At 37.2% G+C, this 72,089-nt stretch overlaps 1 long non-coding RNA gene across 1 annotated transcript; it reads right to left on the reverse strand.

Annotated features, from left to right (window-relative positions):
- Positions 1-21,355: 21,355 nt before the first annotated feature.
- Positions 21,356-50,567, reverse strand: LOC110122047 (uncharacterized). Its single transcript, XR_011488306.1, has 4 exons — positions 45,276-50,567; positions 27,698-27,796; positions 26,665-26,820; positions 21,356-24,909 (listed from the first exon to the last, which is right to left on the reverse strand). It is a non-coding gene; the product is annotated as an uncharacterized lncRNA (long non-coding RNA).
- Positions 50,568-72,089: the final 21,522 nt, after the last annotated feature.

Raw genomic sequence — 72,089 nt, forward strand, 5'->3', positions numbered from 1 at the left:
AAATGATATAATAACCACTCCTTAATCCTAATATAGAGCCACTGAGTCCTTCCTGAACATTGTCAGCACCCATTTAGACACTTCTGATGGACCTATCACTCTTGACCTGGAAGTGTTGCTATTTGAATAAGAGAGATAGTGGTGATAGAGTTCTGAATCACTCTTTGGTTGCATGAAGTTCTGGATTCCCTGATAGTACTTGAATATTGTTTTGAACTATACCAAATGTCAGTTACTTTTCTAACTACAGTATGAAAATCTTGGTGATAAATAAAATTATCCCCATAACTCAGTCACTTTAATTCTGATCTTATAAAATTAGTATCGTGATTTTGACCTTTCAGTAGTAAACATAGACTTCCTCAGATGATGATCACTGAAAAGTCCCTTGAAGACAAATGACTTTTACATATAATATTTAAATATTATTATGTTACATAACACATAAAATAAAATAAATATTAACATAGTGTTTCAATACTATTATAGTATAGTATATATATATATATATATACACACACTATTATACATATTGAATATTATTATATGCGATATGAGATATTCTCAAAAAACATTTTGAGTAGAATTTCCCTTGGACAGCCTGGTAATTCAGATCAGACAATCTGGCTCTTAGCATATAACTTGTACATCATATATCAAGGCATACTCCAACTTCTATTATCATTCAATACTGAATCAAGATTAGTAGGCATTACTGATTAACAACTGTCCACTGTGAGCAAGGTGGTGAGGTGGTCATGCAAATGCAAACCTCTTACTCATCAACAATACTGTGGCATGCTAAGACATGGCCAAACTTCATTATGATTCCTATACACCCTATCCCTATTCAAGTCTATGTTGTGGCTCACAATGACTCAAACTGTGAAAGAAAAAATGTTACAACTCTTTATATAATCATGCATTTTCAATAGTAAACAGAAGTTGCTGATGATTTCTCTCCCATGAAGCTTTCTGATAGCTAATTTGTACCGTGAATCTCAATGGTTTTGTCCCACTATGAAGACATATCTGAAAATACAAATGTTACTTATTCACCTTATTTGCCATTGATAGTGGAACCTTTGCCAGAAACTCAACTTTTTATTTCTCTCTGAGCATAAATGCTTGCCGTTAACTCACTACTGATCTTACAAGGTTCTCAGTGGTAGAGATCCACATCTGTATTTCCTATCAGAGTGTATTTAAGGGCCTCTGGCTTCAGATTTTTCTATTTCTTATGACAAAATTCATAAGAATTTCATGCTAGATGTTATCTCTTTGCCTGAAATGTTAAGTAGCTTGCCAAAATCTCGTGCCTTAAAATGGTGCAAAAGTTTCTGCGACTTGATGCAAACTTCTTGACAAATAAGGAACTGTGGGCAAACTGCCAATCGAAAAGAACTCAATTCATATTTTTATTTCCTGCCACTTTTTTGGCTGCTTGAACAAAATAATTACTCATTCTCTCGCCTCAGCACATAAACTGACATTCTAGACTTGCATTAAAGACCTGTTAAAATTTTCTTAATGATGTTTTAACTTGCGGGATTTCTTGTTCATATTATGAAAGTGCCATCAAATAACCATTTATTTAATTGGCAATGATAACAAGGCTTACTTTAACTGCAGCTGTGTGCCTGCATATATTGATGATGACTTTCTCTGAAATATCTTTACAACCATCCGCTAAGTGAGTGGGAGGCCAGCCTGACCCTTTCTGGAGCCCAGTGACTGACCATCAGACACCTTGTGATAGAGAAAACATATCATTCCAGGAATAGCTATATTCTGCCTTCTTTCTTTCTTGATATCAGCTTCAGGCAATCTGGGGATTTAAGCATGATTTAAAAACAAACAAAACAAAACACTTGGAGGTTTTTCTTCAACAATCTTCCAGGTGCTAGATGATGAACTGAGACCAGAACTCTGTTCTATCATCTTCCTAAGACAAATATGCTATGAAGTCATGAATTTTAATAAAGGCACTTTAAAATCCAAAGGGGTTATTTTACTTATACCCAGCTTCATTCAGCCTGGAACATTTCTTTTTAAAAAAGTATATCCAGGCTTTAGCTTAGACAAAAGAATCATGTCATTAATCCCTTAAAAATGTGGATATTCCTTTTGCATTTTCTGCTGAGCAGGTCTGAGGCCCTGCTAAGGATTTTAGATGACTTCTAGACCTTGTGGTACATAGCTCCACAGAGGTTAAAAGCAAGACTTTTATTGATTTCTCGGCAGTTCTATTTCTACACAACCAAGAGTTTCTAGAGTTCCTGATATATAAGATCTATGCCTTCCCTGAGTCCTAAAACTGGAAAAGTGGTAAAGTTAGGACAGGACATTTATTAGTTGACTGATCATTGCCTTAAGATGACAGATGTGCTAAAGTGATGATAAGCCTTTATCTGAGCCCCCATACAGTTTTGATTTCCTGCCCAGAGAGGGGACAAATCCAGAACCAGAGCTCTTAGGATGTATGATGCCTTTTATCAAAGGACTGTCCCCCAACATTTTCAGTGGGTAAAAGAAAGATTTATGTCTTATCTACAGTTTTTCCAAACCCCATATTCTTAGAGTATAGGTATTCTGTAGAATTAAGAAGACATCCATTTCCAAAAGACCCAAGTAATATGGTAGTAAAAAGCTATCCTATTATGACTAGATTGAATTTAATCTGAATATTTTATATATACAATCCAATTATATGTATACACATGCAGGCAAATCTATTTATACATATATATATACATACATACAAAATGACTATGTATATAATCAAATCTTGTACGTATATATAAAATCAAATTTTGCATATATAATCCAATCTTATGCATAATCAAAGTAGAGATAAAATTAAATTATATGAAATCAAATTATATATAATCAAATTATAAAATATAAAATGTATGTGTTAACATATATCTATATATACTGTTAACATTTTATTTATTTTTATTTTTTGAGTTGAAGGGAGATAGATTTTTAAACATTTTTTATTGGAGTATAGTTAATTTCAAATATTCTGTTTCTTCTGTACAGCAAAGTGAATCAGTTACACATGTACATATATCCACGCTTTTTTAGATTCTTTTCCCATAAAGGCCATTACAGAGTGTTAAGCAGGCTTCCCTGTGCTATATAGTAGGTCCTTATTAGTTATCTATTTTATATATAGTGCTGTTATATGTCAATCCCAGTCTCCCAATTTATCCTCCCCATCCCCTGGTAGCCATGAATTTGTTTTCTACATCTATGACTCTATTTATGTCTTAAAAATAAGTTCATTTGTGCCATTTTTTTAGATTTCCTATATAAGCAATATCATATTTGTCTTTCTCCGTCTGACTTACTTCGTTTATTGTGACAATCTCCAGGTTCATCCATGTTGCTGCAAATGACATTATTTTGTTCTTTTTATGGCTGAGTAATATTCTGTTGTATAAATGTGCCACATCTTCTTTATCCATTTCTCTGTCGATGGACATTTAGGTTTCTTTTATATCCTGGGTATTGTAAATAGTGCTGCAATGAACATTGGGGTGCATGATCTTTTCAAATTATGGTTCTCTCTAGATATATGCCCAGGAGTGGGATTGCAGGATCATATGACAGCTCTATTTTCAGTTTTTAAGGACCCTCCATACTGTTCTCCATAGTGGCTATACGAATTTACATTCCCTCCAATAGTGTAGCAGGGTTCCCTTTTCTCTATACCCTCTTCAGCATTGTTTGTATTGATGATGGCCTTTCTGACCAATGTGAGGTGACACCTCATTGTACCTGTGATTTGCATTCCTCTAATAATTAGTGATGTTGAGCATGAGCATTTTATATATTTGTAACATTAGTTTAACCATCTAATTTTATATTGTTCTTAACTTGCTTTAATATAAGAACCTCACTGACTTCATAAAACCAAGTAGGCTTCTAGACTATTCCAACAATAACAGCCCTCTCCCCACAAATCAGTAAACCAATATGTAGATTCTGTTAAGGCTAAGTGTAGTCATTCCTGTAATATATAAGTAAATGGGGAAAAACACAAAATATAGGTCCATTGAATCCACTGAAACATAGGTTTGCATTAACACTCCATTAATCAAGTAATATGTATAAACCTTCTCTTATAACAGTGGGTCATGGTGTTTGTGTGTTTTTCAATGATTCAATGTATCAAAGCCAATAAATAATAACCCAAAATATTTAAGTTTTTTCTTTCTCTGACACATTGTCAACCAACATTATAGCAAAAATATGTAGATGTTTTTCATGGATTTATCCTCAAAGGGACTCATTCTCCTCTTCAATCGAGAAGCTCTGGGTCTTTTAGCAGACTTAGGTAATAAAGTTGAATTCTTACTGTGATAGCTCCATTCATATTTCTCTACTGAACCTATACCTCTTATGCATAAATGGTTACACCATCTAAAGTAGTTCATCCCTAAAGGTTATGTGATGATTCTTTAGCTATTATAACATATTCTTTCAAGTTAAAGGTCTAATTATTATTCTCCACTCTTCCAAAAGAGAAACTTTACCCACCTTTATCTTCAGTAAGTCCATGATTACTACCCTGTACTTCCATCGTTCCTATAAAACCAGGAAGTCTTATCACTGGTATCATTTCTGGCTTAAAAAGAGAATATTCACACAGATCTTGATTATTGAACCCTCCTAGGAAATATGGTTAAGGTATGAGTGAATGCATCGTATGCAATAGGTGAACACCATTTCCATTTTTCTGTGGATAGGAATGGAGCGTATTGTCTATTATCACAGTATTAGATTTTTAAATACATGAAAGAATTGACTCCAGACTATAATTAACAAGAGAAGTAGGTAAAAATCTCAAGTGTTTGAGACAATATATTAAATAGTAAACTTTAGGCATTACTACCATATTGATGAAATTGGCCTAACCAAAGCTTCTTTCTTTCTCTCTGATCAAAATTCTGTATCATCCTTTTTCATACATATACTTAAGGTTTCTTCCATACAACTCAGACAGATTCTGTAACTCTCCTGATATATAATCTATCTCTTCCTGAAAGTGTTAGTCACTCAGTCATGTCTGACTCTTTGCCACCCTATAGACTGTAGCCCACCAGGCTCCTCTGTCCATGGAATTTTCCAGGCAGCAATACTGGAGTGGATAGCCATCCCCTTCTCTGGGGATTCTTTCCGTCCCAGGGGTAGAACGTGGTCTTTGGCATTACAGGTGGATTCTTTACCATCCAAGCCACGAGAGAAACCCATCTCTTCCAGAACAGACCTTCAAATTTTCCCTAAGACCATGTAAGGATTTAGTTCTTGTTTTGTGTCTGGAGTAATTAAAGTGTACTTTAGAGGCAATTGCCCTAAGTGAAATCCTTTAAAGTGCTTTAAGCAGAGGAAAGTTGGTTTCTTTAGATGAGAAGAGGCTGCTTTCCCAAGCAAACAAGAGTTGGGAGATTTCAGAGAAACATAGTTCTCAGTTTCTCCTACCTAATAAGATGTTCTCCTGTCGTGGCTAATGACCTCAACCTATTTCAGTCAGTGCCCTAATATTAGCATGAGATTTGACAAAGTAATATATCTCTACATCCAGCACAATTGGGAATAGGATCTGATTTTGGATCATGTTTTCATAGCAGCTATGTAAGTAATGGACTCCTTTATGTTCTCTCAGGAAGCTATCTGAGATTCTCCACCAGGTCTTTCAGCTCAATGTTCAAGCCTGTAGCCTGTGGTTTTTAATAAATTCTTGACATTTAAAGGCAGCCAGTCTACAGTCCTCACACTCACTACTGCTCCGATGCTATTAAGTAGCTATGATAATTTCCCTGATTTTCACATGCTGACATGACATCACAGATACCCACCAATAATATTTTGAGGAACTATGATGTCACTGAAAGTTCTAGAAGATCAGCATCCCATTGTCCCTCTGAAAGAGGATATCTATGCCTAATCAAACCCAAACTCTAATTTTCTTTTCTTATTTTCTTGGGGCTGTTTCTGGTAACAAATTCTTTATCAGTAATAATTTAGGCTATAACTAGAAGGAATACTCTGAAAATATTCTGAAGAGAATGTAGTGAAGTGGCTACCTATAGATTATTCCTAATTGAATCATAAATAGATACTGAGATAGTCAAGGATGAGCAAGGTCAGGGAAAAAGTTATTCTTAGGATTTCAGAGGCCATAGGAAAGTAATGTTCTCAAAATTTGGTGAGACCTGGAGCATGAATAAAGGACTTTTTTTTCCCACTCAAGCTGTTAGAAACTAAATCTGGTTTATGGAACAGAAGAGATTACAAGAAGCAAAGCCATGTTTTCTTTAAAACAAGTCTTATCTAGCAAAGCATCTACCCATCTGTGAGATACTTGCATGGACCAGACATTTGTGACTCCCTCTATGTCAGGGTACTCAGGTTTCTCTGCTCAACCTGCCTTTATGAGAGGAGAGTAGTCTGCTATGCATTCAGTCTCTCTTGCAGCTTACTAGTGAATCATAAACTTGCTTTGGGACAGTTGCCCATCACAGAAGGAGATAAGGAATTAAGGCTCACCACATACTGTGTTCATAGTTGGCTGACAAGAATCTGTTTGTATAATTTTCAAAGACTTCCAAGTCAGTTAACAAAAATAGCAGACCACAATCGTTATAAACGTTATCCCTAACTCATTAAGTTTCCTGTTGTTTTCCCTTCTACATATACAGCATCCTAGTTCACTAAAGAGCTGAATCTAAGTATTGGAATGCTTGTAAGATTTCCAAGATTATGAATTATTACCCCGATCACTAGGGCACCTTTTACTCTCTGACCATCAAGTGGTCTAGAATCTGTATCTGTTTATGTTTCTACTCTTTAGTACCACTTCTGTACCAACTGCCTTAAAAAAACAATGTAACCCTCAAAAGTGGAGACTGAGACATGTACTTGAGTACAAGTATTTTATATTAAAAGTAATCCCACAGTAGAAGTTTGGAGAAGGAGAAAGTGAGGAGGAAAACTGGTGGGATGATGAACATGACTAATGAGGTGCCCTATTCCATCAAATACCTTACAACTCTCACAGGATACTTCTCTGTATAGTTTGACCACTGAAGGCTAGAGCATTGTTACACTGTCTCCTGCCTCTAACTGGTCAAAAGGTTCCTCTGGGGGTGTTAACCATACACTTCTGGGCTATACTTGCTTAGGTACACAGCAAGATTATTTAGCATTAGAAGACCAAAGGACACAACGTGTGAAGATGCCCTGAATTGTAAATGAGGTAATGGGTAAATGTGCTCTTGACAGGAAATAAGTCTGAGCCCCCACAACTGTCCACCACAGTTGAAATCAAGTGGCCAGAAAGGCTATGACAGGGGCACCAGGATTATCTGTATAGATGGATAACTGAGCAGACAAGAAAAGTATGAAGGCAAATGTGAAGAAGAAGGGTGTCATGTCTATTTAAGGTCTGAAAATTTAACACACGTTTTAATGGGGATTTTCCTGAGGCCTCTAAGTGAAAACAGTGTCCTTATATCTGTAGATAAATTCTTTAATGTTGATAGTCTGAGAAAAAGCCAATCACATATGATACACAGGCTCTAGCCTTTCAAGAGGAACACATAAAGGAAGTTAACACAACTTTTTAATTTTTTATGCATACACATTAATTTAAATATTTATTTGGTTCACAGGGTAATTTCAAATTTTATAAAAATCAATTCATAATCATCAACTCACTAAGTGCTATTATTGTTCAGTTGCTCAGTCATGTCCAACACTTTGCAACCGCATGGACTGCAGCAAGCCAGGCTTCCCTGTCCTTCACTCTCTCCCAGAGTTTGCTCAAACTCTTGTCCATTGAGATGATGAAGGCATCCAACCATCTCATCTCTGTCACGCCCTTCTCCTGCCCTCAATCTTTCCCAGCATCAGGGTCTTTTCCACTGAGTTGGCTGTGTGCACGGGTAGCCAAAGTATTGGAGCTTCAGCATCAGTCCTTCCAATGAATATTCAGGGTTGATTTCCTTTAGGATGGACTCCTTTAGGTTTGATCTCCTTGATGTCCAGGGGGACTCTCAAGAGTCTTCTCTAAACCACAGTTCAAAAGCATCAATTCTTTGGTGCTCAGCCTTCTTTATGATCCAACTCTCACATCCATGTATGACTACTGGAAAAACCATAGCTTTGACTAGACAGACCTTTGTCAGCAAATGATATCTCTGCTTTTTAATACACTGTGTAGGTTTGTCATACTTTTCTTCTAAGGAGCAAGTGTCTTTTAATTTCATGGCTGCAGTAACTGTCTGAAGTGATTTTGGAGCCCAAGCAAATATAGTCTGTCATTGTTTCCATTTTTTCCCTATCTATTTGCCATGAAGTGGTGGGAATGAATGCCATGATTTTTTGAATGCTGTATTTTAAGCCAGCTTTTTCACTCTCCTCTTTCAAATTCATCAAGAGGCTCTTTAGTTCCTCTTCTATTTCTGCCATAAGGGTGGTATAATCTGCATATCTGAGGTTGTTGATATTTCTCCCAACAATCTTGATTCCTGCTTGTGAATCACCCAGCCCAGCATTTTGCATAATGTGCCCAGCATATAAGTTAAATAAGCAGAGTGACAGTATACAGCTTTTACATACTCCTTTCCCAATTTGGAACCAGTCTGTTGTTCCACGTCCAGTTCTAACTGTTGCTCCTTGACCTGCATACAGGTTTCTTAGGAGACAGGTGAGGTGGTCTGGGACTCCCATGTCTTTAAGAATGTTTCAATTTGTTGTGATCCACACAGTCAAGGTCTTTAGTGTAGTCAATGAAGCAAAAGTAGATGTTCTTCTGTAATTTCCTTGTTTTTTCTATGATCCAACAGACATTGACAATTTAATTTCTGGATCCTTCTGCCTTTTCTAAATCCAGGCGGTACATCTGGAAGTTCTTAGTTCATGTGCTATTGAAGCCTACCTTGAAAGATTTTGAGCATTATTTCCTAGCATGTGAGATGAGTGCAATTTGTGCAGTACTTTTAACATTCCTTTGGCATTGCCCGCCTTTGGGACTGGAATGAAAACAGCTTTTTCAGTTCTGTGGCCACTGCTGAGTTTTCCAAATTTGCTGGCATATTGAGTGCAGCACTTTAACAGCTTTGCCCTTTAGCTCAGCTGGAATTCCATCACCTCCACTAGCTTTGTTTTCATAGGAAGGCTTCCTAAAACCCACTTGGCTTCACACTCCAGAATGTCTGGCTCTAGATGAGTGATCACACCATCATGAATATCTGGGTCATTAAAACCTTTTTTGCACTATTCTTCTATGTATTCTTTCCACCTCTTCTTAATACCTTCTGTTTCTGTTAGGGCCATACCATTTCTGTAATAACCAAGTTTAAAATTGCCTAATTAACTTTGTTTTTCAAATGTCAGTTTCTCTGACTTCATAGCCACAGTTGACAATAAAACCTTAAATCAATATTTGAGGTCATCATGACTGGGGCATAGGCCAAAAGCTCCCAGAATGATGGTCCCTGGCTTGAGTAGAATGCATTGCTTCAGAAATAATGTTGCTTTGACTAATCAATAGGAAGTTTTTGTCTATGACTCTAGCAGGTTTCCCAGGTGGCTCTAGTGGTAAAGAACTCACCTGCCAATGCAGGAGACATAAGAGATATGGGTTCGATCCCTGAGTTGGAAGATTCCTTGGGGGAGGAAATGGCAACCCACTCCAGTATCTCGCCTGGGGAGTCCCATGGACAGAGGAGCTTGGTGGTCTATAGTCCACAAGGTGGCAGAGAGTCAGACATGACTGAAGCAACTTAGCATGCATAGTTAACTTTATGTACAAACAAAACATTTCTCCCATTTCTGTTTCTGGCTTAGTTTTTATTCTTGCCTATATTCTTACCTATTAGAGGTAATCCTACAATATTTTGTCTACTAAATTTCAACTGAAAACACTTAACCTTTTCAATCTGTTTACCTAAAGAATCTAACTAAAAACACAAAAATTTCCAAACAAAATAGGCTAATTTCAGCTCTGTTACTAATCCATATCTTGGGTACCTTTATTAATCTCCTTTAGTCACCTGCCTACAATGCAGGAGACCTGGGTTCAATCCCTGGGTCAGGAAGATCCCCTGGAGAAGGAAATGGCAACCCACTCCAGTACTCTGCCTGGGAAATCCCATGGATGGAGGAGCCTGGTAGGCTACAGTCCATGGGGTTGCAGAGAGTCAAACACAACTGAGCGACTTCACTCACTTTAGCCATCTTTATTACATCTCATCTGTCTATACTCTACCAATCTACAAAGTCATCAAATTTAAAAGTAGTTATAGGTAGTATGACCAACCTAGACAGCATATTAAAAAGCAGAGACATTACTCTGCCAACAAATGTCCATCTCGTCAAGACTATGGTTTTTCCAGTAGTCATGTATGGATGTGAGAGTTAGACTATAAAGAAAGCTGAGTGCTGAAGAATTGATGCTTTTGAACTGTGGTGTTGGAGAAGACTCTTGAGAGTCCCTTGGACTGCAAGGAGATCCAACCAGTCCATCCTAAGGGAAATCAGTCCTGAATACTCATTGGAAGTACTGATGCTGAAGATGCTGAATACTTTGGCCACCTGATGTGAAGAACTGACTCATTGGACAAGTCCCTGATGCCGGGAAAGATTTAACACAGGAGGAGAAGGGGACAACAGATGAGATGGTTGGATGGCATCCCCGACTTGATGGACATGAGTTTGAGCAAGCTCCAGAGGTTGGTGATGGAAAGGGAAGCCTGGCATGCTGCAGTCCATGTGGTTGCAAAGAGTCAGACAGGACTGAGGGACTGGACTGAACTGATATGTAGTAATGTGGGTATACAGTATTTACTGCTTCTGAGTTAGTGGCAGGCACACAGTTTGAGGTCATTCAGCACTTTTCCTGGCATTTTTTATCTGAACAGGATGTGAGGCAGTACTTCCATCCAGCAGAGGAGAATAATACTCATTCTGATTCAAGTAGACTCGATACTCTGATTCAAGTAGGAAGCTCTTGACTTCCTCTCATTGGTAAAGAAGACAGATCAGTCCCAGAGTTTTTCACCCAAATATGATATGCCCGGATTTATTCTAGATCCTATACTAAATAAGATCCTTCTCATAAATGACAAGAAAAGTAAGAACATCCCACTTTATTATTTGTCAGCAAATATTAAATAAGTTAGAATGTAATATAAGACATATTTTTTTATAAGTTTAATACTTCTTAAAAAGTGAAACAGCCAAAAATCATTAGCAAAGATTTATTATAAATAATCTGGAACAGAAATAAATATTTGTAAACTAAAGAAAAACTTTAGGTGACTTAAGATAAACTGTCAGTATTAGAAAATTCCAAATGAAATGTTAATAGAAGTAAATATTAAATGATGAAACTAAATGAAAAATTAGCAAAAATAACCACATAAAATGAGACACAAATCAACTCAATTTAAATTCAGTTTAACACTAAATAAACTACATTAAGGAGAAGGACTTATTATGCCCAACAGAAGCACATGCATTTCATATTTGGTCCCTGAGGCCTCAGACTTATCAGTGAACCTCTGAGCCTTTCTTTTGACATCTGAAAAATAAAAACATCCATTCTTCATGGAATGGTTTCCAAACATCAAATGGCCTTGCATATTTACTCTGCAGGTCTTCTGCTGGAATTCTGAGTTAACAAGCCCAGTGGATCCTAAACACATATGGCTTAGTCTCTGGCACTTGTTGGATGAGAGCTGGCCATTAAGTGACACAAATTATAAGAGATTGTTTTAAAATGTTCCTAGAATTTGTTTTAATCAGATATGGTAAGTCACAAACAAGGAAATGACTTTCATGAAGGAAGAAGTTTTTAAACTCACAGATCCCTAGAAAGAGGTAACGCACCACAATAGGCCATGGGAAAACAGTGGGGTCAAAAGGCAGAGGGAGCAAGGGGAAACTGTGAGTTAGGGCCTTTATTGTAGTTAAGACAATACAGGAACAGCAAGGCAAAGTCAACAGGCTTAAGATTGGCTAGTTTGAATAGTTTCACTAGGTTCTGGCATAAAGTGGGTGTCTGTGCTTGTGGTATTAGGTCCTGGGGGATAGTTGACCAAGTTGTGAGAGCCAAGTGAAGGATATTAACCCCTCATCAGATATATGATTTGCAAGTATTTTCTCCATTCCATAGGTAATCTTTTTGTTTATTGATTAACTTCTTTGCTGTGAAGATGTTTTTTAGCTTGATGTAATCCTATTTACTTATTTTTGCTTTTACAGCTTAGTTACTGGTGTTGTATCAAAAAATGCATTACCAAGACCAATGTCAAGGAGATTTGCCCCTATGTTTTCTTGAGGAGTTTTATAGCTACAGGTCTTCAATTCAAGCATAATTCACTTTGAGTTGATTTTTTTGTGCATGGTGTAAGACAAGTATCTACTTTCATTCTATACATGTGGAGACCCAGGTTTTCCAACACCTTTTATTGAATAGACTATTGTTTCCCCAATTTATAATCTCAGTGCTCTTGTTGAAGATTAGTTCATCATACATGCATAGGTTTATGTCTGGGCTCTCTATTCTATTTCACTGATCTATGTGTCTCTAGTTACCCAGTACCATACTATTATGATTTCTATAGCATTGTAATATAATTTGAAATCAGGAAGTATAATGGCCTCAGGATTTGTTTTTCTTGCTCAAAATTGCTTTGACTATTAAGGGTCTTTTATGGTTACATCTGAATTTTAGGATTTGTCTTCTATTTCTGTGAAAAACCTTTTAATAGGAATTATAGCAAATCTGTAGATCATTTTGGGTAATATGGACATTTTAGCAATAATAATTATTCCAATCCATAAACCCAAGGTCTCTATCCATTTATTAGTGTTGCCTTCAATTTCTGTCATCAATATTTTATACTTTGCAATGTACAGATATTAATTTCCTTGGTTAAATATAGCACTAAGTATTTTCTTCTATTTGATGCTATTGGAAATGGGATTGTTTTCCTAATTTCTTCTCAAATACTTCACTCACAGTTAGTATTGATATATAGAATTTTGATTTCATATCCTGACACTTATTGAATTCATCAATTAGTTCTAACAGGATTTTTTTGTGGAGTCTTTAGGTTTTCTACATGTAAGATTACATCATCTTCAAGCAGAGATAAATTTACTTCTTTGTCTACAATTTAGATGCCTTTTATTTCTTTTCCTTGCCTAATTTTTCTGGCCAAGACTTCTAGTCCTGTGTTAAATAGAAGTGGTAAGCGTGGACATCCTTGCCATGTTCCTGATCTTAGCTGAATCATTTTCAGTTTTCACCATTGAGATTGGTGTTAGCTATGAACTTGTCATACATGGACATGTGTTGAACTAAATTCTTTCTATGCCTAACTTGCTGAGAATTATTCTAAATGAAATGATGCTAAATTTTTAAAATGTGTTTCCTACATCTAGTGAGATCACCACATTATTTTTATCCTTCATTTTGTTAGTGTTTTCTCACATTAATTGATTTGCATATGTTAAATCATTCATGCAACCAGAGATAAAAATAAATCTCATTGTTCATTGTGTATACTACTTTCAATTTGCTGTGAAATTCATTTTGCTAATATTTTGTTGAGAATTTTGGTATCTGTACTCGCCAAGGATATTGGCCTGTAGTTTTCTCAGTCTTTGTCTTTGTCTGGTTAGGTGTCTTTGTCTGCTTAGGGTATCAAGCTGATATTGGCCACATATCAATAAATGAGTTTGGAAGTGTTCCACTATGTTTGGAAGAGTTTAAGAAAGATTGGTATCAATTCTTTAAAATCTTTTGAAGAATTCACTAGTGAAGTCCTCTAATCCTGGGCTTTTCATGTTGAGGAGTTCTTTGGTTGGTTGGTTGGTTGGTGAGTTTTATTTTATTTATTAATTTGTACCAATTCAATATATTCTATTGCTACTGGTTTCTTCAGACTATATTATTTTTACTTATTCTTGGTAGGTTATATATTTCCAGGAATTTATCCATTTCTTTTAGGTTGTCAATTTGTTAGTGTATAATTGTTCATACTGATCTTACAATCTTTTTTTTTTATTTTCATGACATAAATTGTAACATATCCTCTTCCATTTCTGATTTTGACTCTTTCGTCTTTTTTCTTAGTCTAGCTAAAGTATGTCAATTTTGTTTGTCTTTTAAAAAATAACTTTAATTTGATCTATTTTCTATTACTTTTCTACTCTGATTTCTTCCTGTTCTAACTTCTATTATTTATTTCCTTCTGCTAACACTGAATTTAGTTTGTTCTTCATTTACTAATTCATTGAAGTATAAATTTAGGTTGTTTATTTTAGATCCTTCTTCCATTTTAATGTTGGCATTTATTTCTATAAATTTTAGTATTGTTTTTATTGCATCCTGTAAGATTTGGTGTGTTGTGTTTTTATTTTTATTGATCTCAAGGTATTTTTTGATTTCCCTTTTGATTTCTCCTTGGACTCAGTGGTTCTTCAATAGTGTGTTTAATTTTTATATGTTTGTTATTTAATTCTATTTCCCTTCTGTTCATGCTTTATAGTTTCAATCCATTTGTTTGGGTGAGATATTTGGAATTATTTCAATCTTCTTATATTTGTTAAAAACCGTTTTGTTATCTAGAAGGTGAGATATTCTAGAAATAGTTCATGTGTACTTGAGAAGAATATATGCATTCTGCTACTGTTGGATAGAATATTCTATACATGCCTGTTAGGCCTATCTGGTTTATAGTATTGTTTAGGTCTGCTGTTTCCTTATTGATTGATTCCTCTAGATTGTTGAAAATAAAATCTAAATCTCCTACTATCATTTTATTGCTATTTATTTCTTCCTTCAGATCTGTTGATGTTAACTTTCTGTCAATATATTTAGCTGATCTAAGGTTGAGTGTGTATATATTTATAGTTGCTATATATTCCTGGTTCCCTGACACTTTTATCATTATGTAATTATCTTTTTTGTCTCTTGTAACAGTTTTTTATTTAAAAATTATTTTGTCTGATATGAATATAGCAACTTCTGCTCTCCTTTGGTTACTATTTTCATGGAGTATCTTTTTCTACCCCTTCACTTTTCAGCTGAAGTGTGTCCTGATATCTAACATGAATCTTCTGTAAACAGCTATAGTTGAATCTTCTTTTTTAATGCATTCAGCCACTTTGTATATTTTGATTGGTGGGTTAAATCCATTTACATGTGAAGTAATTATTGACAGGTAAGAATTTACTACTGCCATTTTGTTCATTTTTTTTGTCTGTTTCATAGTTCTTTTGTTCCTCTTGTCCCATCTTGTTATATTCCTACATAAATCGATGATTTTTGTAGTGATATACTTTGATTCTTTTGTCTTTATCTTCAGGTATCTATCATATTTTTTCTTTGTGGTTCTCATGAGAGTTGATTAAAATTTCTCATAACAGTCTATTTTAAACTGGTAGCAACTTAACTTCAATTTTAAGCAAAATCTCTACACTTTTATTCTCCTCACTCCACATAAACTTTATGTTATTAGTGTCAAATTTTAACTATTTTTAAATTGTGTATCCAGTTACAAATTTTGTGGTTATAATTATTCTTAAAACTTTTTTATCTTTTATACTAGGGTTAAAAGTGATTTATATACTATTATTACAGTATTACATTGTTTTCTGTTTGTCTCTAGTTTTATCTTTAATGGTGAGAAGTATATTTTTATATAACCTTGTATTACTTAGAATACTTTTATTTCAACTTGAAAAACTCCTTTTAGCACTTTTCTTTTCATAATACTACATATTCTGCCTTGGAGATGTATGCATTATTAACATATATAGAGCATCTTCATACTTTTTCAGTAGTGATTCCATTGTATGATGTACTGTGATTTATTCAACCAGTTCCCTGTTAAACAGACATTTTAGCTACAAAGTGCTATTTTTATATATTTATTATTTTTCACCACACTGAGTCTTCATTGCTGTGTAAAGGTTTTCTCCAGTTGCAGTGAATAGGGTCTGTTCTGGTCTATTCTGGTTCTGGTGCATGGGCTTCTCACTGTGATGGTGTCTCTTGTTGTGGAGCATGGGCTCTAGGGTGCACAGGCTTCAGTACTTGTGATTCATGGGTTTAGTCATCCCGTGGCATGTGGCATCTTCCCCAGTCAAGGTTTGGACCCATGTTTCCTGCATTAGCAGGTATACTCTTACCACTGGACCACCAGGGAAGTCCCCTTTAACACCTTTCTAAGGCAGATCTAGTGATTATACATTTCCTTAGTTTTTGTCTGTCTGGGAAAGTTTTCTAACTCTCCATTTCTGGAGGACAGTTTATATAGGCATAGTATTTATTGGTTTGAAGATTTTTTTTTTTTCAACACTCTGAAAATATCATTCCAGTCTTTCTTGACATATATGGTTTCTTCCAAGAAATCTGCTTAATAATCCTATGAGAGTTCCCTTTTATGTGATGGGTTATGTTTCACTTGCTGTTTTAAGAATTCTTTTTGCCATTGACATTTGATAATTTAATGCATCTTGATGGCAATTTCTTTTGGCTTTAGTTGGTTGGATTCTTTAGGTTTCACAAATCTCTGTGTCTATTTCCCTCCCCATATTTGGAGGGATTTTCAGCTGTTATTCTTTAATATTTGTTTCTCTGTCTCTCCCTCTCTGCTTCTTGCTCCCAAATGTGTATACTGTTTTGTTTAATGTTTAATCTCATAAATTCTGTAGGTTTTCTTCACTCTTTAAATACCTTTTTTTCTTGTGTCTCTGAGAGTACAGTGTAGAATGACTTGTCTTCAAGTTTGCTAATTGTTTCTTCTGCCATATTGAGTCTGTCTTCTGCTACATTGTGTCTGTTTTTGAAGTTCTGTTATTTTTTTGTTTATTTGATTGATTTTAATCTAGTCATTGCATTCTTCATCTCCAGAGTTTCTGGTTTTGCCTTTTTTTTTTTATGGTTTCTTTCTCTGTTGAACTTCTCATTTTGTTCATGAACAATTAAAAAAAAATCACAATATATCAAAACCTAAGGGATGACACAAAGGCAGTATTAAGAGGGAAATTTACTACTGTAAACCTATGTTAAAAAGAAAAGGAGAAAATATCTAAATCAATTACCTAACCTTACACCTTAAGTAACTATAATAAAGTAAACAACAACAACAACTAAATGCAAAGTTAGCAGAAAGAAGAGACTCACAAAGATTAGAATTCAGATAAACAAAATAGAGAATAAAAAGAAAATAGGGAAAACCAACAAACCCAAAAGTTATTTCTCTGAAAAGATAACAAAATGAAAAACATTTAACTAGATTGACCAAGAAAAAAAGAAGCCTCAAGTTACTAAAGTCAGAAATGAATGTGGAAGCATTACTACAGACTTTATGGGGGAAAATATTATAAGAGAATATGATTCGGCTAATAATAAGCAAAAATGTTGAGCCTATAATCAAATATTTTTCAGCAAAAGCCCAAGATAGATGGCATCACTGGTGAAGTCTGTCAAACATTTAACCACCAACAATGGATTCCTAGTTATGATACCAAAAGTACAAGTAACAAGAAAAGAGTAAATAAATTGGACTTCACCAAAATTAAAAATGTTTGTGGATCAAAGTATACCATCACGAAGGTAAAAATACAACATACAGAATGGGGGGAAATATTTGCAAATCATATATCTGATAAGTTCTAGTATAAGAAATATATAAAGAACTTTTACAATTAGAAACATAAAGATTAATGTTGTTGTAGTTGTTCATTGCTAAGTCAGTCTGACTCTTTGAGAGTCCATAGACTGTAGCATGCCAGGCTCCTCTGTCCTCTACTATCTCTTGGAGTTTGCTTAAGTTCATATCCATTGAGTCAGTGATGCTATCTAACTATCTTAGCTTCTGACACCCCCTTCTTCTTTTACTTTCAGTCTTTCCCAGCATCAGGTAGGGTCTTTTCCAATGAGACAGCTTTTTGCATCAGCTGGTCAAAGTATTGGAGCTTCAGCTTCAGCATCAATCCTTCCAACGAATACTCAGGGTTGATTTCCTTTATGACTGAGTAGTTTGATCTCCTTGCAGTCCAAGGGACTCACAAGAGTCTTCTCTAAAACCACAATTTAAGAGTATCAGTTCTTCAGCACTCAGCCTTCTCTGTGTTCCAACTCTCACATTTGTATGTGACTACTGGAAAAATCATGAAGTGATGGGACTGGATGCCATGATCTTCATTTTTTGAAAGTTGAGTTTTAAGCAAACTTTTTCAATCTCCTCTTTCACTTTCATCAAGAGGCTCTTTAGTTCTTCTTTGCATTCTGCCATAAGGGTGGTATCATCTGAGTATATGAGGTTATTGATATTTCTCCCAGCAGTCTTGATTCCAGCTTCTGCTTCATCCAGCCTGGCATTTTGCATGATGTACTCTGCATATAAGTTAAATAAGCAGGGTGACCTTATACAGGCTTGACATATTCCTTTCATGATTTGGAAACAGTCTGTTATTCCATATCCAATTCTAACTGTTCCTGCTTGACCAGCATACAGGAGGCAGGTTAGGTGGGCCGGTATTCTCATCTCTTGAAGAATTTTCCACAGTTTGTTGTGATCCACACAGTCAAAGGCTTTGGCATAGTCAATAAAGCAGAAGTAGATGTTTTTCTGGAACTCTCTTGCTTTTTTGATGATCCAACGGATGTTGGCAATTTGCTATCTGGTTCCTCTGCCTTTTCTAAATTCAGCTTGAACATCTGGAAGTTCATGGTTCACATACTGTTGAAGCATGGCTTGGAGAATTTTGAGCATTATGTTGCTACTGTGTGAGATGAGTGCAATTGTGTGGTAGTTTGAACATTCTTTGGCATTGCCTGTCTTTGGGATTAGAATGAAAACTGACCTTTTCCATGATCACATCATGGCAAATATATGGGGAAAGAATGGAAACAGTGACAGACTTTATTTTGGGGGGGCTCCAAAGTCACTGCATGTGGTGACTGCAGCCATGAAATTAGAAGATTCTTGCTCCTTGGAATAAAGGCTATGACCAACCTAGACAGCTTATGAAAAATCAGAGACATTATTTTGCCAACAAAGATCTGTCTAGTCAAAGCTATGGTTTTTCCAGTAGTCACAAATGGATGTGAGAGTTGGACCATAAAGAAAGCTGAGCACCAAAGAATTGATGCTTTTGAGTTGTGTGTTGGAGAAGACTCTTGAGAGTCCCTTGGACTGCAAGGAGATCCGACCAGTCAATCCTAAAGAAAATCAGTCCTGAATATTCATTGGAAGGACTGATGCTGAAGCTGAAACTCCAATACTTTGGCCACCTAATATGAAGAACTGACTCATTTGAAAAGATCCTGATGCTGGGAAACATTTAAGGCAGGAGGAGAAGGGGACAACAGAGGATGAGATGGTTGGATTTGCATCACCGACTCAATGGACATGAGTTTGAGTAAGCTCTGGGAGTTGGTGATGGACAGGGATGCCTGGCATGCTGCAGTCCACGAGGTTTGCAAAGGGTCTGACACAGCAGAGCAACTGAACTAAACTGGAAAAATCATAGCTTTGACTATACAGACCATTGTCAGCAAAGTGATGTCTCTGCTTTTTAATATGCTGTTTATGTTTGTCATAGCCTTCCTTCCAAGAAGCAAGCATCTTTTAATTTCATGACTGCAATTACCATCCACAGTGATTTGGGAGCCCAAGTAAACAAAATCTTTCACTGCTTCCACTTTTCCCCATTTATTTTCATGAGGTGATGGGAACAGATGCCATGGTCTTAGTTTGTTTAATGTTTCATTTCAAGCCAGCTTTTTGACTCTTCTCTTCCATCTTCAACAAAAGGTTCTTTAGTTCCTCTTTACTTTCTGCCATTATGGAGCTATCATCTGCATATCCGAGGTTGTTGATATTTCTCCTAGAAGTCTTGATTTCTGCTTGTGATTCATCCAGCCCAGCATTTCCATTGATGTACTCTGCATAGAAGTTAAATAAGCAGGGTGACAATATTTATTCCTTTCTCAATTTTGAACCAGTCTATTGTTTCATGTCTGGTTCTAACAGTTACTTCTTGACCTGCATATAGGTTTCTCAGGAGACAGGTAAGGTGGTCTGGTACTCCCATCTCTTAAGAATTTTCCACAGTTTGTTGTGATCCACACAGTCAAAGGCTTTAGCGTATTCAGTGAAGCTGAAGTAGATGTTTGTTTCTGGAATTCCCTTGCTTTCTCCATGATTGAGTAAATGTTGGCAATATGACCTCTGGTTCTTCTTTTATAAACCCAGCTGGTACATGTCAAAGTTCTTGGTTTACATATTGCTTAAGCGTCACTTGAAGCATTTTGAGCAAAACCTTGCTAGCTTGTGAAGAGCACAATTTTGTGGTAGTTTGAACATTCTTTGCCAGTGTCCTTCTTTGGGACTGGAATGAAATCTGACCTTTTCTAGTCCTGTGGCCACTGCTGAATTTTCCAAATTTGCTGGTATATTAAATACAGCACTTTAATAGCAGCATCTTTTAGAATTTTAAATAGTTGCAGTTCCATCACTTCCACTAGCTTCATTTGTAGTAATGCTTCCTAGGGTCCAAGACAAACTACTCAATTACAAATAGATAAAGAACTTCAACAGGCATTTCTCCAAAGAAGATATACAAATGGCTATGAAAAGATACTCCACACTATTAGTCATTTGGGAAATATAAATCAAACTACCATAGGATACATGCATATCACTTTATACCTCCAAGGATGACTACTAATAAAAAAGAAAAGAAAGAAAAATCTGAGTGGTTTCAGTATATGAAGAAATTGAAAATCTTGTACATAGCTAATGCAAATGTAAAATATTAAATGCCAGAAATATTAAAGTCACTGTTAAAAACTTTGGCACTTTTCTTCAAAAGTCAAATATAAACTTACCACATGATTCAATGATCCTGCTCCTAGATACATACCCAAATAAAACAAACATGTATTCCAGCCAATACTAATACACAAGTATTCATAGAAGCATTATTTACAATCAGTTCAGGTCAGTCGCATCCAACTCTTTGTGACCCCATGGGCTGCAGTATGCCAGGCTTCCCTGTCCATCATCACTTCCTGAGTTTACTCAAACTCATGTCCACTGAGTCAGTAATGACATCCAACCATCTCATCCTCTGTCATCCCCTTCTCCTCCTGCCTTCAATCTTTCCCAGCATCAGGGTCTTTTCACATGAGTTAGTTCTTCAAATCAGGTGGCCAAAGTATTGGAGTTTCAGCTTCAGCATCACTCCTTCCAATGAACATTCAGAACTGATTTCCTTTAGGATGGACTGGTTGGATCTCCTTGCAATCCCAGGGCCTCTCAAGAGTCTTCTCCAGCACCACAGTTCAAAAGCATCAGTTCTTTGGTGCTCAGCTTTCTTTATAGTCCAACTCTCACATCCTTACATGACTACTGGAAAAAACATAGCTTTGACTAGATGGACCTTTGCTGGCAAAGGAATGTCTCTGCTTTTTAATAAGCTGTCTAGGTTGGTCATAACTTTTCTTCCAAGGAGCATTATTTACAATGCCCAACCTAAATGGCCATCAACTACTAATGGGATAACAATGTGATGTATATCCATACAAGGAGTGCTAGTCATAAAAGCAGATGAAGTGCTGAACATGCTGCCACATGAACTTGAAAAACATTATGCTAAATGAAAGAAGTTAGACAGAAAAAGTCATATATTGCATGATTCCATGTATGTGAAATATCCTAATGTTTCCCACTCTCCTCAGCATCTGAACAGATGGAGACTGAGACAAGTCAGTTAGTTTCCCTGGAATACCACCCAAGATTGGACAGACTGAACTTGTCTGGTATATACTGTGAGAAACTTCCTTTTTGGTGCCTACGTCTTATTTCCTTGACATAAAGGACTTTCTGTGATAAGCATCCCTAAAAGCGTCTGGTTTCCAAAATGTATCGCTCCACCAGGAGGCTGGATGGGCTGTCAGTTGTACTTAGAAAGTCTTCTTAACTCTCTCTCCAAGTGATTTCCTTGTTTCCACCCCACCTCCTGAAAATATCCATTTAGTTAGTAGATGAACATCATTTGGTATATGACCCATTAGCATTAATTTGTAGATTTGGAGCAGGCTTGCATCCTGGACAGGGAAAGAGACAAAACAAACCAGTATTGCAAATGGCTTCTCTATTCCATAGGTACAAAAGGTAGAAAAGCAAGGTAAAAATATGGACCTATGAGTATTCTAGAAATGATCTATAAGTATTCTTATGCAAAATCTTGATCCTATAGAGAAGGAGCAGAGGGGTGGTGTCTCTGATACCCTCTCTTACTCCCCTAGCAGCCTGCAAGTAGCTACATGTGCACCTTATGAGGAGGAGGGATCGTCTACAAGTGTGCACACTAAACCTTCAGTGAGGGCATCTCAGTTCAGTGATGCCTCAGAAGCACTGTGGTTGGCTTCTTAGTAAAGGGTATTATATAGCTTAATGGAACAATCTCGGAGGCCTGAGACTGTTTTTAACTTTCTTAACATAATCTGATGTAAACTTCTAAATTACTTTGAGGCTGTTTTAGTATAACTGACTACTTTCTTGCCTTTGGCCCAACATGATTATCTGATCTTGGCTGATGTGTGAGAGAAGCTGCTTCTATGGAATAAACTTATATAAAAACAATGCCAGAGAAATAAATGAGAAACTGGAACAAATCGGTGCATGGCCTCCCAATTAGGATCCTCTCTGGGGCCATTCAGAAAACAAAGCAAATAGGCCATTCTGCCTGCTGAGAATAATTCCGGCAAGATCCCATCATCTCCCTGTTCCACAGCCAGAATTGCCAGTTTTCCACATGAGACATTTATAGGGAAATATATTGTTGACTTCTGTGCCTCCGTAAATGATAGTCTGCATTGAAATAGCCTATTTCCTGAACCATCTGACAAGTGGTGTTGATTAGCAGGCACATGTGAAACTTGGGACCTTTTATGTACAGATGTTTGTTGAGACTTCTGCCTTCACATCACTGTAACAAACTTATCAGACTGAGGAACAAAATGTTCATGGCAGGGTTTACTCAGGACTTCTGGAACACCTCTGGCTTTAGGTCTCAGTGTTCAGAATTTTTACTGCAACATGTCTATGCCACTTGCCCATGTATGAAGTTCCATACAACCTAATCCAATCTGAGTGGAGAGCATGACTTCATTAGTTCTGTTTTTCAGTCAGAGTTTGAATATCTGACCCTATGGACAATTTATTTTTCTCTTGGTGACTGATTCTATGCTTATTTTCTGTGCTTGTTCACAGGTCGTGACTGAGACCAACCTATTAGGCTCATTCTTAAGGTTAATAGATATGGTCAAAGATGAAGATGATTGATTCACTGTCTTTACATTGCAACCTCCTTAATCACTATTCACAGTCAAGGAGATGTTAACCAAATAAACATCAGGAGGTCAAACCCTGCCTCTGGGAGAAGGAAGTCTCTGGGAGGGGCTTTGAGAGTATTGAACATGAAGATATAAGCTCTAAAAAAAAAAAAGAAGAAGAAATAAGCTCTAGAGTATCTAAAGGGTACCTGAAAAATAAACACTCATCTGACACATTGTCGAAGTAGTGCCCATGAGGCCTCTATTAACAGTGATACAATTTGTGGGAATTCCCTGGTAGTCCAGTGGTTAGGACTCCACACTTTCACTGTCCAAGGCCCAGGTTCAATCCCTGATTGGGGGAACCAAGATCCCACAAGCCATGCCAAGAATCCATGATACAATTTGAGTAATAAGAGCTATTATTCAAGTCCATATGCACAGTTTATATAGATTGGAAAATACCTTGTATTCTTCCTAAAGATCTCCTTTGCTTGCTGGTTTAAAGTCGAGTGAAGGAGGTGGTATACTCTAAGAAAAAGTGTCCATAACATTTGTAACTTTAAGCTTGACGTAGAAACCAAAATAGCGAGAAGTATCTGACAAATATGACAAAAGATAAGCTACAGGCACATTTTCTGAACAAAGCTCTACACTGTGAAGGACGTGTGATCCAAGAAATCTATTTGAAGTTTCTCAAAGAGACATCATCAATATTGCACTATAAAACAACTTTATTTACCTGGGTGGGAAAAGTCAGAAACTACGTGGCACTCTGGTAGAAAACCCTTTGTTTTGACTTGCAAGATTCTCTTACGTAAGCTCTCAATGCCACTCAGCACCAAGACCACCATTCTCTGATTTTGTGCCAAGGAAACCCAGATTGTGCTACCTACCATTATGTGAAGTAATTTTTTTCTTTTTAAAGCCTTTTTACTATTTTTACCTTTTGTATCAGAAATAACAGTACTAAGAATTTCATTTGAGTATCTTAACATAATTTTAAGCTAAAGGAAAGATAATTCCAGGTTCTATTACCCTTTTCCATATTTTCTACAAGCCTGCCTGAATGCTTTATTCCAGGTAGACAGCTAACATTTGAGTCACCTGGGGAGAGCCGAGTGTTATAGCATGCACATAGGAATGCTGCCTTTTCATACTCCATGCTTCTTTTATTGCTCTTAGGATACCAGGAACTGAGGAGGGTCTGTCCCATGTGCACTGGTGATGAATGATATACCTTTGCGGCCTGCCACACAAATGTCAGAAGACACTGGAATGAGGGGAAGGAATGACAGTTGATCAGACCTATTTCTGGGACTGTAATCAATATTCCCCTCAGGTACAGTGGATATTGCTGGGTCCACTATAAAGACAGGAACTAGGCCCTTTCCTGGAGGTTTTCCCTCAAAATAAGTACCATGGCCAAGGCTTTGTACTTACCCTTAGGCTGCTGTGGAATATCTTATTCTTTCTGTAAAGAGTTCCTTTGCCACTTGTTTGGAGCCACGTGAAGCAGGTAGCATGCTCTAAAGAGGAGGATGAGAGGGTATTAAGGAATGTAAATTCCCTCATGTGGAGGAAGAGAGACTGTTCTCCTAGAAGCAGGAGTTCTATCCCTCAAAGTTCATTCAATGTAGAATTCCCCCCTTCTCTCTAGGGAGCTATCCAGTAGGAAAGTATATCAGAACCTAGAGCTTTTCGCAGCTCTTTTAGTAATAAAACAACCAGGAACTCATTAAAGCTCACATGGCTGTCAGGATCACTGGCATGATCATTGGCTAACCTTTGGAAGCAGTAGGGTATGGTGGTCAAGAATAAGAGTTCTATGGTGACCAGGAGGGAAGGGTAGGAAAAGGGATAGTTAGACAGTTTGGGTGGACATGCACACACTGCTATATTTCAAATGGATAACCAGTAAGGACCTACTATATATAGCACAGGGAACTCTGCTCAGTGTTACGTAACAACCGAAATGGGAGAATGTATAACTGAATAACTTTGCTGTACACCGGAAACTATCAAAATCATTAAAGAACTACTCCCATGTAAAATAGAAAGTTAAAAAGAAATGAGTTTTGGAATCAGAGTTGAAATTCTAGCTCCATGCTTTGCACAAGATTAAATAGCTTAAGTTAATCTTCACAGCTCAATTGCCTCTTCTTCCAAATGGAGGTAGTAGTACCTAGTTTCTACGCTTCTGAAGATTACTGAGAGGGACTGCCCTGGTGGTCCAGTGTTTAAGACTTCACCTTCCAGTGCAGGGGATGCAGGTTCAATCCCTGGTCAGGGAGGTAAGATCCCACATGCCTTGTGGTTAAAAAAAAAAAACATAAAAGAGAAGCAATATAGGAACAAATTCAATGAAGACTTTAAAAGTAGTACACAACAACAACAACAAAATCTAAAAAAGAAAATAAGGTGGAGGGCTTCCCTGGCAATCCAATGGTTAAGACTCCACACTTCCAATGCAGGTGTAAAGGTTTGATTCTTAGTCAGGGAACTAAAATTCCCACAGGTGGCATGGCCAAAAAATCAAATTACCTTTTTTTTTTTCTTTTTTTTTTAATTTTAAAAAATAACATGAGATAAAATAATCATCATATTGCATGCAAGCTAAGTCATTTCAGTCATGTCCAACTATTTGCAGTCCAATAAGATGTAGTCCACCAGGCTCCTCTGTCCATGAGATTCTCTAGGGAATACTGGAGTGGGCTGCCATGCCTTCTTTCAGGGAATCTTCCTGACCTAGGGACTGAACCCACATCTCCTGTGCTTCCTGCATTGCAGGCAGGTTCTTTACCACTGAACTATGAGGGAACCCCATAGTCATCAAATTGGTTAGCTTCTATTAGTATTGAGTCCAGCAAGTGTTAAATTTAATAAACCAATCGGTTAGTATTAGTTAATCTTTTAACCAATTGGCTATTGTTTTTTGGGTTGATATATCCTATCAACGGGCTTCCCTGTAGCTCAGCCAGTAAATATGCCTGCAATGCAGGAGACCCCGGTTTGATCCCCACGTCGGGAAGATCCCCTGGAGAAGGAAATGGCAACCCACTCCAGTATTTTTGCCTGGAGAATCCCATGGACAGAGGAGCCTGGTAGGCTACAGTCCACAGGGTCACAAAGAGTTGGACATGACTGAGCGACTAACACTACTACTACCAAGGATCAGCTATTCAGATGAGATCCAACATCAATTACTTAAGGGAATCAATACACCTTCAATCAAATGTGACTGTGAAGAGTGAGAGAATGTGCACAGCTCTGACTTATATTACCTTCTGAAGTACTTTCTGGTGGCAGACATGCAGGACAGTCAAGCAATGTTCAAATTTCTTCGTAATATGAGATCATGTGAAAATATATCCTCTTGGGCAGTGAGTGGGGTTGAGACCTAGGCTTTCCCTTCTTTCTGAGAAGGCCTTCTGCTGGAACTGAAGGTAAAAGAAAATTCTCCATTCAATTGAGGTATATCCCTGCTTTAGACAAACTTCAAGAAGCTGCTAAAGAAGCCCTATTAATCACACTGAAATATAATACAGATGGCTACATGTTTCCATGATGCTAAGATTTTAGAATTCCCTAATAGATTACTTTGATGGGATGAAATAGAATCATTAACATAGCTATAGAATCTAGCTTCCCCAAGATAAGTTGCCATTATATATGAAAACATTTCATTGATAATTTTAAAAATTGTCATAGTCTAGCACTTTTATTTCACTTGACATTGTTTAAGACTAATTCATGTATTTTCACATACATCTATCATTCATTCATTTTTACTACCTTATAACATTCCTCAATTTTTTTTTTCTTCTGGCTACTTTAGTTTCCTTATAGAAATGGTAATTCTGAGAAGGGAAAGACTGACTGTATTTAGTTGTAAAGGCAAATCAAATCCAGTCAGACAATTTTGACCTTCTGCTTGATATTTTTACATCAAAAACCCATTTCTACTAGGGCTAAGGATAATTTTTCTTGGCTGATGCACCATAGTTTGGAATTATTTAATATGAATTGTTAGAATATACCTTGGGAGCTACATCTCTAATTCTATATGGCTCCAACTAGTCTTGGCAGCACATTAAGACCTAATGTGATTTGTTCTATAGTTAAGTATACTGTGTGTTGGGAACTTACCAAGTCAGAGTCTGATGGAAGTGTATGAATAGTTTTAAAGAAGGAAACAGCAGGAGGCCATAAAATTTCATATAGTTCAGTTTGTCCTGAATACAATCTCAAAGCTCTGTGTTAACTCCAAGTAAGTCAAATAGAAAATCTCTTATGTTAGTAACCAAGCCAGTTCACCTTAGCAGTGCTTCCATATATGGTCTTGTGCTTCTCCTCAGCTTGCTAAAACTCATCTTGGAGCTCTTTCCATGTCACGTCTTGGCCACTGATCAGTAGCTATGATGGTAGCAGAGGAAATGATATATTAAGAAAGTTAAGTCTGTTTACAGTAGAAGAAACTGATTTAGTTGGAAAGGGAGGAGCTGTATGTTAATTGGGCTGCAAAAGTTTTTTTAATGTGAAAATTTTAATTACACCGGCACTAAATGCATAAATTACCTCTGATTATCTTGCAATAAGAGATTTTTCCTTTTATATCTGATCCATGGTTATCATAAAATAGTGAACAGACTAGTTAGAGATGACTTTTTATATCATGTGGCACCATATTTTGGATTTCCTAGACTATACGGTTTAGAGAAGTTTTATGACAAACCCATCCAAATTAGGTATATGCAACTTTTGGCTCAGACAGTAAAGACTGCCTGAAATGTGGTAGATCTGGGTTCAGTCCCTGGGTTGGGAAGTTCCGCTGGAGAGGAGAATACCCACTCCAGTATTCTGGTTTGGGGAACTCTATGGACAGAGGAGCCTGAAAGCTTCGACATTTGGGCTTCCCTTCTGGCTCAGCTGGTAAGGAATCTGCCTGCCACCCACTCCAGTATTCTGGCCTGGCACATTCCATGGACTGTATAGTCCATGGGGTCGTAAAGAGCCGGACATGACTGAGTGACTTTCACTTCACTTCACTTCAAGGCACCTCAGACCACTGGATTTACAAGATTAAATCTAGTGGTAACTAAAGACATCTCTTTGCCACATACCACACTGTATATATTATTTTATTTGTCTGCTTTTAATTATTTCAACAACTCACTGTAGGGTGGCATTTCCATTTACTCAAAGAGGAAGCTAAAGCTTATCATCAAAAGATATTATTGTTAACTTTGCTCATAATTGGTAAATTCTAGATTGGACATTTTCTAATAGGAAACACTATGAAAGGTTAAAAAAAATGATTATGAAAAGACAGAGGATATAAAGCCACATTGGCCATGGGGAATTTAGAATTCATGGGTTCACCAATTAGATTCTCCAGAAGTAAATTTAAGATGAAGTTTAGGGTATGCAATGTTTATTAGGGGTTGACATCTATGAATGAAAGGATTAGAAACAGGATTGGAAAGAGGAAAATGTTTATTGCAATGCAGGTACAACAGAGGCTCAATCTACCTGGTGATGGAACTTTCAAGAAAGTATCACCTATCGGCAGTGTCCATCATTGGTCCCAAATGGCTATATCCCACTCAGTCTCCAGACATAGGCTTTCCCAGGAAGGGTGTGAGCTTGGGTGAACTGGGTCTCAGCAGTTAATGCAGAACCTAAAGAAGCTGACTACTGGAGGCTGTCTGGGACCCCCACCTTTCCGGTAGCTGGCAGAAAGTTTTCTTTGGAAGAGGGATCTGATTGGCGCATCTCCATGTCTACTGCAAATGGACTATAGCACAGTGGATCCTATACCCTCTTTTATCCGAACAGGATAATACTATTCAGTTGGCTCAACAAACCACAGTCAACAGATGCCTTCCATGGTTGTGCTGTTGTATCCATGTGATACAGCCTTAAAATTTTACTGAAGTAAATAACTGTAAGGAAAGGGCCACTGAAAGGGAGAAACTGACAGAAGACAGTGTTTTAGAAGGGACCTTAGAATCTTAGATGCATGTTTTTTCTTTATGAGATCCCCTGAACAAGATCAGATCTGTTTATGGATGAAGCCCTTAATGCTTCAAACTAATGAGAAGTCCATTGGTGGATAGAAGATATTATTCAACCCAAGTTCAATTGTCTTTCTATTGGCCAGTGTATATCTATGGCTACAAGGATAACAACTTAGGCAAAGTATCTTTGGTCTATTCTTTAATTTTATTTTGATTTTTTAACACCAAAACATTTTATATTGGGGTATAGCCAATTAACAATGTTGTGATAGCTTCAGATGAAGAGTCAAGGGACTCAGCCACACATATACTTTGGTCTGTTCTGGAGGCATTTCATAAAAGTGAGCTGAAAAGATAAGCCACAACCTACAGGGTATCTAAAGCTCTCCAGATTATGATTGAACTTGGGATTCTGATAGTAACAGCAAAACTAATACTGGAAGACATTCTAGATTTCCAAACCTTCCTGCTTTCCCCAGAGGCTTGCATAATCCCAGCTGACAGGAAAGTATCAGATTAATTCAATATAGCCTACTTAGCACATTCTCTCTTTCTAGAGTTTAATTCAACATTACATTATTGAACAAACTCCATATACCAAGTCCTATGCTAGGCTCTATAGACATTTACTTTATATAACACAACATATATCTCATTCTCTAACAGTTGCAAAAACTAAAAGAAGAGAAACCAAAACTCTTGCCAAGTGATTCATCTGACAAACAGCTGATTTGTCTTGCTTCAGAGACCTTGATAATTATATTCTGTGCAAGTATATGAACACATACTAATATCTAATTGCCTGAATGTTAGCAAAAGGAGATGACAACTGAATTCTCAATGAGGATTTTTCAGAAAATGTAGGATTTTTCAGAAAATGTAGTATTTTTGAATCTATACAAAACACTCTGACCTCCAATTTTGATACCATTTCTTGTTGCTTAGAGTACAAATGGGGTACCTGTTTTATGTATATGATATAATAAATATCTGGGGCTCCTAAAAAGAGCTTTGTAAGATGAGGGAGAAAAGACTGGAGTTATCCCAGACACCGTGCCTTAAAGTCATATTGGCTCCTTGCTCTGGATACATCTTTTCCAGAGGTGGAGGCAATTGAGTGGCCAACAAATCTCCTGAAACCTCAGCAAAATTTGATCTCCTGGTCTGATGATTCCTTGGTCTAGCCCTTGTATCCTGAGATGAGTGAAATTTCATAGAACCCCTCTGTGAATAGGTAGAAGGAGGAATGTGTGGTAAGAGCAAGCTTTCCTTCTTCTCAGTCACTTGTTGGAGAACTTCCTGTAGATCACATATTACATGTGGCTGCTGCTGCTGCTAAGTCACTTCAGTTGTGTCCGACTCTGTGTGACCCCATAGACGGCAGCCCACCAGGCTCCACCATCCCTGGGATTCTCCAGGCAAGAACACTGGAGTGGGTTGCCATTTCCTTCTCCAATGCATGAAAGTGAAAAGTGAAAGTGAAGTCACTCAGTCGTGTCCAACTCTTCGCAGCCCCATAGACTGCAGCTTACCAGGCTCCTCCGTCCATGGGATTTTCCAGGCAAGAGTACTGGAGTGGGTTGCCATTGCCTTCTCCGTATTACATGTGGACTATATGTACTACATGCATACTCAGATTCTGACACAAGGTGATGAATCACCCCAGTGGTGGAGGAAACCTCAAAGGCCTTTGGAAAGTCAGGGTGGGAGGGAAACTTAGTCCTTTTCTCTCAAGCCACCAGATCCAGAAAAACACAAGTAGGTGATAGCAAAGGTGAGGGGGTTTTCCTCAGCTTTAAAGGCTGATTTTCAAAGAAATGTTAAGACTGAACAATAGCTCAATCAGCCATATCAGCCATATGAGCTTTCTTCCTAGTTCTTGTTCCCCCCCAGCTCAACTTGAAGCAGGACAAGTAGAAGATAAAATTCAGAGGGTCATTCTGGTTCTCACTGGGGCCCATTCTCCTCATTGGGTCATGAGTGTTGAGGTGCCAATCACTTTCTAATGACAAGTACCCAGGTGAGATAAACAGGTACCAAGTTTGCCATCCTGTTTCAGGGTAAGGAGATATTCCAGCTGACCATAAACTTGATGATTCTGAGACTGAGATAGAGCTTCAACTCTTCATGGAGCTAGAGTTTAGGCAGAGGGATGTCCTTTCAAATCAACCAAGCTGCCTTCCTTAGGCATCTATGAAAGATATTTTAGAATATCCTGTCAAGCTCTGTGGTAATAAATTAGTGGAATTTCTAACCAAATTGAAGATCTAAAGTTTAGCTACAGTTCCACAGGACACATTTTGTTGTTGCTGTTGTTCAATCACTAAGTCATGTCTGACTCTGCAGCCTCACAGGTTATAGCATGCCAGGCTCCTGTCCTCCACTATCTACTGGAGTTTGCTCAAATTCATGTTCATTGAGTCAGTGATGCCATCTAACTATCCCATCTGCAACCACCCTCTTCTCCTTTTGCCTTCAATCTTTCCTAGCATCAGGGTCTATTCCAATGAGTCAGATCTTCACATAAGGTGGCCAAAATATTGGAGCTTCAACTTCAGCAACAGTCCTTCCTATGAATATTCAGTGTTGATTTCCTTTAGGATTGACTGGTTTGATCTCCTCGTTGTCCAAAAGTTTTCTCCAGCACCACAATTCAAAAGCATCAATTCTTCAGTTCTCAGTCTTATAATTTAACTCAAATCCATACATGACTACTGGAAAAACCACAACTTTGACTATACAGACCTTTGCCAGCAGAGTGATGTCTCTGCTGTTTAATATACTATTGAGATTTGTCATACCTTTCTCCCAAGAAGCAAGTTTCTTTTAATTTTATGACTGCAGTCAGCGTACACAGTGATTTTGGAGTCCAATAAAATAAAATATGTCACTGATTGCTTCCACTTTTTCTCCTTCAATTTACCATAAAATGATGGGACCAGATGCTATGATCTTAGTTTTTTTGAGTTGGGTTTTAAGCCAGCTTTTTCACTCTCTTCTCTCAACTTCAACAAGAAGCTCTTTAGTTTTTCTTTGCTTTCTGCCATTAGAGTGATATCATCTGCATATCTGAGGTTGTTATTTCTCTTGGCAATCTCGATTCCAGCTTGTGATTCATCCAGCCTAGCATTTCACATGATGTAGTCTGCAGAGAAGTTAAATATCTGGGTAACAATTTACAACCTTGTCATACTCCTTTCACAACTTTGAATCAGTCAGTTGTTCCATGTCCAGCTCTAAGTGTTGCTTTAGGACCTGCAATCAGGTTTCTCAGGAGACAGGTAAAGTAGTCTGGTATTCCCATCTCTTGAAGAATTTTCCACAGTTTATTGTGATCCACACAGTCAAAGGTTTTAGCATAGTCAATGAAGCAGAAGTAGATGTTCTTCAGCAATTCCCTTGCTTTTTTGTTGATCCAATGAATGCTGGCAATTAGATCTCTGGTTCCTCTGCCTCTTTGACACCCAGCTTGTACATCTGGAAGTTCTTGATTCACATACTGCTAAAGTCTAGCTTAAAGGATTTTGAGCATAACCTTGCTCGCATGTGAAATGAGCACTCTTGTACAGTGGTTTGAAAATTCTTTGTCATTGCCCTTCTTTGGGATTTAAATGAAAACTGATCTTTTCCAGTCCCGTGGCCACTGCTGAGTTTTCCAAATTTGCTGACATACAGAGTGCAACACTTTAATAGCATCATCTTTTAGGATTTTAAATAGATCAGCTGGATTTCCATCACCTCCACTATCTTTGCTGGTAGTAATGTTTCCTAAGGCCCACTTGACTTCACACACCCGGATGAGTGGCTCTAGGTTAGTGACCACACCACTGTGGTTATCTGGGTCATTAAGACCTTTTTTATATAGTTGTTCTGTATATTCTTGCCACCTCTTCTTAATGTCTTCTGCTCTATTAAGTCGTTATCATTTATTTTTTTAAAAATTTATTTATTTTAATTGGAGGCGAATTACTTTACAATATTGTATTGGTTTTGCCGTACATATACATGAATCCTCCACAGGTATACTTGTGTTTCCAATTGTGAACCCCCTCCCACATCCCCCCATCCATCCCTCTGGGTCATCCCAGTGCACCAGCCCCGGGCACCCTGTAGCATGCATCAAACCTGAACTGGTGATTTGTTTCACATATGATAATATACATGTTTCAATGCCATTCCCCCAAATCACCCCACCCTTGCCCTCTCCCACAGAGTCCAAAAGACTGTTCTATACATCTGTGTCTCTTTTGCTGTCTCGCATACAGGGTTATTGTTACCATCTTTCTAAATTCCATATATATGTGTTAGCATACTGTATTGGTGTTTTTATTTCTGGCTTACTTCACTCTGTATAATGGGCTCCAGTTTCACCCATCTCATTAGAACTGATTCAAATGAATTCTATTTAATGGCTGAGTAATATTCCATAGTGTATATGTACCACAGCTTTCTTATCCATTCGTCTGCTGATGGACATCTAGGTTGCTTCCATGTCCTGGCTATGATAAAAAGTGCTTCGATGAACATTGGGGTGCATGTGTCTCCTTCAGATCTGGTTTCCTCCGTGTGTATGCCCAGAAGTGGGATTGCTGGGTCATATGGCAGTTCTATTTCCACTTTTTTAAGGAATCTCCACACTGTTCTCCATAGTGGCTGTACTAGTTTGCATTCCCACCAACAGTGTAAGAGGGTTCCCTTTTCTCCACACCCTCTCCAGCATTTATTGCTTGTAGACTTTTGGATAGCAGCCATCCTGACTGGCGTGTAATGGTACCTCATTGTGGTTTTGATTTGCATTTCTCTGATAATGAGTGATGTTGAGCATTTTTTCATGTGTTTGTTAGCCATCTGTATGTCTTCTTTGGAGAAATGTCTGTTGAGTTCTTTGGCCCATTTTTTGATTGGGTCATTTATTTTTCTGGAATTGAGCTGCAGGAGTTGCTTGTATATTTTTGAGATTAATCCTTTGTCTGTTGCTTCATTTTCTATTATTTTCTGACATTCTGAGGGCTGTCTTTTCACCTTGCTTCTAGTTTCCTTTGTTGTGCAAAAGCTTTTAAGTTTCATTAGGTCCCATTTGTTTATTTTTGCTTTTATTTCCAATACTCTGGGAGGTGGGTCATAGAGGATCCTGCTGTGATTTATGTCAGAGAGTGTTTTGCCTATGTTTTCCTCCAGGAGTTTTATAGTTTCTGGTCTTACATTTAGGTCTTTAATCCATTTTGAGTTTATTTTTGTGTATGGTGTTAAAAAGTGTTCTAGTTTCATTCTTTTACAAGTGGTTGACCAGTTTTCCCAGCACCACTTGTTAAAGAGTTTGTCTTTTTTCCATTTTACATTCTTGCCTCCTTTGTCGAAGATAAGGTGTCCATAGGTGTGTGGGTTTAGCTCTGGGCTTTCTATTCTGTTCCATTGATCTATATTTCTGTCTTTCTGCCAGTACCATACTGTCTTGATGACTGTGGCTTTGTAGTATAGTCTGAAGTCAGGCAGGTTGAATCCTCCAGTTCCATTCTTCTTTCTCAAGATTACTTTGGCTATTCGAGGTTTTTTGTATTTCCATACAAATTGTGAAATTATTTGTTCTCGTTCTGTGAAAAATATCATTGGTAGCTTGATAGGGATTGCATTGAATCTACAGATTGCTTTGGGTAGTATAACCATTTTGACAGTATTGATTCTTCCATCCATGAACATGGTATATTTCTCCATCTGTTTGTGTCCTCTTTGATTTCTTTCATCAGTGTTTTATAGTTTTCTATGTATAAGTCTTTTGTTTCTTTAGGTAGATATACTCCTAAGTATTTTATTCTTTTTGTTTCAATGGTGAATGGTATTGTTTCCTTAATTTCTCTTTCTGTTTTCTCATTGTTAGTGTATAGGAATGCAAGGGATTTCTGTGTATTAATTCTATATCCTGCAACTTTACTGTATTTGTTGATTAGCTTTAGTAATTTTCTGGCAGAGTCTTTAGGGTTTTCTATGTAGAGGATCATGTCATCTGCAAACAGCGGGAGTTTCACTTCTTCTTTTCCTATCTGGATTCCTTTTACTTCTTTTTCTGCTCTGATTGATGTGGCCAACACTTCCAAGACTATGTTGAATAATAGTGGTGAGAGTGGGCACCCTTGTCTTGTTCCTGATTTTAGGGGAAATGCTTTCAATTTTTCACCATTGAGGGTGATGCTTGCTGTGGGTTTGTCATATATAGCTTTTATTATGTTAAGGTATGTTCCTTCTATTCCTGCTTTCTGGAGAGTTTTTATTATAAATGGATGTTGAATTTTGTCAAAGGCTTTTTCTGCATCCATTGAGATAATCATATGGTTTTTATCTTTCAATTTGTTAATATGGTGTATTACACTGATTAATTTGCAGATATTAAAGAATCCTTGCATTCCCGGAATAAAGCCCACTTGGTCATGATGTATGATCTTTTTAATATGTTGTTGGCTTCTGTTTGCTAGAATTTTGTTAAGGATTTTTGCATCTATGTTCATCAGTGATATTAGCCTGCAGTTTTCTTTTTTTGTGGCATCTTTTTCTGGTTTTGGTACTAGGGTGATGGTGACCTCATAGAATGAGTTTGGAAGTTTACCTTCCTCTGCAATTTTCTGGAAGAGTTTGAGTAGGAGAGGTGTTAGTTCTCAAAAATTTTGGTAGAATTCAGCTGTGAAGCCATCTGGTCCTGGGCTTTTGTTTGCTGGAAGATTTCTAATTACAGTTTCAATTTCCATGCCTGTGATGGGTCTGTTAAGATTTTCCATTTCTTCCTGGTTCAGTTTTGGAAAGTTGTACTTTTCTAAGAATTTGTCCATTTCTTCCAAGTTGTCCATTATATTGGCATATAGTTGCTAATAGTAGTCTCTTATGTTCCTTTGTATTTCTGTGTTATCTGTTGTGATCTCTCCATTTTCATTTCTAGTTTTGTTGATTTGATTTTTCTCCCTTTGTTTCTTGATGAGTTTGGCTAATGGTTTGTCAATTTTATTTATCTTCTCAAAGAACCAGCTTTTGGCTTTGTTGATTTTTGCTATGGTCTGTTTTGTTTCTTTTGCATTTATTTCTGCCCTAATTTTTAAGATTTCTTTCCTTCTACTAACCCTGGGGTTCTTCATTTCTTCTTTTTCAAGTTGCTTTAGGTGTAGAGTTAGGTTATTTATTTGAATTTTTTCTTGTTTCTTGAGGTAAGCCTGTATTTCTATGGACCTTCCCCTTAGCACTGCTTTTACAGTGTCCCATGGGTTTTGGATTGTTGTGTTTTTATTTTCATTCATTTCTGTGCATATTTTGATTTCTTTTTTTATTTCTTCTGTGATTTGTTGGTTATTCCGCACCGTGCTGTTCAGCCTCCATATGTTGGAATTTATAATAGTTTTTCTCCTTTAATTGACATCTAATCTTACTGCATTGTGGTCAGAAAAGATGCTTGGAACGATTTCAATTTTTTTGAATTTACCAAATTGTTGGCCCAGGATGTGATCTAGGTTCCATGTGCACTTGAGAAAAATGTGAAATTTATTGTTTTGGGATGAAATGTCCTATAGATATCAATTAGGTCTATCTGGTCTATTGTATCATCTAAAGTTTGTGTTTCCTTGTTAATTTTCTGTTTAGTTGATCTATCCATAGGTGTGGGTGGGTTATTAAAGTCTCCCACTATTATTGTGTTATTGTTAATTTCCCCTTTCATACTTGCTAGCATTTGTCTTACATATTGTGGTGCTCCTGTGCTGGGTGCATATATATTTATAATTGTTATATCTTCTTCTTGGATTGATCCTTTGATCATTATGTAGTGTCCTCCTTTCTCTTTTTACAGCCTTTGTTTTAAAGCCTATTTTATCTAATATGAGTGTTACTACTCCTGCTTTCTTTTGGTCTCTTTTTGCATGGAATATCTTTTTCCAGCCCTTCACTTTCAGTCCGTATGTGTCCCTTAGTTTGAGGTGGGTCTCTTGTAGACAGCATATATAGGGGTCTTGTTTTTGTATCCATTCAGCCAGTCTTTGTCTTTTGGTTGGGGCATTCAACCCACTTACATTTAAGGTAATTATTGATAAGTATGATCCCATTGCCATTTACTTTATTGTTTTGGGCTCGAGTTTATAAACCTTTTCTGTGTTTCCTGTCTAGAGAAGATCCGTTAGTATTTGTTGGAGAGCTGGTTTGGTGGTGCTGAATTCTTTCAGCTTTTGCTTGTCTGTAAAGCTTTTGATTTCTCCTTCATATTTGAATGAGATCCTTGCTGTGTATAGTAATCTGGACTGTAGGTTATTTTCTTTCATCACTTTAAGCATGTCTTGCTATTCCCTTCTGGTCTGAAGAGTTTCTATTGAAAGATCAGCTGTTATCCTTATGGGAATCCCCTTGTGTGTTATTTGTTGTTTCTCCCTTGTTGCTTTTAATATTTGATCTTTGTGTTTGATCTTTGTTAATTTGATTAATATGTTTCTTGGGGTGTTTTGCCTTGGGTTTATCCTGTTTGGGACTCTCTGGGTTTCTTGGACTTGAGTGATTATTTCCTTCCCCATTTTAAGGACGTTTTCAACTATTATCTCCTCAAGTATTTTCTCATGGTCTTTCTTTTTGTCTTCTTCTTCTGGGACTCCTATGATTTGAATGTTGGGGAGTTTAACACTGTCCCAGAGGTCTATGAGGTTGTCCTCATTTCTTTGAATTCTTTTTTCTTTTTTCCTCTGTTTCATTTATTTCTACCATTCTATCTTCTACCCCACTTATCCTCTCTTCTGCCTCTGTCATTCCACTGTTGGTTCCATCCAGAGTGTATTTGACCTCATTTATTGCATTATTTATTATATATTGACTCTTTTTTATTTCTTCCAGGTCCTTGTTAAAACTTTCTTGCATCTTCTGGATCCTTGTGTCCAGGCTATTTATCTGTAACTCCATTTTGTTTTCAAGATTTTGGATCATTTTCACTATCATTATTCAGAATTCTTTATCAAGTAGATTCCCTATCTCTTCCTCTTTGGTTTGGTTTGGTGGGCATTTATCCTGTTCCTTTACCTGCTGTGTATTTCTCTGCCTTTTCATCTTGTTTATATTGCTGTGTTTGGGGTGGCCTTTCTGTATTCTGGCAGTTTGTGGCTCCTCTTTATTGTGGAGGTTCCTTGCTGTGGGTGGGGTTGGAGGGGTGGCTTGTCAAGGTTTCCTGGTTAGGGAAGCTTGTGTCGGTGTTCTAGTGCATGGAGCTGGATTTCTTCTCTCTGGGGTACAATAAAGTGTGCAGTCATGAGTTTTGAGATGTCACTGGGTTTGGTGTGACTTTGGGCAGTCTGTATATTGAAGCTCAGGGCTATGTTCCTGTGTTGCTGGAGAATTTGCCTGGTATGTCTTGCTCTGGAACTTGTTGGCCCTTGGGTGGTGCTTGGTTTCAGTGTAGGTATGGAGGGTTTTGAGGAGCTTCTATCCATTAATGTTCCCTGGAGTCAGGAGTTCTCTGGTGTTCTCAGGTTTTGGGCTTAAGCCCCTGCCTCTGGTTTTCAGTCTTATTCTTACAGTAGCCTCAAGACTTCTCCATCTATACAGCACTGATGATAAAACATCTAGGTTAATGATGAAAAGTTTCTCCACAGTGAGGGGCACCTGGAGAGGTACACAGAGTTACATGGAGAAGAGAAGAGGGAGGAGGGAGATAGAGGTGACCAGGAGGAGAAGAGGGGGAATGAAAAGAGGAGAGAGCAAGCTAGCCAGTTATCACTTCCCTATGTGCTCGCCACAGTCTGGATCCCTTGGAGATGTTCACAGAGTTACACAGAGAAGAGAAGAGGGAGGAAGGGGACAGAGGTGGCCAGGAGGATAAAAGGGGGAATCAAAAGGAGAGAGATTGATCTAGCCAGTAATCAGTTCCCTAAGTGTTCTCCACAGCCTGGAACACACAAAGAGATTCACAGAGCTGGGTAGAGAAAGAAGAGGAAGGGAGGAGACAGAGGGAACCTGGTGGAGAAAAAGGAGAGTCCAAAGGGGGAGAGAGCAATCCAGCCAGTAATCTTGCTCCCAAGTAAAAATGGGTACTGAATATTGGGTTCTTAAAGATACAAAATTGATATCAAATACCAAAAAGCAAAGATTAAGAATCTAGAGTAGAGGTTAGATTCTCAAAAATAAAATATTAAAGCAAAAAATGAAGTCATAAAAATTATAAAATATATATATATATGAAGTTTGCTTTTAAAATAGGGTCTTTTTTTGCAAAGTAATAGTAGGTTATAAAAATGAAAATTAAAGGAGTAATAGAGGACTTAAAAATAAATTTTTTTTTAATTTAAAAAATGATAATAGTAAAATATATCTAGGACTTTCTCTGGTGGTGTTGTGGTCCGTGTGGGGTCAGTTCATTTTCAGATAGTTCCTTGATCCAGCTTACACTTCTCAGGATCTATAGGCCCCTTCCTATGTAGTTGGTGCTAACTGCAGGGTTTAATCTATTGCACCTGTCACTTCCAAAGCAGTTCCCTCTTTATTTTAGCTTCTTCTGTTTGCTGGCTCTTCAGTGCCTAATTTCCACCCTGACACAAGGGGGCGGTGGTGGTCACTTTCGGGCTCGCTTGTTCAGTCGTGCTGTTCGGGGGAATGAACACTGCAAACATATATCACTGCCTTTGTGGGGAGTATCTGCAGTGTCTCGGCCACACTGGGTTTGTCCCTGCTCACGGCCTGTGTGCTTTCCCAGTCTCCACTGTTCAGGCTCTAGGTTGTTCTGCCGGGAACTGTTTGAGGTGGGGCTGGGTTGCATGCACTTCCCAAGTCTAAGCCGTTCAGGTTCTCGGGTACTCCACAGAGGGGCAGACTTGGCTGGGCCCTTCCCAGGTCCCAGCAGCTCAGGTGACCAGGTGCTTGGTTAGCGCAGTCGCCCCCAGTTGAAGGCTGCGACTTATCGCCTCCCCCGTCCCAGCCGCTCAGTTTTCTGGGTGTACAACCTGCGCACCTTCTCAGGTGTGCCGTGTGTTTCTTCTGGGGAGCTGATCTCTGGCTGTGACCCTCCCGGCGGATGTCGACTGTCCAGAATCCCAAGAACTCTTGGTTAGCAACAAAGCCTGCTTGCAGTTTGGTAGATGATGCCTCTCTGGGGCCACGATTGCACCCTTCCAGCTCTGGCTGCCCCCTCCTGCCTGTCTCCAGCAGGGGATGGGCTGGTCCACAGCCGCTAGCTCTGCTCAGTCCTTTGTTCTCTGAGCAGGCATGGCAGTGTCTTAGATTAGGGCTTTCACGGGATAGCTATCCCACAGTCTGGGTTGCTGTCTCTAGTTAGTTCCCTCAGATGGCCCTCGGAGCACTCAGGCCGGGTCCTTACACTAAGCAATGCAACCTGCCCCTCCCTATCCAGCCCCTGCTTGCTAGTGGTGGATGTGAGCGTCTGGGCTGCTTCTCTGCTGGCAGTTGCCATTAGGCACATAATCTGTGGGGTTTAATTATTTATTTATTTTTCCTCCTGGTTAGGTTGCCCTCTGAGGTTCCAAGGCTTGCCACAGACTCGCCGGTGAGAGTGTTTCCAAACTTCTCTCTTTTTTAAGACTCCCTTCCCGGGATGGATCTCCATCCCTACCTCTTTTGTCTCTCTTTATTCTCTTTTATATTTTGCCCTACCTGCTTTCAAAGACAATGGGCTGCCTTTATGTCCTCTGCCAGCATTCAGAAGTTGTTTTTTGGAGTTTGCTCAGCATTCAAAGATTCTTTCAATGAATTTGTGGGGGAGAAAGTGGTCTCCCCATCCTATTCCTCTGCCATCCAAGTCCTTATCATTTCTGTCTTTTATCATGCCCATCCTTGCATGAAGCGTTCCCTTGATATCTCCAATATTCTTGAAGAAGTCAGGATTAACAATGATAGGTGGTAAGGATCCCTCCTAGATTAAAGGTGTGTTCATCCTCACTGGAGTGAGTGTCCAGAGGAGCCCTGATGGTCCTTTATCAAGTTTTCAGTATTGTCACCATAGAGATGAGAGTAACTGTACTGAACACTCCCCATCATTACTGCTTTTGCATGTTCCTTTAAGAATTTAGCTGGGACCTTGCAAGATACCGGGCTTCCCTGATAGCTCAGTTGGTAAAGAATCTGCCTGCAATACAGGAGACCCCAGTTTAATTCCTGGGTTGGGAAGATCCTCTGGAGGAGAGAAAGGCTAGCCACTCCAGTATCCTGGCCTGGAGAATTCCATGGACTATATAGTCTATGGGGTTGCAAAGAGTTGGAAACAACTGAGTGACTTTCACTTTTACTTTGCAAGATACACGTACGTGTCCTCCTGACTCATATGTGCCAGTTTATCAGGAAAGGCTTCCCCCACCCGCTGTGGTTCAGCTGGTAAAGAATCTGCCTGCAATGCAGGAGACCTGGGTTTGATCCCTGGGTTGGAAAAATTCCCTGGAGAAGGGAAAGGCTACCCACTTCAGTATATTGGCCTGGAGAATCCCATGGGCTGCATAGTCCATCAGGTCGCAAAGAGTTGGACACAACTGAGTGACTTTCACCTCACTTCACTTCATCAGGAAAGGCAAGAAGCTCTTGCACTTTTCCAGCAGGCATTGTCCTGCAAGATTGTTTGAACTGAGCAATGAAGTCCTAAGGTTGAACTTTGGATACTTCTTCGTGCACACAGGTTTTTATAATTGATCTTGGAGACAGGAGGTACATTTTATGCTGATTCACCTTATGAGTATTGCCAAAACCAAGAAAAATCTATAATCCCTGGCTTCCTCCTGAAAAATGAAACTGAGATCCAGATTCTGCTCACTCCTACTAATTGTAGTGAATAGATTTTTCAGTTTTGCCAGTAACACAGATATCAGAAATACAACCATTGTCTCCATAGTAATTCTGTAGTTACTGGAGATTAGATTTCCATTTCTCCAGATTTTCAGGAGAGAAAGAGCTAAACAAAGAATTAATGTTAGAGGTCTGCACCTTTATAAAAAATAATAATAATTTGAGGAGAGTCATTCGTGCCATTTCTAAGCCCATCAATAGTCCTGGGGCTATTAGAGAAGGAAACTAAGAACCACTGGTTCACTGCCAGTGATACAGTCCAGGTGTTGAGTTCAAGCTATGGATGGCAGAATAAAGGAGTGTTATACACCTACACCAGTGTGTTAGAGTTAAATTGAGAAGGCTAGAGCAGGTCAGTATCTACCATGAAATCATTTTCCAAATAACAAGCAGAGATTAAGTAAGATGCAGGTAGATCAAGTTGATTTAGACAGTTTTAAATGTGGAGCTCCAGTACTTGTTCAGTTCAGTTCAGTCACTCAGTTGTGTCTGACTCTTTGCGACCCCATGGACTGCAACATGCCAGGCTTCCCTGTCCATCACCAACTCCCAGAGCTTACTCAAACTCATGTCCATCAAGTCAGTGATACCATCCAACCATCTCATCCTCTGTTGTCCCTGTCTCCTCCCACCTTCAATCTTTCCCAGAATCAGGGTCTTTTCCAATGAGTCAGTTCTTCACATCAGGTGGCCCAAGTATTGGAGTTTCAGCTTCAACATCAGTCCTTCCAATGAATATTCAGAACTGATTTCCTTTAGGATGGACTGGTTGGATCTCCTTGCAGTCCAAGGGACTCTCTCAAGAGTCTTCTCCAACACCACAGTTCAAAAGCATCAATTCTTCAGTGCTCAGCTTTCTTTATAGTCCAACTCTCACATCCATACATGACTAGTGGAAAAACCATAGCCTTGACCAGACGGGCCCTTGTACTCTGTAATTGTACTATGTGTTAAAATTTGGCACAGCACTGCTGCACTGAGAGAGCAAGAATCCCTAAGGCTAGTCTGTTAGTTAACAGATAGGCTAGAGCTGTCACAAGGATAAGGATAAAGGTAATTATCTGCACAGGCTGAGCAACTGGAGATCATGACAAACCTGACTCGCTTTTACTAACTCTTCTATTCCACAGCTTCTGTGGAGTCAGAATGCATAGATGCAATGGCAATTAATACTGAAAATAATTATTTTGGGTCACATTATTTTTTCTAACCATATGTGAAGATATTGCTACATGATGGAGTTCTGAAGTACCCACTGTGGCTAGGGTTTCAGTTCTCTGTTCTTGACAATGTAGGTCTTAATGCTCATGGGATTTTGGCCTGCTAAATTGACCGTTCCTTGCTGTGGCCATTCGGGGCATAGGTTTATAATGGTTTGGCTCAGGCAAGCCTCAGGCATCCACTCCCGAGGATATGATGGGACTGGTTATGAAAGGGTATTATATTCCTTGCCAGCTTTTACTTATTTGCTCTTTGGACAACAATTATTTTTCATTTTAAAGCACAGTTTCCAATATTAGTTTTATTTTAAAAGTAAAATAACAAATGCATGTGGTAAAGAGTGTAAACAGAACAAAAATGACAGAGTGAAACTAAAATGTCTCTCCAAGTCACCTCCACAGAAGCAACTACTGTTAATAGGTTCTTGTTTATACTTCCAAGAAATTGTATTGCATTTACAAAGACATTATTCTCTGCCATGTTATCTTCTTTTCTCATTAGCAACTTAGAAAATTTCTTACATACTAGTACACACTGATTCATTTAGCCACTGCAAGAATTTAGATATTTTCTTGGTTTAATTGAGATATAATTGACATACAGTATTGTTTAAGACCTATAGCAATGATCTGAGTTACATATATTGTGAAATTGTCACAGAAAATTTAACATAGACCATCTCATATAGATACAAAAAAGAAAAAAAAAATTTGCTATGTGATAACTATTAGGATTTACTTTCTTAACTTTCATGTATACCATGCAGGAATGTTGACTACTGTCATCATGTCCTAAATTGTGTCCCTTGTATTTATTTATCATAGTACTGGAAATCTGCAACTTTTAACCACCTTCATCTAATTCTCCTTCCTCTACTGCTATCTCTGGTAATCACAAATCTGATCTCTCTTTTTTTTTTTTTTTCGTATTTGTTTTTAGATTCCACATATAAATTAGATCATATAATATTTGTCTTTGACTTATTTCATTTAGCATAATGCTCTCAAGGTCCATTCATGGCATTGCAAGTGGCAGGATTTCCTTTTTTTTTGGCAAAATAATATGACACTGTGATATCTTCTTGATCTGGTCATCTGTCAATGGATACCTAGATGGTTTCCATCTCCTGGCTATTTTAAATAATGCTGCAGTGCATGTGGAGGTGCAGATACCTCTTTGACAAAGTGGTTTTGTTTCTTTAAGATATATACACAGAAGTAAAACTGCTGGATCACACAACAGTTCAATTTTTAATGTTTTTAGGAACCTCCATGTTTCCCATAATAGCTGTATAATCCCACCACCAGTGGATAAGGATTCCCTTTTCTCCACCTCCTCACCAGCATTTGTCTATTGTCCTTTTAGTGCTAGTCCTTCTATCAGGTGTGAGATGATATATCATTGTGGGTTTTACTTACATTTCTCTAATGATTAGCGATGGTGAGCATCTTTTCATGCTAGCCATTCATACACCTTCTTTGGAAAAATGTCTATTCAGATCTTTTGTCAAATTTTTAAATCAGATTATTTAGGGTTATTTTTTTTTTGCTATTTTTAAAATTGAAGTATATATCTATATATGTGTGCTTTTTTTCTTTTTAATATTATTTTCCATTATGGTTTATTACAGGATATTGAATATAGCTCCCTGTGCTATACAGTAGATTCTGGTTTATCCATTCCATACATAATAGTTTGCATCTGCTAGTCCCAAGCTCTCGATCCAACTCTCCCTCACACCTCTTCTCTTGGCAACCACAATCTGTTCTCTATGTCTATGATTCTATTTCATAGATAAGTGTCATATTTTAGATTCCATGTATAAATGATATCATATAGTACCTGTCTTTAAGTTTTTTACTTACTTTGCTTAATAAGATCATCTCTAAGTTCATCCATGTGGCTGAAAATGGCAGGATTTCCTCCTTTTTATGGCTAGTTCCATTGTATATATGTACCATGTCATCCTTATACATTCATCTGCTGTTTCTGTGTCTTGGCTATCACAAATAGTGCTGCTGTGAACACAGGGGTGCATGTATCTTTTTGAATTACAGCTTTTCAAGATATATGTATAAAATTATGTCATCTGAAAATAGATATAATTTTACTTCCTTTCCAATTCTAAAGGCTTTCATTTCTGTTTCTTGCCTAATTGCTCTGGCAGAGACTTTCAATACTATATTGAATAGGAGTGATAAGCACTTCTGAAATGAGCAACCTTATCTTGTTCCTGATCTTACAGCAAAGCTTTTAATCTTTCACTGTTAGTATGATCCTAGCTACGGCATCATTATATATGTTGTTTATTATGTTAAGGTACATTCCTTCTATACCTATTTTATTAAGAATTTTTATCATGAACAAATGTTAAACTTTGTCAAGTTATTTTTTCTGTTATTGAGGTGATGATATGATTTCTATCTTTTATTTTGCTAATGTGATATATCACATTATTAATTTATGTTTGTTGAAGCTTCTCTGTATCCCAGAGATAAATCCTACTAGATCATGGTGAATGACCTTTTTAATGTCCTTCTGAATTTGGTTTGCCAGTAAGTTACTGAGAATTGTTTCATGTACAACATCAGGGATATGGGTCTGTAGCTTTCTTTTTTTCTGGTAGTGCCCTTTTCTGGCTTTAGTATCAGTATAAAGCTGGCCTTATAAAATGGATTCGAGAGTATTTCTTCCCCTTAAATTTTTTTGGAAGAGTTTTCAAAGGATTGGCACTAATTCTTATTTAAATATTTCTAAAATTCACCTATGATGACATCTGGTCCTGGGATTCTGTTTGTTGGGATATTTCTGATTACTGATTCAATCTCCTTACTTGTAATTCATCTGTTCAGACTTCCTATTTCTTCCTGATTTTGTCTTGGTAGATTGTATATTTCTAAGAATGTTTCCATTTTTTTCTAGGTTGTCCAGTGTGTGATGGATAGTTGTTCAGAGTAACCTCTTGTGATACTTTATATTTCTATGGTATCAACTGTAAAGTCTTTTTTTTTTTTTTTCATGTATAATTGTGTTGGTTTAGGGATCCTCTATTTTCTTTGGTGGATCTAGCTAAAAGTTTGTCAATTTTATTTATCTTTTCAATAATCAACTTTAGTTTGGCTAATCTTTTCCATTGTTTTCTTATTCTCTATTTCATTTATTCCTGCTCTAATTTTATCCATCCTTCTATTCAACTGGGCTCGGTTTGCTATTTTTCTAGTTCTTAAGACATGGTGTTAGGTTGATCATTTGAGAAATTTTGTGCTTTTGGATGTAGGTGTTTATTAGTGTGAACTGCTCTCTTGGAACTGCTTTTGCTACATCCCAAAAGTTCTCATATGTTGTGTTTCCATTTTTGTTTTTCTCAAATTGCTTTTAAATTCCCCCTTAATTTCTTCTTTAATCTTTTGGTTGCTCAGGAGAATGTTGTTTAATATCCACATATTTCTGAACTTTCCAGTTTTCCTATTGTTTTTGATTTCTAGCTTCATGCCACTTGCTCAGAGAAAATACTTGATATTAATTCAGTCATCTTGAATTTAAGACTTTATTCTTTGACCTAACATGAGTATCCTAAAAAATGTTCCATATGCACTTCAGAAAAATGTATTCTGCTGTCCTCAGAAAGGGTGCTGTCTATATGTCTGTTAAGTGCATTTGATACACAGTATTAATCAAATCTGCTGTTTCCCTATTAATTCTCTGCCTGAATGATCTATCCATTGTTGAGAGTGGGGTATTAAAATTCCCACATTTATTGTATTGTCATTTTCCTTTTTCCCTCCATTTAGCTTTGTCAGTTTTACTTTTTATATTTGGGAGTTCTGATGTTAGGCACATAAATATTTTAAGCTGTTGAATATTCTTGGTGGATTGTCCAGTCTCTAAGTTCTGTCTGACTCTTCGTGATCCCATGGATTGCAGCATGCCAGGCTTCTCTATCCTTTACTATCTCCCAGAATTTGCTCAAATTCATGTCCATTGAGTCAGTGATGCCGTCCAACCATTTCATCCTCTGTTGCCCCTTTTTTCCCCTGCCCTCAATCTTTCCCAGCATCAGGGTCTTTTCTAATGGGTTGGCTATTCACATCAGGTGGCCAAAGTATTGGAGCTTCAGCTTCAGCATTAGTCCTTCCAATGAACATCCAGGGTTGATTTCCTTTAGGATTGATTGGTTTGATCTCCTTGCTGTCCAAGGGATTCTCAAGAGTCTTCTCCAGCACAATTCGAAAGGATCAATTCTTTCTTGGTGAATTGACCACTTTTATATGATGATCTGTTTTCCTGCTATATCAGACAAAATAGATTTTAACTAAAATAGATTAAAATATAGCTACCTGCTTTCTTTTTCGGTATTACTTTCTTGAAATATCTTTTTGAAACATCCCTTCATTCTCAGTCTATGTGTATTTTTCAGACTAACATGTAGGTAGCATATTATTGGATCTTGCTTTGTTATCCATTCAGCCATTCTACGCCTTTTGATTGGAGAAATTAATTTACATTTCAAGTAATTATTTATAGGTAAGAACTTACTATTGCCATTATGTTAATTGATTCACCCAGCCCATGAAATAGTACATCTTTCCAGTTGTTCATGTAGCTTCAATTTCTATCAGCAATGTATTATAGTTTTCAGAGTATAAGTTTTTTACCTCCTTAGATAGATTTATTCCTAAGTAATTTATTCCTATTTTATTCTTTTTGATATGATTGTAAATGGAACACTTTCTCATTCTGATAGTTCATTGTTAGTATATAGAAACACAACAGATTTCTGTATTTAATTTTGTATCTTGTAAATTATTATTAGTTCTAATAGTCTTGTTAGCATCTTGAGGATTTTACATATATATGAGCTTCCCTTGTGGCTCAGCTGGTAAAGAATCTGCCTGCAATGCAGGAGACCTGGGTTTGATCCCTGGGTTGGGAAGATCCCCAGGAGAAGGGAAAGGCTACCCACTCCAGTATTCTGGCCTGGAGAATTCCATGGACTCTATAGTCCATGAGGTCACAAAGTCGGACATGACTAAGCGACTTTCACTTTCAAGTAAGTTCTCCACCCCTTTCTCTCTCTCTTCTCCTTTCTGAATCCCTATAATGTGAATTCTAGCTTGCTTGATGTTGTCCAAAAGGTCTCAAACCATTCTTTTTAAAATTATTTTTTCTCTGTTCAGTTTGGGTGATTTCCAGTCCTCTGCTTCCAGTTTGCTGACCCATTACTCTGTATCATCTAATCTACTATTGAATCCTATAGTGTGTTTTCTATTTAGTTATTGCATTCTTCAGCTCTGTTGGGTTCTTCTGTATGTTTTCTAACTCTTTCTTAAAATTCTCACTGTGTTCATCCATTCTCCTGAGTCTGTTAAGCATATTAATGATAATTGCCTTGAAATCTTTAATGGGTAAATTGTTTACCTCCACTTCACTTACTCTTCTGGGGTTTTATTGGAAACATACTCCTCCCTTGCTTCATTTTGCCCAAGTCTTTGTTTTTATTTCTATGTATTATGTAGGTCTGTTGTGTTTCTCTGCCTTGGAGAAATGGCTTTATGTAGGAAATTGTCCTGTGGGTCCAACAGCACATTCCCTTCTGGTTACCTGAGCTGTGTGCTCTGCAGGTGCCCTATGTAGGCTGCAAGGGCCTCTGTGTTGTGGTGGGGTCAATTACTGTGGGTGTGCTGTGGGCAGGACTAGCCCCCAGACCAGCTGGCTCCCAGGCTCTTCCTCAAGTGGAGGCTGCCAGCCCACCGGTGGGTGCAGTCAGGTGTTGATTACATGGCTCAGAGAGTCCCAAGGCTGGGCCCAGCCCACTGGTTGGTGGAGCTGGATTGGGGTACCTGGCTGCAGGGACCAGGGGACCCAGGGTTGGTGCTGCCTCTCTGGAGGTTGGGATAATGTCCCAGGGTGGCTGGCTGCATGACCAAGAGGTCCCAGGGTTGGTGTTGGCACACTGGTGAATAGACCCAAGTCCAGGGCTACTGGCTACAAGTCCTAGTGGTGCCTGGGGCTGGCGAGGCTTGATACCTATGCAGCCATTTGCTCAACCTGGGGAGTCCCAGGACTGCTGCCAACCAGCTGGTGGGTAGGTAAGCCTCTGGCACTAATTGGCTAGAGGGAGGACTCTAAAATGGCACTTTCCATCACCAGTGTCCTTACATTAGAACCAACTCCCCAAAATGGCTATCACTAGTGTCTACACCCCTACAAGGAGTCGCAGTTGTGTCCTGTCTCTCTAGCAGATGCTCCAAGGTCAGCAAGTGGGTCTCACCCAGGCTCCTTTCAAACTAGTGCTTTTGTACCGAGTCTCAGAGAGTGTGAGATTTTGCATGAGCCCTTTAAGAGCAGAATATCTGCTTCCTACAGCCCTCCTGCTCTCCTGTATGCAAGTCCTGCTGGCCTTCAAAACCATAAACTCTGAGGGCTCATTCCAGGTGCAGGCTACGGAGTCCAATGTGTATCTTGGACCCCTTGGTCTTGAGCAGAATCTCTGCAATGTGATTATCCTCCTATTTGTGGGTCTTCTGCCCAGAGGTGTGAGTCTTGACTATTTATACTGCATCTCTACCCATCCTACCTGTCTCATTGTAGTTCCTTTTTTATATCTTTAGATGCTGAAAAATATTTTCTACCAGTCTTCAGGTCATTCTCATCAATAGTTGTTCTGTACATATTTGTCATTTGGGTGTGTACCTGAAAGAAGGTGAATTAAATGTCTTCCTCTTCCACCATTTTGACTACATAATTTTTTTGTGTTTTGATGTCTCTGAGTATGTTTTGACATCTTTATCATGTTATCTTATATAATTAATATTGGTTTTTTTCCTTGTGGTTACCATGAGGCTTACATAAAATATTATAAAATTATGACATCTTATTTCATACTGATAACAACTGCAATAGAATTCCCAAGCTTTATACATTTATTTCCCCTCCCCTTCATATTTTAGGTTTACAGCTTACAGTTTACATATTTTTAATATTGTATAACTATAAAAGATTATTGTAGCTATTTTTACTTTTTAAAAAAACTTTAATCTAGAGTTGCAAGTGAATTACACCCCACTATTACCATATTACAGAGTCTAACTTTGCTTGTATACTTATCATTACAAGTGAGTTTTATGTGATTTTTTAAATATTTTTATGATGTTAGTGTCTTTCTACTTCCACTCAGAAAAAAAAAAAAAAAAAACTCCCTTTAGCATTTCTTATAGGGCAAGTCTGTGAATAACACTCTGCTTTTTTTTTCAGGAAGACTTTTATTTCTGCTCCATTTTTTAAAATTTATTTATTTTTAATTGAAGGATAATTGCTTTACAGAATTTTGGTGTTTTCTGTCAAACCTCAACATGAATCATCCAGCTTTGCTTGGTACAGAATTCTTGATTGACAGTTTTTCTTCTTTCAATATTTTGAATATATTATCCCAATCTCTCCTGGCCTGAAAACTGTTTGTTGAGAAATACATCAGTAGTCTTAGGTGGGTTCTCTCTTTTACCATATATAAATACTCTCTTTTCTCTTGCTGCTTTCAAAATTCTTTGTCTTTGACAAAATAATTACATATCTCTGTGTAGTCCTATTTGGATTTGAACTATTTGGAGTCTTTCAAGCTTCATGGATCTGAATGTTCCTTTCTCTCCTCAGGGTTGGGAAGTTTTCAGACATTATTGCTTTAAAGATACTTTCTATCCCACTCTTTTCTGTTGCTTCAGTAATTTCTATAATCTAGATGTGATTTCTTTTGATTATATCTGGTAACTCATCTAGGCCTATTTCACTCTTTTTCATTCTTTTCTCTTTTTGCTCCTCTGATTGGATAATTTCAATGGTCTTGGCTTCTAGGTCAATGATTCTGTCTTCTGCATTGTTGAGTCTGATTTTGAAATTCTCTATTGAATTCATTAGTAATTGTATTTTTCAGCTCCAGAATTTGTTTTGATGGTTTCTATTTTGTTCTTCTACTTCTCAATTTGTGTATTGTTTTCCAAATTTTGTTTGTCTGTGTGTTCTTGTGGTTCACTAAACTTTTAAAATAGGATTATTCTTAATTCTTTGATGAAGAGTTCATAGATTTCTCTTTTCTAAGGGTCAATTATTGGAGCTTTATTAGTTTCCTTTGGTGGTATTATGTCAACCAGATATATTGTGATTCTTGATTCGTTATGTTGGTATCTGCACATTTCATGAGCAATCTCCTCTTCCAGACTCCACAGGTTTGCTCTGACAGAGTGAGTTTTTCACCAGTCAGCTTAGTTTGTGTTTCTTTGTGTGTCCACTGACAACATGCTTGGGCATATGGGGCTTGCTATCACAGCCTGAGTCCAAAGTTGGAGGAGGTTTGAGGTACTATGGGCTGACAATGGTTGCATAGTACTATTGGCTTTCTTCCCTACCTAACTGAGGCTGTGGATGGGCTTCATGGTAAGCCTCAATCCGGGTTACTAGATGGTCAGCACTGGAGAACTGGATACTATGCTCAGCAGTAAGTAGAGCTTTTAATTAGCTGCTATGCCTGGCAGAGCACAGCCTGGGCCCCAGAGTGGCAGTTTGTTGTTTGGGGACCCAAATCATGTAAGACCCTACTCTGAACTCCTTGGCCTCATGGGCACATTAGTTAGGTCACAATATGTGACTTCTGTTCACATGACACTGTAAGTAGGGCTGTTAGATGAGTTACTTAGCTTCCTGTGGTCAGGTTCCCTTGCCAGGCAGGCTGAAGGCCGCATTAAGCCAAAGCTGTGCAATAGACTTATCAGCTCACTGTGCTCCTCCACCACCACCGAGTATGGAAAGCACCTCCATGACAGTCACTTTACTCATATAATCATTGAAGATATGGCAAAGGATGTGTTCAACTCTGGATGACACTCAAATATCAGCATTTCCTTAAGTACTCTGGGATTTCAGAGTGCTAACTGAAACATTTGCTTTTAGAGGATGATGTTTCACCAGAGCTGGGTTAGCACTATTAGTTTATTTATACTGTGAAAGATGATGAAGAACCTAAATTTCCACTGACCATGGCAAGACCTTTCCCCCCAACTATTCCTCGCCAATCACCTTGGTAAACTCAATTTGGTCTACCATCTGCTAAGCTGAAGCCCCAGTCTTGCATCTGTCTTTTGATTAACTGAAGTTCACTTTACTCAGACCTTCTGAGACACAAACAGTGAAAAATTCTGGGAATGAATTTGAACTTTGAACTGCTTTAATCTATCCCATTAAACTTTAAGCTATGTGTTCCCTGCAGAGCAGTCATCTTGCCTTTTAGTAAAACCTTGAGCTAATAGCTTTTGGTGGGTTTTCCTCCTCCCACCATTCTGTGGCACTATTTTTTAGTCTTCTCAGAGATTGCATTCATTTTTAAAGAATACTTGTTTTACCAAGATTTTAATGGATAGCAAATAAAAGTATTCTCTGATAAATTTCAGAAAGGATTCTGAATTTTGGAAGTTATTTTGAAATATATAAACCTCTGCTCCCTTTCACCCAACCTAGGCATGCACTTTAGAGGTTTCATGGGACTAAGGAAATTCCCACATGGTAAGAAACCATGGTACCAAAGAAGTTTACAATCTTCATTTTGCAACAGAAATTACAAAAGCAGACTGTCTTGAATTAGAAGCTAACTTAGCAGTCTTAAAGCTTTAGTCACTATATCTTACATATATTGGGCAACAAAAAAAATCACTTGTATACTTTTTAGACTGTTACATGGTTCAATCTAGACCCTGAATTGTCAATATCACAAAAAGTTCTGGGTGAAGATCAACTACACAATAATAGAAATCTATAGTGCAGGATGGAGGCATGAAAGCAACCATCTGAAGTAAATTTTTCTTGAATTTGGCCATGCATATTTTGATATTTCTCTCTCTAAAATTCTTATCCTGAGAGCCTAAGTAACAAAGAGAATCAGAAAGGTGAAATCTGAATGTGATGGAAGAACAAATTATTGGTGGCTTTATATTTGTTGTCCTAACAGCTGACATCTTAGCCTGTCAGGTCTCTTCAATGTGAAGTTATTGATTTCTCCTTTATACTTAGTTCATCTTGACCATAGGAAATATGTGAGTAGAGATTCCAGACTCTGTTCCTGATTAGTTTTGACAAACAGGGCCTGAGTTTTCTCTGTCAAACTATCACTATATCTTAAAACCTGCTTGAACAAAATAAGACCCAAATGGCAGATAGCATCTGAAAATAATCTTTGCCTCTAGCTTTAGTAATATTTGCTTTCTATCCTGATTTAAATTGTATTTAATTTGATACAGGCTTATTGAAGACTTGATCACAGGTAGAGTTCTATAAACACCTTGCACATTTTCTTTCAACCCCATGGCAATCAAGACAAATTACAAAATGTCTGAAACAAGGTCATCCATGAAGATTACAAATACCAATTCTAGCTGGGTTGCTGGAGGTCAAATATCATAAACCCATATTTTGCAATAAAGGACCACCCCATATAGGTAAAAAGAATGAAAGAAACAGAGATGATCATGAAAGTGGGAAATTAAAGGCAGTCTCTCTAGTATGGTATACAGAAACACAATTTAAAAATCTAAAATCATTTCTGTCCTTAGGAGACAAAGTATGGTTCTAAGAGGTTCTGAAATGTGGCTTGAGTCTTCTCGTCTTTTGGTTGGGGGGGTCTTTTGATGGGGTAGAAGAGGCTCTCCTGAAATTTCAAAGAAATATAACTAAAAGTATATTTCCTCTGCAAATACAGCTCCATGAAAAGCCACCTAGCTTCTCTCATTGCAACCCAAGTTGCCATCCTGAATTACCAATGCTCTTGATGCAATTATAGAGCACATATACTTCTAAATTTATCATAAAATATTTATCACCTATGAGCTGTTACCTGAAGGTTCCTCTAATGTGTCACATATCCTTCAGGATATTTCCCTTACTGAACTTCTTAGTAGTCAATAACTGTAGTAAGCTAAGAAACAAGAAGGTATAAATGAGGTCAATCTAAGAAAAGCCTGTCTTCAACTTTTCTTAAATTAGATTGCTGTCCTTCGTGGAGAGCAATTTGAATATAAAAGGATTCTGGTATTTTAAGACAGTACTCTGATTTCTATGGAACATATTTGATAGAAAGTTACCTGGTGCATGGAATATAATGAAGGTCTGTAGAGGTATCCTTAGCAGTTGTTTCAGGCACCCTTAGCTGTTGATATGGCTCTGTATGTTAAGTCCTATAGATACCCATGGGTAATGGAATTATTTCCAAAGAAATTTACCAAATTAGGTAGCAGAACCTATGAAAGATATTATAGGAGTCAAAGAGGGCAAAATTAAAGACTCAAGCCACATTTCAGAACCAAAAAGAAGCATAATTAGTTACTTAGTACAGAGAAGATTCATGTATGGTGATTTAGGGAGACTTATTGGACATTGAAGTTAAGTACAAGAAAATTATTGGATTTTTTTAAATTGACATATACTTGAAATAATATTGTATTAATTTTTGGTGTACAATGTAATGATATATGTATGTATTGCAAAATGATTCCTATAATAAGTTTAGGTAACATCCATCACTTCAAAAAGTAATGTTTTTCTTTCAATGAGAAATTTTAAGATGTATACCCTTAGCATATTTCAAATATACAATAAAATATTGTAAATTATTGTCACCACATTGTACAGTACATCCCCAGTATTTATTTTACAACTGGAAGGTTGTAACTTTTGATCCCCTTCATCCATTTCACCTACCACTGGCAACCAACAATCTATTCCCTATACTGTGAATTTCTATGAGTTTGGGTTTTTGTCTTATTCCACATATAAGTGAGATCATTCAGCTTTTGTCCTGTTTCACTAGATGTGATGTCATCACATTCCATCCATGTTGCTGCAAATGACAGGATAATAATTCATTCCTTCTTATAGCTGAGTATATTCCATAGTGTGTGTGTGTGTGTGTGTGTGTGTATGTGTGTGTGTGTATGCATGCATGCCACAATTTATCCATCCTGTCTATTCATCCATCAGTGGACATTTAGTTTGGTTCCATGTCTTAACTAATGAGAATAATGCTGTAATGAACACATGAATGCTTTTCAAGATAGCAATTTCATTTCCTTCAGAGATATACCCCTAAGTGGAACTGCTGAATCATATAGTAGATCTATTTTTAATTTCTTAATGAATCTTCATACTGTTTTCCATAGTAGCTGCACCAATTTACATTTACCAACAGTGCACAAGAGTTCCCTTTTCTTTACATATTCAGTATCTTTTCATATGCCTGTTAGCCACCATTTGTATGTCTTCTTTGGAGAAATGTCTATTTGTATCTTTTGTCCATTTTTTGATTAAGTTGTTTATTTTTTGATATCAAGTTACATGAGCTGTTTAAATATTTTGGATATTAACCCTTGTTGGTCATAACATTTGTAAATGTTTTATCTCATTCTGTAGGTTGTTCTTCCTCTGGCCTGATTTTCTTTTGAAAATTTTAAGTAATAAATGAAATGATTACTGAACTTATAGGACACTAAATTGGTACTTTAAAAAAAATTTTTAAAGCACAGGATAAAAATACAAAAATACAGGTATCATGAGGGAAAAATTAATTAATAAAGGACTTGGAACAAAGATCTGTGAAACTAATGTATAAATAATAGAAGTTCTAGTTGAGGACAGGAAGATATGTACCATTAATATGGAAGAAAGACAGTCATTAAATAGAATAAATTTTTCATGAAACCAAGACCAAACTGAGTTTGAATACTGAAAGGACTCAATAAATCCCAGGATGAATTGATAAAGAAATATCAACTTAGTCAAATTTTAATTAAACTTTTCTGAACTCCATGAACAAAAGAAAGTCTTGAAAGGTTCTCAATAGGAAAACAGAACAATGAATAACAACAATAAAATAAACAGGTGGCAACATTGTAGATGCAATGGCAGTTTCTCCTAGCTTCTAGATTGACAGCAGAATATCTCTGCTCCACATAGAAGCAGAGTCCTTATAGCTTGTAGTCCTTATATCTCAAAAAGACATAAGGAAGATATAATCTCAGAATTCAGACATATCTACTGATAACACACATTTACAGTATCTGGGGAAAAACATTTGAGAATATCTTCAAATGACTGCACAAGAAACTAAACCAACATGGGGGGAAGATATAGAAAGGAAACAGTGATGAAAAACAAACCTTGAATATAAATTTAAAAATATTAGATTATCTGGGAATACACAGCATTGATGACATAGGACAATTCCTGGGATTGCAAAGAGTCAGACCCAACTGAGCAACTGAACTGAACTGAATTGATGATATAATTGGGCTTTCTGGGTAATTCAGCTGGTAAAGAACCTGCCGGCAATACAGGAGACCCCAGTTTGATTCCTGGGTCAGGAGGTTCCTCCGGAGAAGGGATAGGCTACCTACTCTAGTATTCTTGGACTTTCCTGGTGGCTCAGACAGTAAAGAATACGCCTGCGATGCAGGAGACCTGGGTTCAATCTCTGGGTTGGGAAGATTCCCTCAAAGAAGACATGGCAACCCATTCCAGTACTCTTGCCTGGGAAATCTCATGGACGGAGGAGCCTAGCAGACTACAGTCTATGGGGTTGTGAAGAGTTGGACACGACTGAGAGACTTCACTTTCACTTTTCACTTTCATGCACTGGAGAAGGAAATGGCAACCCACTCCAGTATTCTTGCCTGGAGAATCCCAGGGACGGGAGCATGGTGGGCTGCTGTCTTTGGGGTCACACAGAGTCAGACACGACTGACGTGACTTAGCAGCAGCAGCATGTTGGGTGCATATATATTTATGATGATTGTATCGTCTTGAATTGATCCCTTGATCATTATGTAATATCCTTCTTTGTCTCATTACATTTTTTGTCTTAAAGTCTAATTTGTCTGATACAAGTACTGCTACCTCACCTTACTTTTCATTTCAATTTGCATGGAATATCTTTCCCATCCCTTTGAGACACTGTATGTCTTTAGATCTGACTCAGTCAGTCTTTATCTTTTGATGGAAGCATTTAGTGCATTTACACTTAAATAATTATTGATAGGCATGTACTTGTTCCCATTTTGTTAGTTGTTTTGGGGTGTTTTGTAGTTCTTTGTTGTTCCTTTCTCTTTTGTTCTCTGACCTGGTGATTTGATGACTCTCTTTACTGCTGTTTGGATTTCTTTATCCTTTTCTTGTGTGTATCTGCTGCAGATTTTTGGTACACGGTCACAGTGAGAGGTGGGTGTGGGTGTGTGTGATGATTTTAAGTGGCTGATCTCTCAAGTTCAAACACATTTTTAACCCTGAATTTTTACTTCCCTCCACCAATGATTACTGTTTTTAGATCTTATATTTTATACTTTCTGTTTTGTGTATCCCTTAACTAGTTATTGTGGATATAGATCATTTTACTACTTTTGTCTTAGCTTTATACATGGTTAGTTTACTATGTCTACTGTGTTTTTGCATCTGTCAATGAAATTTTTCCTTTAGTAATTTTCATGTTTCTAGTTGTGACCTTTTCTTTTTTTTTTTGCTTTGAGAGGTCCCTTTAATAATTTCTTGTAAAGATAGTTTGGTGATACTGAAGTCTTTTAGGTCTTGCTTGTCTCTAAAACTTTAGATCTTTCTGTCCAATATAAATGATGGGAGCGTATTCTTGGTTGTAGATTTTCCCTTTCATCACTTTAAAGATACAATGCCGCTCCCTTCTAGCCTACAGAGTTTTTGCTGAAAAGTCAGCTGCTAGATTTATGGGAATTTCTTTGAACATTACTCATTGCTTTTCTCTTGCTGCTTTTAATATTCTCCCTTTATCTTTAAGGTTTGTCACTTTAATAGGAGTATGTCTTGGTATGGTCCTCTTTCAATTGATTTTATTTGAGACTCTCTTTGCTTCCAGTAGCTATCTGTTTCCTTTGCCAGATTAGGGACGTTTTCAGCTATTATGTCTTTAAATATTTTTTCTGCCCCCCCCTCCTTCTCCTTCTGGGACCCATATAATACAAATGTTAGTGTGCTTGATGTTGTTTAAGAGGTCTATTAAATTATCCTAGTTTTTTTTTTTTTTTTCTGCTTAGCTTCCAATATTCTGTCTTCTGGATCAATGACCCTTTCCTCTATACCACCTAATCTACTGTTGATTCCTTTTAGTGTATTTTTCATTTCAATTGTTACATTCATCTCTGGTTCTTCTTTACATTTTCTAAGTCTGTATTAAAAACTTCTAACTTCTCACTCTACTTATCTAGTCTTTTTGTCAGTTTTTTATAGTTTGTATAATCATTACTTTGAATTCTTTATTGGGTAGGCTGCCTATCTCCACCTTATTTAGTTCTTCTTCTTCAGGGCTTTATCTTGTTCCTTGGTTTGAAACATATTCCTCTGTTGCCCAATTTTTCCTAATTTGCCATTTTTATTTTCATGTATTTTATAGGTTTCGTGTATTTTATTGTTACATTTCCTGAACCTGGAGAAGTGGCCTTTTGTAGGAGATAGCCTATGAGTCCCAGCAGTGCACCGACCTTTAGTCACCAGATCTATGTCTTTTTATATACCAGTGCTATGTGGGCTGTGAGTCCCTCTGTTGTGGTGGGCTGACTATATGGGCAGTTTGGTAAGTGTAACTGTTGGTTTTCCAGACCAAGCTTTGTACAGAGGTTGTTGGCCCCTGGTTATTGAGGCCAGGTCATGAAGCAGCTGGCTGTGAAACCCGATAGGATCACAGGGCCAATACTGGTGAGTCTGGCCCCAAACTTCTTTCAAATTACTGCTTCTTCCTTGAGTCCCAGAAGTGTGTGAGATTTTGTGTGCATCCTTAAAGAGTAATATCTCTATCTCCCATAACCACCTGGCTCTCTAGAAAGTAAACCTCATTGGACTTCAAAGCTAAATGTCCTTCCCAATCCACAAACTGAGGAGCCTGATGTGGGGCTTTGGCCCCTTGCTCCTTGGAGAGAACCTCTGCAATTGTAGTTATCCTCCTGTTTGCTGGCTGCCTGCTAGAGGTATGGCTCTTGACTGTACTGTGAGACCCTGCTCCTCTTACCCATTTCCTGGTTCCTTATTCCTATCTTTAGTTATAGAAGATAGTTTCTGCTAGATTAAAGTCTTTCTCATCAATAGTTGCTCTGAAAATAATTGTTAATTTGGTATGCCTATGGAAGCAAGTGAGTTCAGGGTCTTCCTATACTGTCATCTGGGACACAAACCCTTTCATCTGCCATCTCTATGTCTTATACTTCTTTTGTTCTTCTGTTATTGCTCATTTTTTGTTAAATAGATATTTTTAGTGTACTATTTTCTTCCCTTCCTGTTTCCTTTTATTGTATTTTTGAAAAATTTTAAACCATTTTTATTAGTTTCCCTGAGGATTATAACTAGCACTTTAATTTAGAAAATCTAGTTCAGATTAATTCTAATTTATTCAAACAGTGTATAGTAACTTTGCTACAATGTATTTCTACTCCCTTGCCTTTTTCTGTTATAAAAGTAATATCCTTATACAATATACCACCTACTTATCAACACATCTTTAGTTTTATGAAGTTGTCTTTTAAAGCAGATAGGTAAAAAAAAAAGTTACAAACAAAAATATATTTATACTGTTTCTTATATATACTTGTGTAGTTACCTTTATTGACACAATTGTTTGTGTGGATTTGAGTTACTTTGTGGATTTTCTTTTCAGCCTGAAGTACTCTCTTCAGTAACTTTTATAGGACAGGGCCTGTTGTTCAGTTGCTCAGTCTTGTCTGACTCTTTACCACTCCATGAACTGCAGCACACCAGTACATAATCCTTCACTATGTCCCAGAGTTTGCTCAAACTCATGTCCATTGAGTCAGTGATGCTATCTAACCATCTCATTCTCTGTTGTCCCCTTCTCCTCCTGACCTCGATCTTTCCCAGCATCAGGGTCTTTTCCAATGAACTGGCTCTTTGCATCAGGTGGCCAACGTATTGGAGCTTCAGCTTCAGCATCAGCCCATCAAATGAATATTGAACATTGATTTAGAATTGACTGGTTTGATCTCCATGCAGCCCAAGGAACTCTCAAAAGGCTTCTCCAGCACCACAGTTTGAAGCATCAGTTCTTCAGTGCTCAGCCATCTTTATGGTCCAACTCTCAAATCCATAACATGATTACTGGAGAAACCATAGCGTTGACAATACCATTATTATTGGTTTCCCTGAGGATTATAATTAGCACTTTAATTTAGAAAAATATAGCTCTAAATCAAATTAATTTAGAAAAATCTAGTTTGACTATATGGACCTTTCTCAGCAAAGTGATGTCTCTGCTTTTTAATACACTGATTTGTCATAGCTTTCTTCCAAGGAGCAAGCATCTTTTAATTTCATGGCTACAGTCACCAGTGCAGTGATTTTGGAGCCCAAGAAAATAAAGTCTGTCACTGTTTTAACTTTTTCTCCATCTATTTGCCATGAAGTGACGGGACCAGATGCCATGATCTGAGTTTTTTGAATGCTGAGTTTCAAGCCAGCTTTTTCACTCTCTTCTGTCACCTTTATCAAAAGACTCTTTAGTTCCTCTTCACTTTCTGCCATTAGGGTGGTGTCATCTCTATATCTGAGGTTATTGATATTTCTCCCAGCAATCTTGTTTCTAGTTGAGCTTCATCCAGCCTGGCATTTTCCATTAATTACTTTGCATGTAAGTTAAATAAGCAGAGTTACAATATGCAGCATTGACGTACTCCTTTACCAATTTGGAACTGGTCCATTGTTCCATGTCTGCTTCTAACTGTTGCTTCTTGACCTGCATATAGGTTTCTCAGGAGGCAGGTAAGGTGGTATTCCTAGCTCTTTAAGTATTCTCCACAGTTTGTTGTGATCCATGCCGTCAAAGGCTTTAGTGTAGTCAGTAAAGCAGAAGCAGATGTTTTTCTGGAATTCCCTTGCCTTTCCTATGATCCAATGTATGTTGGCAGTTTCATCTCTGGTTCCTCTGTTTTTTCTAATTCCAGCTTGCATATCTGGAAGTTCCCAGTTCAGATATGTTGTAGGATTTTGAGCATTACCTTGCTAGCATTTGAAATGACTGCAATTGTGAAGTAGTTTGAACATTCTTTGGCATTGCCCTCCTTTGGGACTGGAATGAAAACTGATCTTTTCCAGTCCTGTGGCCACTGCTGAATTTTCTAAATTTGCTGGCAAATAGAGTGAAGCACTTTAACAACAACACCTTTTAGGATATGAACTAGCTCATCTGGAATTCTGTCACTTCTACTAGCTTTGTTCGTAGTAATGCTTCCTTAGGCCCACTTGAATTCACACTCCAGGATGTCTGGCTCTAAATGAGTGATCACGGCATTGTGGTTATCTGGGTCAGTAAGACCTTCTTGTACAGTTCTTCTGTGTATTCTTGCCACCACTTCTTAATATCTTCTGCTTCTGTTAGGTCCACACCATTTCTGTCCTTTATTGTGCCCATCTTTGCATGAAATGTTCCCATGGTGTCACTATTTTCTTGAGATCTCTAGTCTTTCCCATTCTATCGTTTTCCTCTATTTCTTTGCATTGTTCGCTTAAGAACGTCACAGCTGCTAGTGATGAATTCTCCTGGGTTTTGTTTATCTAGGATTGTATTTTCCGTAATTTTTGAACATTTTTTTCTGGTCATAGAATTCTTGATTTACATTCTTTTTCTTTCAAGCATTTGAAAATGTCATCTCACAGACTTCTCCATAATCTTTGGGAAGATAGTTGATAATCTCTTAAGTGATGCCTTGTACTTAATTTTTCTGTCACTGCTTTCAACATCCTTTGTCATTTTCTTCTTCTTCTTCTTCTTTTTTTCCTGCTTAATCACTCCGTCATGTCCAACTTTTTACAACCCATGAACTGTAGCCCACCAGACTCCTCCATCCATGAGGTTTTCCAGGCAAGAATACTGGAGTAGGTAGCCTTTCCCTTATCCAGGGGTCTTCCCAAGTCAGAGATCAAACCCAGCTCTCCCACATTGCAGGTGGATTCTTTACTAGCTGAGCCATTTTCTTTTTTAAGGCAGAATAATATTCCATTTTTTAAATCCCTGTGTGTTGTGTGTGTGTGTGTGTGTGTATACACACTTTCTTTATTCATCCATTGATGGACACTTAGGTTATTTCCATGTCTGGCTATTGTATAAATATCAATAAATAATGCTTCAATGAACATAGAGGTGCAGGTATTTTTCAAGTCAGTGTTTTTACTTCCTTCAGATAAATACCTGAACTTGGATATGCTGGATTATACAGTAGTCTCTATTTTTTGTTTTTTTGAAGAAACTCCATCCTCTTTCTCATAGCAACTGCAACAATTGATATCCCCTCCAACAATGTACAAGACTTCCCTTTTCTCCACAGTCTTACTAGCATTTATCTTTTGTCATTTTGATGAAAGCCATTCTAATAGGCATGAGGTGCTATCTCATTATGGTTTTGATTTGTATTTCCCTGATTATTAGTGATGTTGAGTGTCATTTCAAGTATCCGTTAGCCATTTGTTTGTTCAACTTTGGAAAAAAACATCTATTTGGTTTCTCTGCTCATTTCTAAACTGGATTGGTTTTTGCTATTGACTTTTATGAGTTCTCTACATATTTTAGATATTAATCCCTTACCAGATATGTGATTTGCCAATATTTTCTTCTATTCTGTAGGTTGCCTTTTCATATTATCAATGGTTTTGCTGTGCAAAAACTTTTTAGTTTGATGTAGTTCCACTTGTTTAATTTTTCTTTTGTACCTTTGCTTTTGATATCAAATTAAAAAAAAAACTATTAGAGCAAGACATACCACACAAATTCTCCAGCAACGCAGGAACATAGCCCTGAACATCAACATACAGGCTGCCCAAGGTCACACCTAACACATAGACACATCTCAAAACTCATACTGGGCACTCCATTGCACTCCAGAGAGAAGAAATCAAGTTCCACGCACCAGAACACCGACGCAAGCTTTCCTAACCAGGAAACCTTCACAAGCCAATCATCCAACCCCACCCACTAGGTAAAACCTCCACAATAAAAAGGAACCACAGACCTCCAGAATACAGAAAGCCCACTCCAAACACAGCAATCTAAACAAGATGAAACGGCAGAGAAATACCCAACAGGTAAAGGAACATGAAAAATGTCCACCAAGTCAAACAAAAGAGGAGGAGATAGGGAATCTACCTGAAAAAGAATTTAGAATAATGATAATAAAAATGATCCAAAATCTTGAAAACAAAATGGAGTTACAGATAAATAGCCTGGAGACAAAGATTGAAAAGATGAAAGAAATGTTTAATACAGACCTAGAAGAAATAAAAAAGAGTCAATTAAAAATGAATAATGCAATAAATGAGATCAAAAACACTCTGGAGGGAACCAAGAGTAGAATAACAGAGACAGAAGATAGGATAAGTGAGGTAGAAGATAAAATGGTGGAAATAAATGAAGCAGAGAGGAAAAAAGAAAAAAGAATCAAAAGAAATGAGGAAAACCTCAGGGACCTCTAGGACAATGTGAAATGCCCCAACATTCGAATCATAGGAGTCCCAGAAGAAGAAGACAAAAGAAAGGCCATGAGAAGTTACTTGAGGAGATAATAGCTGAAAACTTCCCTAAAATGGGGAAGGAAATAGCCACCCAAGTCCAAGAAACCCAGAGAGTCCCAAACAGGATAAACCCAAGGCGAAACATCCCAAGACACATATTAATCAAATTAACAAAGATCAAACACAAAGAACAAATATTAAAAGCAGCAAGGGAGAAACAACAAATAACACACAAAGGGATTCCCATAAGGATAACAGCAGATCTATCAATAGAAACCCTCCAGGCCAGAAGGGAATGGCAGGACATACTTAAAGTAATGAAAGAGAATAACCTACAACCTAGATTACTGTACCCAGCAAGGATCTCATTCAGATATGAAGGAGAATTCAAAAGCTTTACAGACAAGCAAAAGCTGAGAGAATTCAGCACCACCAAACCAGCTCTTCAACAAATGCTAAAGGATCTTCTCTAGACAGGAAACAGCAGAAAGGTTGTATAAACGTGAACCCAAAACAACAAAGTAAATGGCAACGGGATCACACCTATCAATAATTACCTTAAATGTAAATGGGTTGAATGCCCCAACCAAAAGACAAAGATTGGCTGAATGGATACAAAAATAAGACCCCTATATATGCTGTCTACAAGAAACCCACCTCAAAACAAGAGACACATACAGACTAAAAGTGAAGGGCTGGAAAAAAATATTTCACGCAAACGGAGACCAAAAGAAAGCAGGAGCCGCAATACTCATATCAGATAAAATAGACTTCCAAATAAAGGATGTGAAAAGAGACAAAGAAGGACACTACATAATGATCAAAGGATCAATCCAAGAAGAAGATATAACAATTATAAATATATCTGCACCCAACATAGGAGCACCCCAATATGTATGGCAAACGCTAATGAGTATGAAAGAGGAAATTAATAGTAACACAATAATAGTGGGAGACTTTAATACCCCACTCACAACTATGGATAGATCAACTAAACAGAAAATTAACAAGGAAACACAAACCTTAAATGACACAATGGACCAGCAAGACCTAATTGATATCTATAGGACATTTCACCCCAAAACAATCAACTTCACCTTTTTCTCAAGTGCACACGGAACCTTCTCCAGAATAGATCACATCCTGGGCCATAAATCTGGTCTTGGAAAATTCAAAAAAATTTAAATCATTCCAGTCATCTTTTCTGACCACAGTGCAGTAAGATTAGATCTCAATTACAGGAAAAAAATCGTTAAAAATTCAAACATATGGAGGCTAAATAACACACTTCTGAATAACCAACATATCATAGAAGAAATCAAAAAAGAAATCAAAATATGCATATAAATGAATGAAAATGAAAACACAACAACCCAAAACCTATGGGACACTGTAAAAGCAGTGCTAAGGGGAAGGTTCATAGAAATACAGGCTTACATCAAGAAACAAGAAAAAAGCCAAATAAATAACCTAACTCTACATCTAAAGCAATTAGAGAAGGAAGAAATGAAGAACCCCAGGGTTAGTAGAGGGAAAGAAATCTTAAAATTCAGGGCAGAAATAAATGCAAAAGAAACTAAAGAGACCATAGCAAAAATTAACAAAGCTAAAAGCTGGTTTTTTGAAAAAATAAACAAAATTGACAAACCATTAGCAAGACTCATTAAGAAACAAAGAGAGAAAAACCAAATTAACAAAATTAGAAACGAAAATGGAGAGATCACAACAGACAACACTGAAATACAAAGGATCATAAGAGACTACCAGCAGCTCTATGCCAATAAAATGGACAACTTGGAAGAAATGGAAAAGTTCTTAGAGAAGTATAACTTTCCAAAACTGAACCAGGAAGAAATAGAAGATCTTAACAAACCTATCACAAGCAAGGAAATCGAAACTAATCAGAAATCTTCCAGCAAACAAAAGCCCAGGACCAGATGGCTTCACAGCTGAATTCTACCAAAAATTTAGAGAAGAGCTAACACCTATCTTACTCAAACTCTTCCAGAAAATTGCAGAAGAAGGTAAAGTTCCAATCTCATTCTATGAGTCCACCATCACCCTAATTCCAAAACCAGACAAAGATGCCACAAAAAAAGAAAACTACAGGCCAATATCACTGATGAGAATAGATGCAAAAATCCTTAACAAAATTTTAGCAAACAGAATCCAACAACATATTTAAAAAATCATACACCATGACCAACTGGGCTTTATCCCAGGAATGCAATGATTCTTTAATATCCACAAATCAATCAATGTAATACACCACATTAACAAGTTGAAAGATAAAAACCATATGATTATCTCAATAGATGCAGAAAAAGCCTTTGACAAAATTCAACACTCATTTATGATTAAAACTCTCCAGAAAGCAGGAATAGTAGGAACATACCTCAACATAATAAAAGCTATATATGACAAACCCACAGCAAGCATCACCCTCAATGGTGAAAAATTGAAAGCATTTCCCCTAAAATCAGGAACAAGACAAGGGTGCCCACTCTCACCACTACTATTCAACATAGTGTTGGAAGTTTTGGCCACATCAATCAGAGCAGAAAAAGAAGTAAAAGGAATCCAGATAGGAAAAGAAGAAGTGAAACTCTCGCTGTTTGCAGATGACATGATCCTCTACATAGAAAACCCTAAAGACTCAACCAGAAAATTACTAGAGCTAATCAACGAATACAGTAAAGTTGCAGGATATAAAATTAACACACAGAAATCCCTTGCATTCCTATACACTAACAATGAGAAAACAGAAAGAGAAATTAAGGAAACAATACCATTCACCATTGCAACAAAAAGAATAAAATACTTAGGAGTATATCTACCTAAAGAAACAAAAGACTTATACATAGAAAACTATAAATCACTGATGAAAGAAATCAAAGAGGACACAAACAGATGGAGAAACATACCCTGTTCATGGATTGGAAGATCAATATTGTCAAAATGGCTATACTACCCAAAGCAATCTATAGATTCAATGCAATCCCTATCAAGCTACCAATGGTATTTTTCAGAGAACTAGAACAAATAATTTCACAATTTGTATGGAAATACAAAAAACCTCGAATAGCCAAAGTAATCTTGAGAAAGAAGAATGGAACTGGAGGAATCAACCTGCCTAACTTCAGGCTCTACTACAAAGCCACAGTCATCAAGACAGTATGGTACTGGCACAAAGACAGAAATATAGATCAATGGAACAGAATAGAAAGCCCAGAGATAAATCCACACACCTATGGACACCTTATCTTTGACAAAGGAGGCAAGGATATACAATGGAAAAAAGACAACCTCTTTAACAAGTGGTGCTGGGAAAACTGGTCAACCACTTGTAAAAGAATGAAACTAGAACACTTTCTAACACCATACACAAAAATAAACTCAAAATGGATTAAAGATCTAAATGTAAGAGCAGAAACTATAAAACTCCTAGAGGAGAACATAGGCAAAACACTCTCTGACATGAATCACAGCAGGATCCTCTATGACCCACCTCCCAGAGTATTGGAAATAAAAGCAAAAATAAACAAATGGGACCTAATGAAACTTAAAAGCTTTTGCACAACAAAGGAAACTCTAAGTAAGGTGAAAAGACAGCCCTCAAACTGGGAGAAAATAATAGCAAATGAAGCAACAGACAAAGGATTAATCTCAAAAATATACAAGCAACTCCTGCAGCTCAATTCCAGAAAAATAAATGACCCAATCAAAAAATGGGCCAAAGAACTAAACAGACATTTCTCCAAGGAAGACATACAGATGGCTAACAGACACATGAAAAGATGCTCAACATCACTCATTATCAGAGAAATGCAAATCAAAACCACAATGAGGTACCATTACACGCCAGTCAAGATGGCTGCTATCCAAAAGTCTACAAGCAATAAATGCTGGAGAGGGTGTGGAGAAAAGGGAACCCTCTTACACTGTTGGTGGGAATGCAAACTAGTACAGCCACTATGGAGAACAGTGTGGAGATTTCTTACAAAACTGGAAATAGAACTGCCATATGACCCAGCAATCCCACTTTTGGGCATACACACTGAGGAAACCAGATCTGAAAGAGACACGTGCACCCCAATGTTCATTGCAGCACTGTTTACAATAGCCAGGACATGGAAGCAACCTAGATGCCCATCAGCAGATGAATGGATAAGGAAGCTGTGGTACATATACACCATGTAATATTACTCAGACGTTAAAAAGAATTCATTTGAATCAGTTCTAATGAGATGGATGAAACTGGAGCCCATTATACAGAGTGAAGTAAGCCAGAAAGATGAAGAACAGTACAGCATACTAACACATATATATGGAATTTAGAAAGATGGTAATGATAACCCTATATGCAAAACAGAAAAAGAGACAGATGTACAGAACAGACTTTTGGACTCTGTGGGGAAGGCGAGGGTGGGATGTTTCGAGAGAACAGCATGTGTATTATCTATAGTGAAACAGATCATCAGGTGGGATGCATGAGACAAGTGCTTGGGCCTGGTGCACTGGGAAGACCCAGAGGAATCGGGTGGAGAGGGAGGTTGGAGGGGGGATGGGGATGGGGAATACATGTATATCCATGGCTGATTCATGTCAATGTATGACAAAACCCACTGAAATGTGAATTAATTAGCCTCCAACTAATAAAAATAAATGAAAAAAAAAAAAAAAACTATTAGGACCAGGAGCTCAAGGAGCTTATTGCCTGCATTTTCTCCCAGGTGTTTTGTGGTTTGATATCTTACATTAAAATAGTTAATCCATTGTGAACTGACTTTTGTATGCGGTATAAAATATTCGTCCAGTTTCATTCTTTTACAAATGACTGTCTAGTTTTCCCAATTCCATTTTTTGATGAAACTATTCTTTCTCAATTGTATATTCTTAACTCCTTTGATGTGAATTGGCCATACATGCATAAGTTTATTTCTGAGTTTCTATTCTGTTCCATAAAATTATGCATCTGTTTTTATGCCCATACCACACTGTTTTTGTTACTATAAGTTTTTAATATAATTTGAAGTCAGGAATCATGATGCCTCCAATTTTGTCCTTTCTTCTCAAGATTGCTTTGGGTATTCAGAGCCTTCTATGGTTCCATACAACTTTTAGAACTTTTTTTTTACTTCTTTGAAAAATACCACTGGAATTTTGATAGGGATTACATGGAATCTGTGCTTGGATTTTAATAATATGGGCAGTTTAACATAGTGATTCTTCCAATGCATGATCACAGAATACCTTTCCAGTTACTTGTGTCTTTTTCAGCTTCTTTCATCAGTGTCTTATAATTTTCAATGTAAATATTTTCACCTCCTTGGATAAATTTAGTCCTAGGTATTTTATTCTTTATGATGCATCTGAAAATGGCATTGTATTCTTAATTCCTCTGTGTAACAGTTTGCTGTTAGTGTACCAAAACAACGAATTTTTTATATTAATTTTACATCTTTCAACATTGCTCAATTTCTTGATTAGTTCTAACAGTGTTTTGGTGGAGTCTTTAGTGTTTTCTCTATATAATATCAGATCATCTGCAAAGAGAGACTTTTGTACTTTTCCCTTTCTGATTTGATGCCTTTATTTATTTCTCTTGCTTAATTCCTCTGGCTAGGACTTCTAGTACCATGATGAATATAAGTGGTGTGACTGGAAATTACTGTCTTATTCCTAATCTTAGAAGAAAAGCTTTCACTTTTTCAATTTTGAATATAATGTTAGCTGTGGGCTTGTTGTATATGGCTTTTATTATACTGAGGTAGTTTCCCTTTATACCCATGTTGTGGAGTGTTTTTATCACAAATTAACTTGGATTTTGTCAAATGCCTTTTTGTGCATCTACTAATATGTTTCAAGTGATTTTAACCCTTTATTTTGTTAACGTAGAGTACCACATTTATTGATTTGCAGATGTTTAACCATCTTTGCATGCCTGGAAATAATTCCACTTGATCATAAAGTATAATCCTTTTAATGTACTGTTGAATTATTTTGGTAATATTTATTAGGACTTTTGTATCTCTGGTTATCAAGGATGTTGGCCTATAATTTTCTTTTCTTGTAGTGTCTTTGTGTGGTTTTGGGTAATGCTGATATAAGGGTAATGCTGGCCTTAGAAAATAAGTTTACAAGTTTTCCCTTCTCTTCTTTCATTTTTTAATTTTTTGTGAGAGTTTTAAAGGTATTGGCATTAGTTCTACTTTAAATCTTTGGTAGAATTGATCAGTGAAGCATCTGACCCTAAACTTTTAATTGCTGGGAGGTTTTAGATTACTGATTCAATTTCCTTAGTAGAAATAGGTACATTCAGATTTTTCTTTTTGTCCTTCTTTAGTCTTGGTAGTCTATTTCTAAGAATGTATCCATAGCTTCTAGTTTTCCAATTCTTTGGCAGATAATTGTTCACAGTAGTCTCTTATAAGCCTCTCTATTTCTGAGATACCAAGTTTAACATCTCTCTTCATTGCTGATTTTGAGTCCTCTTTTTCTTGGTAAGTATAGATTAATGTGTGTTGACACTGTTTATATTTTCAAAAAACTAACTCTTAGTTTCACTGATCTTTTCTATATTCTTGTCAGTCTTTAATTGACCTTTATTTTTGATCAATCTTTATTTCCTCCATCCTCCTAACTTTAAACTTATTTCTTCTTTGATGTTAAGTTTTTTAAGTTTTTTTCATAATATAAGGATTTATTGCTGTGAAATTCCCACTCAGAACAGCTTTTACTGCATCCCACAAATTTCGGTATGTTGGATTTCCATTTTCATTTGTCTAATGAAAGTTATTGAAATCTTTTAAGTTGCTCTTTGAACCACTGTATATTCAGTATTATGCTGTTTAATCTTCATGCATTTGTGTATTTTCCAGTTTTAACTTGTAATTAATTTCTAGTGACATACCAATGTGGTCAGAAAAGATGCTTGGTATGATGTGATACTCTGACATTTATTGACTTTTCTCTGTGGTAATGTAAGATCTATCTGGGAGAATGCTCTATATGAACTATTGCTTTTGGATAGAATGTTCTGTATGTTATACAGACATATATATCCAGCTGATGTACCATGTTTCATTTTAAAGCCAATGATTCTTTACTGACATTCTATCTAGATGATTTCTCCATTGATTAAGTGGGACATTAAAGTCCCTTACTGGTATTGAATCACTGTCTATTTCTCCCTTAAATCTGTTAATATCTGCTTTATGTATTTCTTTGCTCCTCTTGCTCTGTGCATAAATATTTACAAGTGTTATATATTATTGCTTTAATGACTATCATTTTATAGTGGCCTTCTTAGTCTCTTATTACAGAATTTGTCTTAAAGTCTATTTAATCTGATATAACCACCATAGTTTATTGTTTTGTTTTACCATCTACATGGAATATCTTTTTCTTTTTTCCTTCCTTTCAGTCCGTGTGTGTTCTTAAAGCTAAGTGAATCTCTTGTAAGCAACATGTAGATGGGTCTTGTTTTTTCATTTTTAAAATAAATTTAAGTCACTCTGTCTTTTGATTGGGGAATTTAGTCCATACATTTAAAGTGATCATTGGTAGGTTTGACACTTGTTGCTGTTTTGTAACTCCTTTCTTCCTCTTCTCTTGATCCTTTCCTTTATGATTCGATGATTATCTGTAGTTTTATCTTAGATTCCTTTATGATTTTTGTATCTACCTTTTCTTTGTGGTTACCATGAAGCATACATAAAACCACTTGCATTTATAAAAGTGTATTTAAAATTGATAACAAATTAATTTGGATAATTCTAAAGTTCTACATATTTACTCCCCCCCAACATTTAATGTTTTTGATATCACTATTTTATGTCATGTCTCCATTGACCAATTATTATAGTTTTATTTATTTTGCTACTTTTAGCCTTTTTACTATATTTATAAGTGATAAATCTACAACATTAAATTATTCTTTAATATATATTAACTTTGCCAATGAAATTTACTTTCATATGTTTTCCTTTTAGTAATGAGAACACTTATTTCAGCTAAAGAAAGTCTTCGGCATTTATTTTAAGGCTGATCTGTTAGTGGTGGAGCTCGCCAATTTTTTCTTCAATTCTAAAGGGCACCTTTGATGGAAGAGTGTTCTA

Source organism: Odocoileus virginianus, chromosome 6, assembly GCF_023699985.2.
Source record: "Odocoileus virginianus isolate 20LAN1187 ecotype Illinois chromosome 6, Ovbor_1.2, whole genome shotgun sequence".
NCBI classification, from domain to species: domain Eukaryota; kingdom Metazoa; phylum Chordata; class Mammalia; order Artiodactyla; family Cervidae; genus Odocoileus; species Odocoileus virginianus.